Source organism: Crocodylus siamensis, chromosome 1 (genome assembly GCF_052110815.1).
Source record: "Crocodylus siamensis isolate JL-2025a chromosome 1, ASM5211081v1, whole genome shotgun sequence".
Classification (NCBI taxonomy): Eukaryota; Metazoa; Chordata; order Crocodylia; family Crocodylidae; genus Crocodylus; species Crocodylus siamensis.
In genome coordinates, this window is record NC_143395.1 from 336441612 (window position 1) to 336513700 (window position 72089).

Sequence of the window (72089 nt, forward strand, 5' to 3'; positions counted from 1 at the left end):
TCATGGGAGACTTCAACTACTCAGACAGCTCATGGGAAGAGCAGTCAGCCAAATCCAAACAGTTGCAAAGCCTCCTCAAATGTGTGGATGAGCTCTATCTGACTCAAGAAGTCTATGGACTGACAAGAGGCAAAGGGATGCTTGACTTGGTACTGGCAATGGTGGATGATCTAGTCAGCTACCCAATGATCAGAGGGAAGCTGGGAGAAAGTCACCATGAACTGATCACTTTCACTATCCACCGTAAAGCTAGCAAGTCAGTCAGCAATGTAGAAGTCCTCAACTTCAGGAAAGCTGACTTTGACAAGCTCAGAGGACTTGTTGTCAAGGCCCTAAGAGACCATGACCTGAGGGGAAGGGGAGTTTAGGATGAGTGGTTCCTTCTCAAGGGAGCAATCCTGAAAGCACAAGCAATGTTTATCCCATCTCAGAGGAAAGGCAGCAAAAGGACACAATAGCTCCCTTGGCTCTGCAGGGAACTTGTGGGTGTCCTGCATCCAAAAAGAAAGATCTAAAAGGATGAAAGGTTGGAACGACCTCTAAGGAGGAGTATTCTGCACTGGTCCAGACCTGTAGGGAGAGAACCAGGAAAGCCAAGGCTTCAACTGAACTCCAACTGGCTGCACATATCAAAGACAATAAAATGTCCTTTTTTAGATATGTGGGGAGCTGCAGGAAAAGCAAGGGTAACATTGGACCCCTGATAAACCAAGCAAATCCCAGGATGTTATCCTCCCACTGTACTTGGCCTTGGTGAAGCCACAGCTGGAGTACTGAATCCAATTCTGGGCTCCATAATTTAAAAAGGATGTGGAGAAACTTGAGAGAGTCCAGAGGAGAACCACACACATGATCAGAGGGCAGGAGGACAGGTCTTATGATGAGAGGCTGAGAACCATGGGAGTCTTCAGCCTGGAAAAGCGCAGGCTCAAGGGGGCCCTGGTGGCTGCCTATAAGTATACATCAGGATCTGGGGGAATGCCTGTTCACCAGAGTGCCCCAAGGGACAAGGTCAAATGGTCACAAACTCCTCCAAGACCATTTCAAGCTGGACATAAAGAAGAACTTCTTTACTATTCAGGCCCACAAGGCCTGGAACAGACTGCCTTCAGAAGTGGCAAGCACCTACTCTGGACTCCTTTAAGAGATATTTGGACATTTATCTTGTTGTGATCCTTTGACCCCAGCTGACTTCCTGCCCCTGGGGTACGGGGATGGACACCATGATCTTCCGAGGTCCCTTTCAGCTCTTATGTCTATGAAATGCTGAACACACAGGAAGTGTGTCCAGGAAGTGTGGCAACTCAGGAGATAACCTGTGTAAGCTGAACAAGAGCTTCCATATGACAGACTCAGAACAGGACAGTCACAAGACCTTTGAAAGGGCTGTAATAGTAAGACTGTTGTTATCTCTTTGCTGTAAATAGTTGTACATACATTTCTGTACATAACTAAAAGCTGTTTCCATATCCCAACCCTTAAGCTACTACAATGACATTTTCTTCAACTGAAAACAAAATCTTGCCCTATTACAAACTGAGTTATAGTGACTGAGGGCTTCAATATAGCGTTGGAGAAACAAAACAACAACAATAAAACATTTCACATATATTTGGAATGCCAGGAGTTGCCACCACTTTGTGAGGATGATGCTGTGCCTACAAAGGGAAAAAGTACTGATAGTCACAAATAGCAGTTTTGTCACAAAAACGTACCCCTGCAGTTACATTGTTGCCTCTACCCCTTGAGGGAGTAACAGAGCAATAGGCAACACTTTCTTCTCACTCTGGAAGGGTAGGAGATAAAGGGCAGTGTCTGTTTTTTGTTTTGGGGGGGTTGGGGGTGGGGTTGGGTTGTTTTGTTTTGTTTTTACTAGAGAAGATCGCAGAAAATAATGATGACAGAAGTCTAAGATAGTTAACATCCAGGACATACAACAACTGGAATTTAATAAACTTACCATGACTTGACAAGAGCAGTGTTGATGTCCTTCATTTTTGTGTAACACTGAAGGATACCTCAGACTAAGAGCTGAATCCTATTACACATTATGTACCTAAAGGCCCCACCTCACATGCAGGTAAAGGCACAATGAGATCTAATGTGTCATCCACCCAATTGTGCCCCCTGCCATGACACACATGCATGGGAAGAGATGTGATTATGGAATTGTCCATTAGACCCCATCACTCCTTATTGACTGTGCAGGGTGAATCCAACCCCTGGATCTACCTGCCCTGGCAAGAAGCAAGCTCTTGCAGGTAGGTGCCCCCTTATCTAAGGGGCACTATGCAATGTAGTGTCTCTTGTAGATGCACTCAATGATTTATTAGATTTTCTTTTATCTTTGTCAAACATATTGGTGTGGATCTTGTTCATTGTGCTGCAGTAAAACATGACTCTGAAGAAAGAATTGTTAATTTTATCTTTATTTTTCCTCTGCTTTCTTAAGATTATAAATAACTGTTATTTATTTATCTCACATGAAACCTTGTCACCAACACAGCTTATTAATACTTAGAAGAATTCTTTACAGACCTCTGGCACTTGAACTGAGGGATACCAACAATAGATCATCATCTTCTGTGTGGATCAGTGTAGGAAGCAGATAAGAAAATATTTCACATATTTTTGCTAACAGAAGAGGAATGACTAGAATCTTTATATACTTGGTGTATCCTCTTCTTCCTGAAACTTATGGCTGAGTACAAGCATTCAAGAAGCCTGAGGCAGAAACACTTTAACTTGTGAGCTTTATCTAAGCACTTTATTTCATAGATTTCATAGACATTAGGGCTGGAAGGGACCTCGGGAGATCATCGAGTCCAGCCCCCTGCCCAAAGGGCAGGAAGTCAGCTGGGGTCATAGGATCCCAGCAAGATAAGCATCCAATTTACTCTTGAAGGTGTTCAATGTAGGTGCTTGAACCACCTCCGCTGGTAGACTGTTCCAGACCTTGGGGGCTCAGACAGTAAAGAAATTCTTCCTTATGTCCAGCCTAAAACGGTCTTGCAGGAGTTTGTGACCATTCGACCTCGTCATCCCTTGGGGCGCTCTGGTGAACAGACTTTCCCCCAGATCCTGGTGTTCACCCCCACTAACTTGTGAGCTTTATCTTAAGCATCCCCATTTAGGTCAGGAGGAAGCAGAACACACCTTAGCCTTTGTGGGGGGGCAGAGTTGGAGTGCAGCAAGTAGGGGGCTCTCTCACACCACCCAATGTGTCCCATGCACTCTCTGGACTGCTGAAGACTCTCAAGTGAAGCTGAACAGCCAAGCCTCCCATGACTGGCTGGTAGGGACATCACAGCCACCTACCTGGACCTGATATGGCAGCAGATCTTCATGGCCATAACCTGGTCTTCACCAGGGATCCTGGTTTTCTCTGATTCAAAATAAATCGCAGTTTCTGGATTTAAAAATGTAACCCCAAATCTATATTTTTCCATGCTTAAAATGAAATGCTATATATATACATATATATATGTACCACTATATATATATAGTGGTATTTCATTTTGATCATGGAAAAAAGTGGATTTTGGGATACTTTTTTAATAAAAAAATTGGGGATTTTTTAATGATAGAAGGAACATTTTAACTATAGACTGGGCCTGTCACCACAAGCACACATGGTTGTGTTCTGCAGGGATGGGGGAGAGGGCAAGCCCTGCACTGATGTATGTGGCCCTAGCCCCACAAACAGCAGACTTCCTAGATCCACAAAGCCCTGGTCAACTGCCTGCTCAGCCATGTAGACCAGGAGTCCTCCCCATATAAGTAGGATTGGAGGCCTTCAAGTGGCCACACCCTGGCACTGGGCCATGGGTCTCCTACCTTAGGCTCCTGTGGCCCTGTGTTATGGGCACCACTGCCTATAACCCAAGCTGCACAGACGCAATCCCCCTTCCCCTCTTCCTCCCAAATCCACACCAGAAATCCCCAACAGGGTCTAGGGCAGGGATGGACAAGGTCTGGTTTGTGGGCTGGATTTGACCGGCAGAGGATTCCATTTCCCAGCAGCCCCTGCCTGCATGGATGGGGGTGGTTTCCATGGAGACCCCAGCCACAGCTGCACTCTGATAGCACAAGACTGGGGTGGCCATGGAGGCCATAGTAGGGGGCTGCTTTGGAACCACAGGGATCTTGCAGCAGGGGCAGCTTGGTTGGGGCAAGGGCAGAGCCACAATCTGCAGCCAGCACACTCCAGGCAGGGGTGTACAGGCAGTGGATCACAGCTCTGACCCAGATCCTTGCAGTAGTGACAACCTGGTCTGGAGTAGGGACACAGCTGCAATCTGCTGCCTGCATGCCCCTGTCCGGAGCATGCAGGCTGCAGCTGAAGTTCTGCCCCAGCTCCTTGCAGCAGTGACAGCCTGACCCAGAGCTGAGGCAGAGCCATAATCCACTGTCCGTGCTCCCCAGCAGATCCCAGTGGCTCCAGAGAAGCCCCCTCCCCTGCCCTGCCTTGCCAGCAGAGCTGGGGCCAGGCTTCATGGCAACCCAAGTCTTGAACTATCACAGTGCTGCTGTGGCTGGGGTCTTCATGGAGACTAGCCCCAGTCATGCAGGCAGAGGTTGCTGGGAAATGGAGACCAGCTGCCAGCCAGATCCACCATTTTGCCCACCCTTAGTGTAGGGGAATGTGACATGAGGAAGAGATGTGCCTCAGTTTAAAATGTTGCAGTCACCAAACTTTTCCTAGGTTTAATAAAGAAAGCCTGTTGAACATTGTCTGTGCCTAAGTTTGGGCCCTTCTCCCAATTAACAAGAACAGCAAATCTTTGGCGAGGGCAGGGTGGAGGTTAAGACCAGGGAAGCCATCACCTTTTGAGTTAGGACAGAACCTAGAAGTGGTTCAAGTGCCTGCTCCAAGGCCTGGGGAGAGAAAAAGGGCTTAAATCAGATTTAAAAAACAAACAAACCATAAGCTAAATGACAGATTGTTTCCTCAAGCACCACTTCCAAAAATAACTGAACTGTTTTCACTTAAATTAAAGAAAAATCAGCCTGAAGGAAATGGCCGGCATAACCCAAACAATTAAAGTTTTACAAAGTTATAAGCAACTAAAAATGAGATTTTATGGTATAAAATATCAGGAAATCTGGCCAGTATACACACACATTTCATAAAATGGGACTGGAAGACAGATAGAAATGTAAGTAGAACATGGTTCAGGTTATTAAGTAAGACTTATTAACCTTTGATTTTTCACGTCTAAGGTATTCAATGGCAACATGACAAAAAAAGATATTTGTACAGTTTTAAATGGACAGAAGTCCACATTACAATTATCTTCAAGATTTGGATTATGAAGATAATGCCACCCTCAGTCCAATTTATTTTAATGGAATAATTTACAGCCTAATGGGCTAGCCAGAAAGAATGAGAGTGCCAATCTCTGGCCCATAGTCTCACTGAATTAATGTAAAAGAAAGAATGGGAAATTAAAATACTTTTATTACAAAATGAAATGTTAAAAGGGAAAATTGCATAGATATACATTTAATAATAAATATGTTCAATGGCTATATGGCCATCTTTATTTTTGCACTTTCAAGACAGAGAAAGCAGGGTGTTTTTATTTCAAATAATATTGAGACTGGTGATAAGGGAAATCTCAAAGGCTGAGGATGTTCAGGTAGGTTTGAAAAAGTTCCTCAAAGTTTTTATCCGAGTTGTTTCCAAAATGCCACCGTTTCCAAGGTAAAATTACAGTAAATGTTTTTTTTTTCTTTTTCAAAGATTTCCATTATATAATTATATATTTTATTTTAATTTCAATGCAAAATCTGAAGTATTTATGAAAATTTTCAATAAAAACAAAAATATTGCATTTTCTTTCATTTTTTTTTCTGTAAACTTCCTGGCATGCTGTATTCTTTGACCAGCTCTGGTTGATACAGTACAGCCCAAGTTTTGAAGCATATTTAGCTGCATACCCTAAAACATGAGACCTGTCACTGCAGAACAAAAACATGTAATAAGACTCTTCTGTGTCTTCTTATGGCTACACAAGTTCTACACCCACTTCAATAATACACCTCTCACCAAGAAATTATGGTGTAAATAAATATGCTACCATATCTCCTACAACCAACAAATTCAGGATATGGTGTAGCAGTCATATACTAAGACTGTTTTGCTTTGTTTCACTTTTAATCTATGTTATTTATATTTCATCATTAAAGACATTTTATTCTCAATATTGAATCTGAACTTGTATTTAGGTGCACTCAGTTATGCAACGTTAAAACTAATACTAAGATTTTCAAGGAAGCATCTAAAGCTGGATTTCAAAGAGCCACATCTATTAAAGTGTTTAGGCATCAAAGTGGGCCTTAAACATAATTTATCATGTATGTCCAACATTGTTATCTTGAAAAAAAAAAACAAGTGCTGTGGGTATCTAAACACCAACAGTCTCTCACTGTTAGATTTTAACATTTCCTATGTGTCTAAAAGTTCACAGCGACCTAGTTCCTTGATTCAAAATTCAGGGATGTATCTGACCCCTCAGATGCCTGACACTTAGTCTTTCGCATGCTTAAATGTGACTAATTCTTGGAGGTGATACAAAGCACCTTCTCTCTCTATCTAGGCAATGGGGAACTAAGTGTCTTCAAAGAGCAATCCATAAAAGCCTATAATGAGAAGAGACACTGAGAGACAGCTAACAGAAAATACTGAGCATGGAAGTGTATCTGAACTTTTGTCCCTTTCTGGAGCTTATGCACCTGACTCAGGGCTTCACCTTATGTGCCATACATATTAAGCATACAGGATCTAGAACTTAGAATCTTCTTCTGACAACAGGGTTATAAGCAGGTGTCATATTTGCCATGGTTGGGCAGCAAGTTGTCTCATAATGGAGAAGTTGGGATTGGCATAATGGGACTGACATATCTGTGCAATGCTCTTCAAAGAGACTTAGGAGTGGTTTAGTGCACCACTGCTCTTCTACCAACAGGTAGGCTGGGAGAGCACATATACCAGCATGCCTCAAGATTTCTCAAGAATATTGTAAGACAAACGTGGATATCTTGCGGGTCACAGCAACTGTGGGTAAACTGTTAGTAGGTCCTGTTACAGAAACATTTTTGGATATTTATCCCATGATAACTGGCAAGGACATCTGTACACTCACATTTTGTCCCACAATAAAACATGTTCTGCTGTGACAAGGATGATGTCTGTTTGCAGCTTAAGTATATTGTTCATGAGTTCATCAGAAAAGACATAGTCATCTTCCAGAAACAGGTTATATCTTTATCAATACAATAAAACAAAGAAAAGGAACCTATTTGGGGATAACATTATTGTGCAACTTCGTAGAGTCCTCTCTCCTAACCAACTGCTCACAGTTCTAAACAACTAACATGGTTATAAAAGGTAGATTTGTACCTTGTAGACTAACTAAATCAGAGATCTTTAGCATAAGTTTTTGGGAGAACAGTCTCACTTCATCAGATCCTGCTTATATGTAGGTAGAGAGGACTAGCATTACCACCCTATCAATCCTGATCACTTAGGCATATGGGGTGCCTGGAGAAGTGCAGGATGTGCACTGTGATGCACTGCAATTATAGAGCATCAGAGAAGATGTTCTGCAAGTCTATAGGCACCCCATGTGCCCAAGTGATCAGGATTGGTAGGGTGGTAATGCTAGTTAGCACGCTAATTAGCACTCTCCAGCAGCTTCAGCATCTCACATATTCAGCATCCAACACTTCAAAATGGTGGTGGGGGTGCTTTAACTAAAGCTCATTGTATGAGCTTTACTTAAAGTGTCCCCACTACCATTTTGCAGTGCAGTATGCTGAATGCATCAGATGCTGCAGGCATTTTAATTAGAGTGGGTCCTGAGAGCTGCTCTTATTAAAACACCCCCCTACCCCTAGAACATGTGCAAAAGACACCCATAGGGACAGATGTTAGTCTACTTAGGATGAAATAAAGGGTCTTGTCACACATTCACTTACAACAGTTGCAAATCAGTGGAATGCAGTAACCTATTAAAGTTAGTATGCGCTAAGTGATAACCCTTGCCTGAAAGAGAACAACTTTGCAATGCCAGGAGGGCACTTAACATATGGTAAACTGCTTGAGCATGCATCGGTTTGTGTTTTAAGTGCACCTAATAAATGTTAGGTTGAACATATGATATCACCCAAAATATGATTCTATTCCCTACTGAATTCCCTGAAAAAAAAAGCTAACTCAAAGTGATGGATCTTCTCCTTAACTAGTGCAATAGCAATTATGTTATCTCCTCCTTTGGCTGTATTTTTGAATGAAAACAATTAGGCTAGGGACAGACATTACACATAAAAAAGTTTAAGTGATTAGATACTGGTTTAGACTTGTAACAGAACAGACATGCAGTGCACATAAACCAATTTCAAAATGGGCAAAACTGTTTTGACTTAAACCTGGTTAAATGTAGTATCAGACTTAACTGATTTGGCTCAAACTGGCTTATGCAAAGTCTGCCCACACCCCTTGCTGGTTTAAAATAAAACAGACACCCCCAGTATCCCAGCATGCTCTCTGTGCTGGATGGGGCTCTCTGCTCCAGCTGCAGGGCTGACTCTGCTCCTCTGCTCTCTAATCGGAGCAGGGATGGGCCTAGAAGAGACACCATCTGGCATGGCTCCATTAAGGCAAAATGGGCAGGGAGGGGGTTAATTCTTCCCTCTTTCCCCTCTTCCCTCACCACAGTCCTGGTCAACCTGTCTGTCAGGGTGTAGGTGAGGGGCTGCAGTGGTGGCTCCTGGAGCTGGCAGACCCTGGCTGCAGGGAACAGATGGAAGGAAGAATTAACCCTTCTCCCTGCCCCCTTCACCTTAATGGAGCCATGGTTGTCCTGCCGGATGGTGGGGGAGGCTCTGTTCCATGTTGGAGGGGCTCTTCCCCTTCCTCCTCCTCCCAGGGTGGGGAGGAGGTCTCTGTGAGATGCTGGACAGGGACTCTTTCTCCTCTCCCCTTCCCTCCCTGACCCTGTGGAGCTCGGAGGGAGGAGGCTTCATGTGAAGCTGCCTAGCCCCAGAGCAAGGGTGGAGGGCATGGGAATGCTCTTCCATGCTGGGGAGAACTCTTCCCCCTCCTCATCCTTCCTCCAGAGGAGCAGTGGGAGCACAGAGCTCAGCTGGGCAGGATGTGGGTTTGTGGGGTATGAGGGAGGGTGTAGGGTGTAGGGACCTCCACAGGGTCCCCCCATGGTGTGCAGCCCCCATTGCCTGGCAGCAGCTGCAGGTGGGAAGGTCAGGATACTCGTGCCTGGTGCATGAGCCAGTGCTGCATGGAGGAGGGAGGGAAGCCTGCCTTATCCCCATGACTCTGCTCCCTAAGCCTATGCCTGCAGCTCCAGCCCTGCCCTGGAGCCAGCTGCTTCCTTCACTCCTCATGTTCAGGTTCTGGCACTGTGCTGGGAGTGAAGGGAGCCCTGCCCTCTGCTATCCTGCAGAGCCAGCATGAGACTTCACCGTGGAGTGTGGAGCTGCAGGGATAGTGTGGAGCCATGGGGATAGAAGCAGCTAGGCAGGCTGCACGGGGCTGTGCTCCTCACCCCCTCCGCACTTGCAGCAGAAAAGGCCCATGCTGGAAGCAGGGGGAAGGTCTCCCTCCACTCTCTGCACACTGCCAGGACCTAGGCAGCAGGGAATGTGGGAAACAGCTGGCTCCAGTGCAGGGCTGGAGCTGCAAGCTCAGGCTGAGGCTCAGGGAGCAGAGCCACAAGGATAAGGCAGGCTCTGCTCCCTCTGCAACTTAGGCTAACCTGGAATGACTGAATCTTTTCAGGCTCAGGCTTTTTGAATATCTGTCCCTAGCCTTACTATTGTAGTGGTTTGTAGTCCACATTGTTGCTATGTGGTTAAGTCATTGAGGTTCAAAGGGAAAGTTATGGTTTCCTGTGTCTTTGCCCAGAATTATTTATGTTTTCATATCTCACTTGATATGAAATATCATATTTTGTGAGATATGAAGACTTTTTGGATTGATCCTGACCAAATGGAAAAGATGGCAAACGATTGGAACAAGTGGCATCATCATTTGCACCAGGGCTTTAAATTCCATGACAGAAATTGGCTCCAACAGCTTAAAGAGTAAAGAGTCCATGGGAAGCAAGCAGCTCCCAAACCACCCAACCATTATATATAGATTTGCAACCACTGCCACAGATCATGCAAATCTTGGATTGGACTATTCAGTCACATGAGACACTGCAAACTATCTGTGTCATAGGCTGCAATATCCACCACCTCTTGAAGATGAAATGATGCCACATATATTATGTGTGTGTGTGCACACGCACGTACTAATTGCCCATCAAGAATGATGGGGGGGGGGCTACAGGCGGAGACAGAGGCCTGCATCCAGCCCCATTCCCCTTCTCACCTTTGGGGCTGGACCCACTCCCTCTTTCCTCCCCCCTGCCATGTGGCTGGGCCTTTCCCCCCACTCTTCCTGCTGCTGTTGTGGGGCCAGACCCCCACCTGCTGTTGTTTCCAGGCTTGGACAGGCTCTGCTTGGCACATCCCCCAACTCTCCCTGCCACCATTGTGGGGCTGGGCTGGCCCTGGCATGACACCCCCCCCCACCCTGCCTGCCCCCTACTACCACTTTGGGGCCAGGCCCACTTCCCCCATCTGCCCACCCTGTGTCTGCCTGCCTCCCCTCCCCATGAGTGATGGGGGGCATGGACAGAGCATTACCACTCAGCATCCTGTCCTGACACCACATCCAGGGAGCAGAGGTAGGGGGTAAACCCAGCACTGCTAGCCTCATTCCCCATTCTGTCCTCTCCGTCACTGCTGCCTCCCAGAAGCAGGGCAGAGGGAAGGGTGAGGCCAGCACAGCTATTTTCCCTCTGTCCCTGCTGTCATAGTGGCATCAGGGCCTGCTCTTCTTACATGCCACAATGGGCCTGGGCCCATTCCCCCATCTTTTGTGCTGCCACTCTGAGTCCATCACTGTTTCCCAACCCCCTTATACCACCTCTGTCATCTCCAGCTCCTCCATGGAGCTCTGGCTTTGGTCCCCCCATCCCCTGTCCCTACTGAGGGAAAGCCAATCAGAGTTAAATAAAGCATTACAGATAGATGGACAGACAGACAGACTATGGCTTTTATAATATTAGAATATGTGTGTGTTTTATGTAATGAATATTTAATGTAAATGCATAAGCTGTTCTTGGAACAGAAACATTAACCCAGTCAGCAGCCCACAGTTTGATGACCAAACAACTAGGCTACAGGGTAAGGTTCCTTTTTGCTTATTCTCCTTCTGCCCTATGAATCTCACATGATTTCCTTTAGTAAGCTACTTTCAACAAGAGAAATGGAAGTATTGCTGTAGTCAGACATTTTGGCACCTGGTGCATAAAGTATGCAGAACTACTACATAATTACATTCATTTGATCTGGTGTCTCCCATGCAGGTAAGGTGGCTAATCAAGAGGGTTTTTTGAATCACAGTTTTGGACTTGTCTATAGCCAGCCTCAGTTCTGCTTTAGATCTAGCTGTATATCCACATTTTGTAATTTTCTCTCAGTTCAGTTGGTGGTTCTATGTATTTTGAAAATTCATACCAGATTTAGGAGCCTAAATGAAGATTTAAAGACAAGATTTGCAAACTCAATTACTACTTTAAGGGTTGAAGGGGATGGTGGGGGGGAATGTGTGACTGGAGATACCTAAAAGAGTCTTGCTTTTTAGAAAGAGGAGAGTACACCCCACCTAAAATGAGAATGATATAAGAATGTGTATTTTTCTAGGTACCTAGGAATGTAGGCACCTGGTAACAGTTGGCACTCTTGACACTTTAATAATAGGACCCAAACTTGAAGACTCTATTTCTGAAGCTTTTGGCTCAAAGCTTTATGCTTCACTGAGGCTAATAGGGGTTGTTTTTTTTTTTAGTGGCTGTAATATATCTCAAAGCCACTATACCAGTCTAAGTTTTGTTTGGTAATTAAGTCAAAGGGCTGTGAGTTTCATGGTGTTGAGATGATTTCTTAATAATGTGGGGAAAGGTTAGTTTTCTTGGCTCCTTGGTAGCTTGAATTCAGGCACAATGTAAGACTTGTAAATATGCTCTCCTCATATTAAAATAGATTTTACACTATTGTGACTACCAAACTTACTGGAGGTATTCCTGATTTATACCATCTGTCAGCGAGAAGAGAATCAGATCTATTGAATAACTAGGGGAAGTTGCGTCAATTCTATGTTTTGTTCTGTAACCCTGAAGACCCGTTCATGCATTAACATTCCTATTAACTATAGAAAGACTCTTCCTCCTGCATATCCCCCTTCAGCTCTGCTAGATCTAGACAAATTGCAATAATAAAAGCCACCAGTGAGTGAGAAAATATGGCAGAGGAAAGGAAAGAAAAAGGGGGAAAAAAGGATAGCTCATCTGTGCCTCTATTAGATTAATAAGATCCTCTAAACAGATTTTAAAAGCCTGTGACATGTTTTTCATTCTCATGGTAATAATATTCTATCATGCAACTAGCAGAAAACATCACTCACATGCTTGACAAAAAGAGGCAGCCAGCATAAAAACAAATCACTGAATACTTGCAGTTAACTCTCATGCTGCTTATATAATCTAATACAATGAATAAGCAATATGAGTTTTAAAAGAAGGAAACTAAAGTCCCATGATAAGATTGTGTACCAAATTCAATAAAATGGCTGTGGTTTAACATATAAATTAGATGTGAATAAATGAGGAATGACTTTTCTTAAAATATTGTGGGGGGAAGGGGAAAGGGGATAGGAGACAAAGAAAACAAGCTTCATTGAAGTCATCTGTATGATTGCTCTTTCTATATCCTTGTTCTGAACAGTTCCAGCTTAATGAACACATTTGTTTGTGCACTCATTCTAATTGCAGTGTGCCCAGGGAACAGGCATCCCGTTATTTAAAATGTTACTACAGTTGTAGTGATAAACTGCCCACATATAATAGTAAAGTCTCTGTGCTCTGTTTTATTGCAGCCACACTCACTTGTACTGCTATTGTTATGGGGATTTTGCAGGCTGTCCATTAGAAAACCTATTTGCAGTCATTTATAATGGCAATGTTAAACACGAAATGCACAAACTGCAACTGACTGACACCACAGATAAGTCCCCTTGCTTTTAAATGAGATTTTTGTTATTTTATTTGACACCGTGTGGTACTTGTTGACAAACTGAATTATAGCAGGAAAGCTGAGTCTTTTTGTGTCACTTTTTTGTGTTTTGTTTCACTTTTTAAATCTCTCCCTGTTTTTGGTTTAAGGAGAGGCTGAAGAAGAAGTAAGGAACTAGAGCTACAGGTAATGTACAATAACATACCTCCACTGAAATCAGTTGTACTATAATGATTTATATGAGCTCAAGATATGGTAGTTAACTTTAAACTGTGTGTAGAGAAGGGATTTCAACACTATCCTTATCCAAGTGCCCAGCTTTTATTTAGGTAGTATTAAGACCCCTATGTAATATTACAATCACTTGTCCACACCCCACTCTCCCTAAGCTAGGCCTAACTAGCTCTGCTGTAGCTGCCAGTGGGGATATTTGCTCCTTTCTTTGTATGTCACAGCAGAGTACTGTCCTTCTCCACAGGTACACCTGATTGTAGCCATTCCCAGCAAAACCCAGTTGCCTTTAAGCTGTGCCTCCCACCTAAAAGCATTCCCAGCTCTCCAGTCCATTGGGCCATTACTTCCACTGTACCTTGTATATAGTGCCGGCCCAGAATTTTTTGTGCCTCCCTGCAAGAAATATTTTTGGGGCCCCCGTCCCAAAGAAACTGGCATTGGGGTGGGGGGGGAGGGACGCGAGCATCCAAATGCAAGAGCAGAGGCAGATTAATATTTACTGGGGCTTGGGCAAACACAAAATTGGAGGCCCTCTCGGCATGGGAGCTGGGCTTACAGGGGTAGGGGGTGGGGCACCTTCCCCTCCTGATGCTGGTGTGGGAAGTGGCAGAGACTGTGATGGGCTGGGAGTGGAGGGGCCCTGCTCCCTGCCCTCCTCCTCATCCCACTATGGCCAAACAGACACACACCCAGGCATACACACACAAGCATGCAAACAGACAGGCACACACTACTCTCACTCACTCTCTGCAAATGGACACGTAGACACAAACATACTCTCCCTGGCAGGAACACAGATACATGCATGCATGCATGCACACACAGACGCATGCACGTGCACACAGACATACCCAGGCACACATGCAAACAGGCACACACTCTAATCACTAACTCTCTGCACATGGACACACAGATACAAACATACTCTCCCTGCCATGAACACAGACACATGCGTACACACTCACGCACGTACATACACTGAGACAGTACCCCATATCCTGCCATGGTGTGCAGGGACCCCCCTCACCCCCTTGGCTCCAAACCCCACACATACAGCCACACTATGAAACTATGAAGCCTCCCATACCTTCACAAATACCCCTCCCACACACACACACACAATTCAAAAATAGCCTATCATGATTTACATACCAAATCTCTTGATTTTTTTAACAGCTTGTCTCATGATTTTTGACAGGGTAGGATTGGCAATACTGCATTGATTTCATGCCCCCCCCCAATCTGGTTGACATCTGATACCTACAGGTAAACAGCCTGATGTTCCCTGGAGTCCTCCTAAATTTGTATTCCTATAAAACAGGTTTGTAAAGACTGCTTTTTCATACCTAAGGAATGTCTGACCGTCTTTCATATCCCTCACCATTTTCAATTTCATTTTCCTGAGAGAGGATGTGGGTGTCCAAAATCTTGAAAATAACAACTTATTTGCAACTGTTTAGTTGGTCTAATAAAAGATATCACATCTACCCAAAGACTCCAGCTACAGGTCAACATTTCCCTCTGCCACGCCTATCTGTTTCTCACCCGTTGTCTCGTGGCATTTTCACTGGCTGGCATTCTTGCATATTGGCTTCTGGGCTAAGCCATCCTGAAAGAAGAATGAAACTGGCCAGGAGCCAGGCTCCATTCCTTGTAGCTCAGTACACAGCAAATGCAGTCAGACTGGTAAAACCACCACTAGAAGCTATCTTTTATTAGGCCAACTAAAATAGTTGAAAAAATTCTGTTTTGCAAACTTTTGGGCACAAACACCTTTGTTCAGGCAATAAGGGCATCTGCAGATGGTTTGTGCTCTTCCTGGATGATCCAGGAAGGTAGAGGGACAGGGATTTTCAACTGTAACTGGAGTCTTTGGGTAGATGTGAAATCTTTTATTAGACCAACTGCATAGCTGCAAAAAGTTGTTATTTCCAAGCTTTTGGACACCCACATCTTCTCTGTTTGTGAAAGTGTGGGGAGTGGTTTGTGTATGTGTGGGGTTTGGAGCCTTTGCTAGAGCCCTACATCCCCTCCCTTGCCTGTTGGGCAGACTGAAGGGCCCACAGAGTAAAGGCAACAGGGCAGAGAGACCCAAGACAATACTAGTCCAAGCAACTTATTTTAAAAGCTCCGTATCTGCAACTAGGGAAGTATTGGTAGCCATGTTGTTTTGAGACAAAAAGAAATGCAAAAATCTAGAACTCTTGGTTCAGAAATTATACCTTTTATTAGGCCAAGTAGGAAATTGCAAAAAAAAAAAATCTTTTTCTGAAAGCTTTCAGGCTCAAAGGAGGGACCTTTGTGTAACTGAGTTGTTCTGAGTTGTTCTTTGTTGTGTAGATTAGGTAAGATTCCTTCCATGGAGATGTCCCATGACAAGCAGGCATTTGTAAAAAATATTTCTTGTTGTTCTGCAGTGAAGTTTAAAATCCAAAATCAGCTAAAATTTGGCATCTTCCATGTTTGAGGGATGTATTTGGTCTGAGACCAAAAGGAATGTGAAAATGTAGAACTATTAGTGTATTCTCATGGACCCAGATGGACAGATTTTCCATCTCCAGTTCCCTTTGTGCAAAAAGTAGGTTGATGTCCCCTATTGGGACTTCTTACTATCTTTAATTTTCCCAGAGCCTGGTGAAGGGACTTTGAGCCTGAAAGTGTGCAGAACAAACAAATAATATATATATTTTTGTGATTTCCTAGTTGGTCTAATAAAAGGTATCATTTTTGAAACAAGAGTTCTAGATTTTTGCATTTCATATCTGAAGCTAGGCTTTGTGTTTAAAAAAAGCAGACATACACTTTAGCCCTAAAACACATAGCCCTAAAGCTAGAATTTAAAGGCTTTGAGTATCTAGGTAAGTGGCTTGAACATTTTTCAAGTATGCCAAGCACCCCATTTACTTTGGAGCCTAGCTTCAAATATAGAGCTTTTAAAATCATTTGCCCAACTGCTTGAACTAGTATTTTGGGGGGTCTCTCTGCACTGTTCCTTTTGCCCAAGGGGCCCTGCACCCTGCCAGGCAGGGCAGGAAGGGGACCCAGGGCCCAAGCAAAGGCAGCAGGCATAGACTGGAACAAACAGCCACAATCTGTCTCTGCCCCTGCACAATGCTGGGGGGGCATATGCCTCCCTCTCCTGTCCTGGAGTGCATGCAGCAACAGGGATTGGCTCCTTTCCCCTACAAGCTGTCTTCTGGTGCCTCCTCCTTCCTCCCTGCCCCAGTTATACACTCTCCACCCCACCCCTTGCTGTGCCCCTCACTCCCAATCCACAGACCCCTGCCCCTCAGCCCTGCTGCTTAAGCAGCTCCCACTCTTTCTCACTCACCCACACACTCCCTGTCTCTACCAGGCTTACCCACACAGGAAGCACGTGACCCCTGACAACCAATCACCTTGCCTGCTCCCAGTCCGAATCCCACTCCCTCCCCTCCCCTGGACAAGCCTCCAGCCTGCACTTCCATTCTGCTCCCTGCTCTCTGCCTGCACCCAGCCTGTGTATGAATATAGTATATGCATGCTGAGCTGCCTACCTCTTCCTTCCGGGACTCCCATGTCCTGAAGGGCTCTGGGCAACTGCCCAATTGCCCAGGCATTAATCCACCTATGTGCAGGGGCCCCCTGTGCCTGCAGGTTTTGCAGTATAGGATGGGCCGACCATGCTTCCATACAGGGCTGGACACTGGCATGTGTTCAACATCTTCATTAGTGACCTGGATGAGGGTGTGGAGAGCACCCTGTTCAAGGTCGCTGATGACACCAAGCTGTGGGGTAATGTCAATACATCGGCAGGCAGGGACTGCATCCAGGCAGACCTGGATAGGTTAGAGAAATGGGTGGATCTGAACAGGATGCGGTTCAACAAGGACAAGTGCAGGGTGCTGCACCTGGGGAGAGGGAACCAGCATTATGGTTATAGGTTAGGGGCTGCCCCTCTCAGCAGCACAGAGGCAGAGAGGGATCTTGGAGTCATGGTTGACTCTAGGCTGAATATGAGTCGCCAATGCGACGAAGCAATAGGCAGAGCCAACCGCTCTGCATCACTAACAGGTCCAGAGAGGTCTTGCTCCCCCTCTATGTGGTGCTGGTCAGGCTGCAGCTGGAGTACTGTGTCCAGTTCTGGGTGCCGCACTTCAAGAAGGACGTGGAGAACCTGGAGACGGTCCAGAGGAGGGCCACTCATATGGTTGAGGGCCTCTGTGGTCAGCCCTATGAAGAGAGGCTGAGAAACCTGAATCTCTTCAGTCTCCACAAGAGGAGACTGAAGGGGGATCTTGTGGCTGCCTACAACCTTATCAGGGGCCACCAGCAGGGACTCAGGGAAAGTCTGTTCACCAGGGCCCCACTTGGAGTCATCAGGAACAATGGCCACAAGCTGAAGGAGGGTAGGTTTAGGTTAGATATTAGGAAGAACTACTTGACTGTAAGGGTGGCCAGAGCCTGGAATAGGGTTCCCAGAGAGGTGGTGCTCTCACCTTCCCTGGAAATCTTCAAGAGGAGACTGGATAGGCACCTGGCTGGGGTCTTATGACCTCTCCTACCCCCAGTGCTCCTTCCTGCCCATGGCAGGGGGTCAGACTAGATGATTTGTCTAGGTCCCTTCCGACTCATTGATTCTATGATTCTATGAATTAAGTGGCTGCCTGGGGCCCAGACAGAAAGGGGGCCTGAAAATGGTCAAAAAAGGATTTCCCTTGTCCAATTATTATTATCATTATCTCTGGCAAAGGGGGCCCCAATACTTAAAGTTCATTTGGGGTTGCCAGGAGTCTAGGTACAGTACTGCTTGTTTACATGTAATACCAGCTCATCACCTGTTGCAGTTGAATAGACACTGTTCCATATCCATCTTGAGTCTCTTATTGGATGCATCAGTCTGGTATACAAATACCTTACATATTTGTTAAAAGGACTAGGAAAGGTTCTGTGCCCTCCCTTATTCCTCAGTATTTTCCACCTTCTTAAAATTTCCACCTCTTTTATTCTAGACTCCCAGGTAATATGCAAATTCAATATTCTGCAAATAAATTAAGGAATGAATGAGTCACTAGCAAACCACCCCCAGATACTAGCAAATACTGAGTACATTACTAAAGCATGTAATCTTCACAAATGCTACCTAATAAGTACAATGCATTATCCCCTAAGTTGACTAAAAGGAAACAGAGAAAAAAAAAAACACTGGCTGCAATTTATTAGTGGAATCAGACTGAGGTTATTGTTTCGATGGAAAAGGTCATGCTCCCAACTGCATTTGAGGGTTTTGAACTGAACAGAATAATGGAATCTCTCCATATGCAACAGATTCAGCTTCTTATGATAGGTACTCTCAGAAACACTTAAAGGTAAATGTTTGCCTAATTTTATAATGCTGTAAGTTATTTGCCCTCTTGGAGTCATTTGCTATACAAGATAAATGAACAGCAATATAGGAAGCATATTTTTTTATGAAGATCAATGGTGTGTTTGTATTAAACTCATAGAATTTATGATATTGCATTTGATATATGAATATTTTATTGGCTTACAGAGGAGAAGAAAAACCATATAACAATTAGATACAGTGTTTACACTGCAAAACATCCAATAAAAAGCATATGCAGTGCTGATATGTAATGCTGTGTTAGAAGAGGTTTTGTATAAAAAAAAATCTTTTTTTTACAATGAAACCAGTATACCAGAAGTCTGAGCCAATAAGAATTATTTAGCTGCTTTTCTATTGAAACAAAGATTTAAAAACAAAACATAAAGTAATAGTAGTTAGCAAGCATAAACCAACACAGAGAGGATATAATTATACTTTAATATTTGAGCATATACACTGCCCAACCCATTTAATGTAAAGGATGGAAGACTGGGCATATTCTCCCCTGCAATGTATATATCCCAGTATATTAAAATGGGTATGTTGATGCAACCTGGTCTATTTCAAACATTAAACATTATCTCCTAAGCAGTAATTTTAGTACAGCCAGGGAAATAATTAATTTCAGGCAAAGATGATTTCCCATTATGAACAAAGGTAGCAAATTACATCAGAGGCAGGGAAATCACCCTAAGCCTCAGTTTAATTTTATGATGGACTTTTAACAAGAGGCTCCTATGAGTCCCCTCCCCTTCTACCACCCCAAAACTCATGCTTCCTTACTGCCATCCATTATAAGCTGAAAGGCACTGTGAAGCTGTCTGATGCCAAAGTATGATGCAGAGAGATGCAAGAAGACATTTCATTTGTAGCACAGCAAGAGGGAATTTCCCAGGGGCCTACAGGATATGCCATACAGAAATGCACTGATACCTACAACAGTTGCAGTAAACTGTTTGTTTTGCATTAAGAGTATTTTAATATTCATTTTTGCATCCAATTTATTATGGCTTATAGCTAGGTAAATTTAAAAAGTGAGTGTTACTACATTCTATGAACTTGAAATATTACAAGTGCTTGAGAACATTCTTGATAAGGACATTAAAAAGAACCAAATTGATAAAAACAGCAGAATTCCTATTAACAGGAGATCATTAATATTTGTTTAAAATATTAAAGTTGAAATAAACATTGTCCAAAATGTACCTGCTGTGTGTATGTGCTATAAAGATTGGAGTGGTAATTACCTTGTTTAGTGAGCAGTATAATGTTAAATCCTTGTAAATAGACAGACAGTAAATTAGGCTCTTTTCCTCCTCCCCAGGCAAGTTCAACCTCTGCACCAATAGCTTAGGAAATGAATCTATAAATTATATGCCATGAATAGGTGACATTTGTTCTCATTGGATTCTCTTCACATCCTGTTGTGTTTCCTCTACAAAGGCCACATATTCTTAAAAGATGGGTTAATTGAAGGAAAAAGCCTTTTTTTGTTGGAGTGTTCTTTAATATAGGCCCTGATTCCACTAGTATCTCTTTGTTCCAGGACTAATCCCACTCAAAGGAGTCATACCAAGATAAAAGCAAGACCTTGGTATCCTAGAAATTATCATTATTATTATTTTTATGTTTTCATGTCCTTAAAAAGAGAGTTTCTGTTTTTTGTTGCTGCTCTGTTTGTGTCTAATTCTAGTCACCCACATTCAAGGAAAATGAATTCAAACTAGAAAAGATGTAAATACTGGCAATTCAGACAATCAGAGATATGGAGACCCTATCATAGACGAGCAGAATAAGGACCTATTCTTGTTTAGTACATGAGAAGGAAAAGTTATTTAAGCAAAAAACAATGCTGACTCAAGAAAAAAATGGCTATAAAATGGCTATTTAAGCTTGAAATTAGAAGAAAGTTTTAAACCATCCGGATAATGAAGAATTGAAATAGTGGGGAGAAAACAAAACTAACTGGCTTTAAGATGGAACTCAATAAGTTTACAGAAAGTGTTGTAGGGGCTTCCCTTGCCAAGCATGGTTTTGCCAACCATGGTTTTGAGTATCCGTACTAAATATTCTATATACCATTTTGGCTACCACAGTATACATTTTTGAGTAACCACTGTTTTCCGTGGCCACCCATCAGTACACCGCCTGCCATTTTTCCCATAAGTCTTTTGTCTTGCCAACCACGGTTTTGCCAGCCACAGGAATTTTCAGGAACCTAACCTCAGAGATTTGAAACCTGTATAGTAAAGTTGTCCACAACAGCAAGGGAATATACTCAGTGACCCAGGGTGTCACTTCCAGTCCTTTGTTCCTGTGTGTTCTTATCAAAGGAGAAACTGATTTACCAATTATACCAATAACTATACAAAAATAGTTGTATTGGGTATGTGCTTTTGGTATCTAAAAAAACACCAATACTTTCATTTCTTGCACTACTAAATTTAGTTACATGATCTGCCGTGTATTTGCTGAAATGAGGGAGGGACTGAAGTTTCATGAAAATGCATTGACTATAATACAGGCACTGCAGAACTAGCAACTTCATTTATGCTGCTGTACAGTGATATTTGCTTATTTTCTATGTTATTGATATGTACAGTCTAGATTCCTGGCATTTTTATGGAAGTGACAAAAATTCTCTGATCTTCAGCTGTGAAAGGCTTAGAAGAGAAATGGTAATGTACAGGCATCCTGGTTTTCTCTGTTTACAAAATGACAAATTCTCAGATCTAAAAAGTCCGAATCCACATTTTTCTGCAGTTAAAAGGAAATGCCACTATATCTATAGGTGTCAGTTGAACACAAGGTTTTAATAATATATTTACAATTTTAAAGCGATTTGGAAGCCTACCAGTGCCTCAATCACTATAATAAAACACATTCTAAATACCTATACATTATGGCATTTGATTTAGGGTTTTTTATCATGGAAAATCAGAGCTCCCTCTGCCCCTCTTCACTCGCCAGCTGTGTCTGTCCCCCCTGACCCCCCACTACTTTGCCCATGCCATTATCCCTCATTCCCAACCCAAAGTCCCCCTCAGCCTTGCTGGTGCCCCTCACTCATGATTTGCAGCCTCCTACCCTTCCCAGTGCCCCTCACTCAGGACCCCCAGGCCCTTGCAATGGCCCTCACACCCCAACCACAGCTTCTTGGCTCTTCAAGTGCCCCTCACTCACCACCCACAGCCCGTCACATCTCTCCAGCCCTACCAAAGGGAACCCACAGCTGCCAGGACTATGGGCCCAGGGACCTGGGTCCACTGCCCCCTGCCTTCCCAGCAGTGCCCGAGGCCTGGCTACCACCTGTGGGAGGTGGTGGTTACTGCAGACTGGGTGGAGCACAGAACCCGGGTCTCTTCCCCCCTGGGTGGTATGGCTGGAGCAGAGCCTGTGAGCAGAGGGACAGATGCAGGCCAGGAGCTGCAGGCTCAGGACTCCCTGCCCTGCTGTCCTCCCCCTGGGCCTCTGTGGCCCAGTGGGTGGGACCCATGAAGCAGGAAGGGCAGGGTGAAACACGGAGGTTTGCTGTAACCACACCACCCAGAGCCCTCTGTTGCCATACTGAAGTGCCCCTTGCCTGCCCAGCACCAGGAGGGATGGTGGTGCAGAGTTGTACACTCCACTGCTGTTGGATGGGTAGGGGGCATCTTGCCATGGCAGTGCAGGGCTGCCAGTGGCAGGACTGAGCCTCCCTGCCCCACCCCACCCTGCTCTGCCCTGCTGCAATGGGTCCCACCTGCTGGGCTGAAGAAGCCCTTAGAGAGAAGGCAGCAAGGCAGGAAGCCCTGAGCCCACAGGTGCCAACCTGCATTGCCCCCCACTCTGCATACAAATCTGAGGGGCATGTGCCCCCCATGACCTCCCCAGGATCACCCACCAAGACCCCATGAGCACTACCATACACCATGGTAAAGTTAGTCTTATACTTCTTTAGTACCCAACCCAATACAGTCATGGAACTGGGCAGTCATGGAAATGACTCATTCTTCTGGGATGAGCAGGAGATCCAGGAGCAACTCTACAATTGGCAATGCAGCAGTGACCTGTTTAAGATGATTAATGAAAAGATGTGGGCACAGAGCCATGACAGGGACTGGGTGCAGTGCCAGGCAAAGATGAATTGGATGCAAATGCATACAGATGCACTCATGATGCCAACAAGACCTCCACTGGCAGGATCTGTTTCACTTCCTCAGTTTCAAAAAGGATATTGGTACTCCTCACACCTTCACACCACTGAGATAAGGAGGAACATGCACCAGTAGGAGGCACACCATGGTAGGTGGTGCAGGAGGGTTACCAGACAGGAGGACTGGGTGCCCAGGAGCATGTTCCTGAAGATCCTGGAGTGCAAGGTCCCCAAGGACCCAAGGTTATGGGCATTGCTCCCCCCTACAACAGAAAAACCAATGGCAGAGGTGTGTGTAGAGCTAGACTTCAGATTTCCAAATTTCTTTCCATGCCCTGAATCCTGCTGGTCCCCAAGGACCCAAGGTTATGGGCATTGCTCCCCCCTACAACAGAAAAACCAATGGCAGAGGTGTGTGTAGAGCTAGACTTCAGATTTCCAAATTTCTTTCCATGCCCTGAATCCACAGACCCCTCCATGGAGGACCCAAGAGACAGCTACCACAGCACAGTCAAGATCCAGAACTTGGACTCTGATGCCTTGCTGTCTTCCTTGCAGTTGGTCCCAGCAAAGCCATCCATCCCTCAGTTCTTGACCCTGCTGACTGTAGATGAAACCATGTGCCTAAGCACACCATCTCCTGTGTGAAGGCTGTGGATATTTGGCTCTCATTCTTTCAAAATCTCCTTGGTGGCCTTCTCACAGATGCTGAGAACACCCACCAGCCTTCTTTGTCCCATTTCAAGAAGCCATACAGCATCTGCACCCATCCATTCTCCAAATCCTGGCACTGATTCTGAACTTGAGTGGCAAAAGCCTGCTGTCTGGGTAGGGACAGCTCTACCTCACACCATGTTGCTGTGACAGAGATCAAGGCACCAAGGGAAATGCAAAGCCCCCATAGGAGGGTGCAATGACAGATGGTGAGATGCATTCATGGCCAGTGGGTCAGGGAGGCAGTAGGATAATAATGTCCCACTGACCAAAAGACCTCTGTGCAAACCTGTCATCAGAAGATGGTTACCAGCCCCAACTCCTCCCCCTGGTGAGACAAGTGTCATCTACAAGCAATCCCCGCAGTCCGAACTCATGACCATAACCAAAACTAGGTCCTGAGGCACAGATAGAGAGAGGTGGGAGAACTGTAACTCTGTCCAGTCAAAGCATTGGGCCCACAGTGCCAATTATTCAATATATGCTTCAGCACTAAGCAAATAATTCCTCCCATCTCTTCCTTTCCTCAAGCACAGACCTGAGGCTCCAAGTTCACAGCCTTGGGCATTTCATACCCATTCAGCCAGCATGTGAGAGTGTAAGTCTGTTTTACTCAAACTGCCCTCCTAATCTCACAAGACTATGATTATATGCCACTCCCCTCACCTGCCCTAAAAGCTGGCATAAAACCAGGCTTACTGAACCACCCTGCACTCCAAGGTAGGAGGTATGGTGTTCTGCTGCCCCTTCCCATGCCCTGACTTCAGGTGGTGTCACAGGCCTCCCTTCTTTCTCCACTGAACCTCTTGCATGTCCCCTTGCCTTGAGGTCCCTGCCCAGACCACATCTTAAAGGCTGCCCCACCACCTGTTCTGGAGCCAGATGGCTCTGCATGCCCACTGTGACTCAGAAAATCATCAAAAGGGTTTCACTCTGTAGTAAAAGTGTAATAAATAGTTACAGGTGTCCGGGTTCCACATGCCACAGCCTGCTATGCTCCACAGGGCCAAGGGACCAGGTGGCTGCTAGGGTGTTCAGGTCAGGGATGTTTGAAAGCACACATTTCTCAGAACCACTGGAAATGTATTATGGCAGTAATTAGAAATGATTTCCACTCTGCCAAACTCCCTCCCTCCCTCCCCAAGACATTGAGAAGGTAGGAATCCTGGGTGGGGGTGGGGGAGAATAATTGCTGAGAGACTGGTCCAAGAGCCAAAGTGACTGCCAGGCCAAGCATCAGGAAAACCTTGGAGGTGACACTTGAACATTCCAGTCCCTGTTTCCAGGCAAAAGTCCATTGGAGTAAGGCAATTCTGAGTCTCATGGTACCATCAGCAGTGATACTGGTTTTCTCTGAAAAGAAAACCCTAATTTTTAGTTTAGAAAAATAACCTCAAATCCACATTTTCCCATGAAACTCCATTATATATTAGTGGTGTTTTATTTAATTCATGGAAAAAATGTGGATTATGAGTTACTTTTTTAACCAAAAAATAGGTATTTTTTTAAATCAGAGAAAACCAGGATCCCTGACCATCAGTCCCTTTACTGAATGCTCAAACCCCAACTACCCCCATCCATCATATTCCCAAACAATTTCCCCTCAACCCCACAAACCAACCCTTCCCTCCCCCCAGGAAACTTTTAAACAGAGGAACACAGCATGAAAGCTAAGAGCAGAGTGTGGCAGAACTATATTCCAGTGGTATAGGGTAGTGAGGGGAACTTTGCTCAGGCAGGTCATCATGGGTTGAGGTTGAGTGCTGCATCGAAAATTTCTCTGATTAAGGAGGTGTCCTCAGGCATCAGGTCATCATAGCAAGATATAGCACTTGGGCTTGATTCTTATGTTTAGCACTAGCCCTGACTTCTCAGTCATGTCATCAAAGGAAGCAACCCCCTTCCAGGACTCATACATGTCCCAGGAAACCATCTCCTGCAATATAAGTAGGGTGGACAGGGCAGGGTTCCCTTGGGAATAGTGGTAAATCTCATGCCTCTGGCATCAACTAACTTTCACTAGGAAAATACTGGGGAGAGAGTACCACTTCTGTAAGGTCAGGTGGTGGGGGCTGTTGAAAGCTTTCTCATGCAATGAAAGGGTATGGGGGGAACTCAGACCTCTGTCAGCTTTCCACATGTTGGAAATTCTTTTCCAGTCCCAGGAACACCAGAATTAAGGCAGGACCCCAAGGCTCCACTCCTTTTATCCCTAGGCCAGAGGTGGCCAGTTACTTCCGGCAGAGGGCTGCTTACCAAGTTTTGGCAAGCTGTCGAGGGCCACATCAGTAGCCCTTTCCCTTGACAAGTGCTCCTCCCCCTGGTCACCATCTTGTGACGAGAAGTCCTGCCCCATAACCCTAACCTTTGCCACCAGAAGCTCCTTCCCTTGTCTCCAGAAGTACTCCTTTCAGCACAGGATTTTGCCATCTCAGAACCAGAAAAAGATCAAATTATATTTTAAAAATTAAACATCTACAACATTCATTAATTTGATTTCAAAAAATATTTTTGTCTTGATTTACATGCATGTAGCATACATAGAGGTGATTGCACAATAGAGTAAAATGAAGTCTTACTCTTGTATATTGTTGGGGGGTGGGCATAGGTTTTTGGGGGAATGTGTGGCGGGTATGTAGGGGTGGGGTGTGAGTTTTGGGTGGGGGATCATGTGGGTGTGTGTGGATATGTGGGGTCTGGGCGCTGTTGGGGGGAAGTTGGGGTGTGTGAGAAAGTGTGAGTCTGGGGGCCTGCGTGTATGGCAGTGTGGGGGGGGTGCATGTATATGGGGGGTATGCATGTGGGACTCTCCCTATGAACACACACAGACATACACACACTCTATCTAACTCCCTCCCTCACTGCACGCGTGCACACACACACACACACACACACACACACAAAGTGTCTCCCCCCTTATTGTTCTCTCTGTCTCTCTCTCCCCTTCCCTCACTTCAGGCACACGCATGCATACACACACAAACCTTCTTGCTCCTGACCCTGGGGTACCAACATGGGCCCCATGATCCTGCAGTCCGGTGATGCAGCCGGGGGCCATGTGGTGCTGGAGCAGCCAGCTGGCTTGCAGGGAAGTAGTGAAAGTTGTGGCAGGCAGAGTCTTCCAGTTGCAGTGGTAGGGTTGGGAAGGGGATGGGGATGGGGTGGGATTGGGCTGGCTTTGCTGCTGAGTCCTGCTGGCTTTCTCTGGGTCCTATTGCCCCTGGCTCCTGTCATCATTGACAGGCAGCAAGGAGCAGATAAATATAAATTTTAAAAAAAGTTTATGGACCCCTTGGGCTGGATAGAATGGCTTACAGGGCTGGATCCAGCCTGTGGGCCATATTTTGCCCACCCTTGCCCTAGGCACTCCTTCAAATGTTGCTTCAGAACCAGATGTCCACTCACAGCACAACTAGGAACCCATTCTCAGGTGTGCTGGGTGGTGAGCTGCCACATGGTTCCCAGTGTGACAGGTAATGAGCAAGACAAGGGACTTAGCATTGCCAGCATCCCATCTCAGTGCAAGTGTCCAGCTGTGTCCTGGCATGGGACACATCTTCTGAACTTATTCTTCATTTTATCAACAAAGTTTGTGACATTACACAGAGACAATGTTTCCCCTAATTGCATAAATAGCACCTGTAAGTGGGAGATGAAAGTGTGGAAGACACATAGTGGCTCAAATCCTGACCGCCACACAGCTGCTGGACCTGTGAAAAATGTCCAGGGGTAGTAATAAAGTAGCAAGGAGAAGGTCCTGTGGGCACTGGTAGTTGCCTCTGGGCACAAACTGAAGATTCTTGCCACCTAGAGCTAAGGCACAGGCATGAGCAGAGCCTATAGAAATGGAGAGGGGATACCCTGAGGCTAGGAGATGACTACATCCAGGCTGCCAAGATGCAAAGGGGCCCAAGATGGCCACCTGCAGGTTTGAAGAGGCTACCCACTCCTCAGCAGAGCTGGCAGAGTCCTAGCACCAGGAGAGGGAGATCATGACCAGGGTCCTAGATCTTTTTTCAACAATGTATGATACCCTTGATTGTCATCAATATTATCTCCCTATGAGACCCCATAATCCTGGGTCACATGAATAAGGGTAGACTGGCACCAAACATGCCATGTCCCACTTTAGTGAGTCTTTCTTGGACCAAGAGGAACAGGGATCCTATGGGAGACACCTATGGAGGCAGGGTGAGTGGGAATGAGGCCCCCTAACTGAGAGTGGGATAGGTATGGGAGTGGGAGACAGAACCAGGACAGAACTGGGGTGAGGGACCAAGTGACCTGGCAGCTAGTAGAACAGAAAGGCCTTCTGACATGCCTGACATACCACCTCCTGACAGATGAAGGGACTGGAACTGTGGCACCTGTAGCCCAAAGGCAGGACTATCTCAAACACCACCATCCTCCATGGCCCAAGATATCTTCCCTGCACCACAGCCCTGGAGTTCATCCTGTGAATTCAGGCTCCTCCACAAAGTAGTACTAGGACAGCCCCAGCAAGGCACTAGAACAGTCAGGTCAAGATGGGGAATGCAGGCACACCAGTTTCCCATGCGAAGTTATCTCTGGGATGGCAGCTAGCACTGGGGTCTGGGAAGCCAAGCTCCTCTACTCACCATGCATGGGACCCACAAGGGGATCTAGTCCACTCCATATGACCCTGGTCCTGGTTCTGTTGCAGGAGAGTGATCCAGTCATAATGGAGATAGGCACCTGCCAGCCCTGGTTTGAGAAGCACCCCAAGCATGTTGTGTATGGTCCTGCTTTGACCAGGGAGTTGGACTGGATGACCTCCTGAAGTCCCTTCCAGCCTTAATGTTCTGATTCTATGTCAAAGGGTCCTGCAGTCAGGGTGTCTGCAGAAGGATACAAGAACCCAGGGGTTGTGGTTGAGGAAATACAGGACCCTCATGAAAGTATGAGGAACTCACAGCCCCAGGTGTTGTGACACCTCTCTCCTTGCAGTGCTCTCAAGCTGATAGTGGATCCAGCATCACCCCATGTCCATCCCCTACATGAAGAAGTTCCTTGTCTGAGAATTATTTGCCAAGTTTAAATCCCATTCTTCTCCAAGTTTGTTTTGGGTGTTGCCCCTGTGGCATTTCCTCCCCACCCCATTCCTGATCCTAATTATCCTTCCAGGTGACCTCACCTCTTCCCCCCTCACCCCAAGGCATTCTGGTTTTCATCCATGGGAAGATGGATTTCTGACATTGTTTTCAATGGGTTGTATTAAACGCAGTAAAAGTTTGGCAACTAAGAACTTGTAAACCAAGACAAGACTGCTCCCTGTTCTAGAGTCCCCTAAATTCAGCTTTACATTCCTCTTGGGAAAGGTGTCCAGCCAGCCAGGGTTATGGGCACCCCAACCACCTTGCAGAGCTTGAGGAACCTGAGGCAGGAGGTCCTGGAGCTCAGGTACTCTGAGATTCTACTCCCCTTAGGCTGCCAGCCCTACTCATCTGGGGACTGTCTCTGGTCCCCATGGGTGATTATCCCAGGATTTCTGGACCAGGTCAGCTGGCTGGAGTGTGCATTCTCTAGTGGAAGTGCACTGTAGCTGGCCCCCATGTGCTTGATGTGCCATGCCTGTTTACACAGCCATCACTCAAGCCTCACAAATCACTTCCTTTCTCCTGCTGGTCTCATAGACGTTGTGGAGGATGCATGCAACAGCAATGTGGTTTGGCAAACACTTCTCTCCATGTATGGGCACACAGTCAGGACCGATCAACATGCCTTGAAGTACTTGAAGACAAACTCCATAGTCATATAGCACCTACTCAGGTAGTAGTTAAACTGTTCTTTCCTGTGGTCCAGATTCCAGTGCAGGACTTTATAAAGTAAGGAAGGAGAGGGTAGACCAGGTCCATGGGGATGAAGGGCAGGACAAAGAGACTACCAATTTCAATGCTGGTGGCCCCAGGGGCATAACATTCATTCTCTTTCATCTGGAGGGAGGAGAAGTTGCAAAAGATCCTGGAATCTTGCATATTGCCTTCCCTTCCAGCAAAGATGTGGGTGAAATAACCTAAGTGGCCACTGATGCTATGCAGCATGATGGAGAAGAAGTCCTTCTGGCCAATGAACACCTGGGCACCTGGAGTACACAGAACATAGAAATATGGGTGCTGTCCACAGATCCCACACAGTTGGGAAACCCATTCAGCAACAACCTCTTGCAAAATGTTCTGGATAACCAGGAATACCTCCCAGATGGCCTCTCTAGACTCACCCATGCCAAAGTAGTTGGCAATAGAATGGAGACTGTTGGTAGTAGTGAGCTTCCAGATGGCAATGCACACTTGCTTCTCTGAAGTTAGGGGTCAGGTGATGCTGATGTCTTGGCACTCAATGTGGGGTGCCACCAGTATGATAATGTTCCTAAAGCACATCTGGAAGTTCTGGAGCCACTCCTGGTCATCCCAAGAACCAAGAGCAATCCAATTCACTGGTCTGTACAAGGTGGTGTGGGCCTACAATTACTGCTTCACCATCTGGAGGTGGTACCAGAGCATCCCAGAGGCAATGGCACCCCAGGCAGCCTTGTCTTCATCAGCATCATAAAAGTCATTGGCTGAGTCCAAAATGGTTGGTGCGGTAAGTGGCCCTGTGCAGGACAACCAGCTGCTGGCTTGTGGGTAGGGTGACCACCCATCCCTAATTGGGCTGGACAGCCCTGGAATGAAAACATCAAGTCTTGGTCCTAGGCTACATGACTCTGGGACAGCATTTGTCCCAGATTTATGGTATTGTTCAGGGATCTGGGTTTGGGAAGTAGCGGTTTTCCCCTTGCAGGCTTCTTGGGGCTGTTGGGAGAAGGATGCAGGGGGTGTCACATGTATGTGCATGCCCACACACATGCATATGGCCAGGAATACAGCTAGGAAGTATGGAGAGCAGCTCCCTGAAAATAAATCTATGGAGGGGAGGGGGCATAGGGGGATGGTGGGGGCAGATTGAGGGCTCTTACGGTAAGGGAGGGAGTGAGGCAAGGGTGGTGCATGGAACCCAGGGCTGGGGCAGGGAGTCAGACAGAGCTACAGGCAATTTGTGCAGAGGGTGAGGGGGTGATAACCTACCACTGTGCATATTCCCAAGGGAGGTATGGGGGGGCACATGCTCCCCCCCGATTTGTGCACAGGGTGGGGGCGGATGGAGGCTGCCCACTTGATTATTAAAAGTGAACTAGCAAAGTTTGCTGATGACACCAAACTATGGGGAAGTGTGGTCATGCTTGAAGACAGGCTGTCAATACAGGCCTGGTCAGGTTTGCAAGGTAGATGGGCCTCAACCAGACGTTGTTTAATACGAAGAAATGGAAAGTGCTCCATCTGGAGAAATAATCCACAACACACAGGTTTGGCAGTGCTACACTTGCTAGCACCACATCTAAATGAGTCCTGGGTGTTGTGAAAGACAACAAAATGAACTTAAGCCACCAATGCAATGCCATAGCTGGCAGAGCTAATCAAACACTGGCATGCATCTACCGAGACATCTCGAGCATGGCAAAGGATGTCATCCTCCCTCTCTACTCAGCCTTGGTGAGACTGTAGCTAGAGTTTTGCATCCAGTTCTGGGCGCCACACTTCAGGAAGGATGTGGTAAAGCTCAAGAGAGTCCAAAGGAGGGCCACAGGCATGATTAGAGGCCTAGAGATCAGGTCATATGAGAAGAGGCTGAAAGACTTGGAACTGTTCAGCCTGGAGAAGAGAAGATTCAGAGGGGACTGGTGACAGCTTATAAGTATATCAAGGGTATACATCAGGGTCTGGGGGTGCATCTGTTCACCAAGCCCCCGCAGGGGAGGACAAGAAATAATGAGCACAAGCTGATTAAGGATTGCTTCAGGCTAGACATAAGGACAAACATCTTTACAAGTCGAGTGCCGAGGGTCTGGAATAGGCTCTCCACAGAGGTTGTATAGTCATCCACCCTGGTGATCTTCAAAAAGCGTCTTGATGCCCATCTGACACCAGCAGTCTTTCCTTCCCAAGTGCAGAGTGGCTGGACCTGATGATCTGTAAGGTCCCTTCCAGATCCTAACAACTATGAAACTATGAAACTTTGCCTTGCTGCCCTACCCAGGGAGCCCTGTGCTGGCCATGCAGCCATGGCAAGGCAGGGGGCAGCAGTGGCACGGAATTGTGCCCCCCACTGCTGCTGGGAGGCAGAGGACATGTAGCCAGTGTGGGGCTCCTGGGGGAAAGGATGCTGCTTTTCAGGGGCACCCCTGAGCCTGCAGTGAGCAGACCACATCCACCCCTGCTCCACTTGACTCTGGTCTGGCTGTGCAACTGGAGGAGACAAAAGGAGGGGAGGAGAGATGGGGGATGTGTCCCACCTTTCCATTTTGAAAAAGTGGTCACCCTACTTGTGGGCATGAAGATGCATGCAAGCGGGACCATCTGGTGGACCATCTCCTGGTACAGCATGCAATGTCCTACAACCTCCAGTGAGAGTCAAGTGGGGAAAGAAATAAGATCCACCACAGCTCCTGGGTCTATCAGCTTGGGCATAAGTGGTGCAGCACCATGGCAGAGTGCAGGAACTTAAACATGCAATGAACAAGACAGAACACATAGTCTTTGTCTTCTGAAAGCCTCTTGATGGGGCGGGAAGGAGGTGGTAATGTGAGGGGGAGTTCATTTGTGCTCAGCAATCTCTAGCACCCTAAGGAATCTGAAGGGCATGCTGAAAGTGTGCAAAAGGGCATCCTGTCTGCAGGCCTTTGCTGGCAAGTTTGTCCACAAAGTCACCTTTTCAACCCTTGGTATGAGAAAATTTCCCAAATACCTTGTATTCGAAACCTTGACTAGTTTTATCCCAACTACACAGTTCATCCAATAAAAGATATCACCCTAAGACATCCTTGCCTCACACACAATTTCTGGACCATCATGGCTCTAACATCAAGATTTCAAAAGTAAGGATGGGAGCAGCTGCTTTATGACAATGCTGAAGTTTATTTGGAATTTGAAGCAGTGAACTCCAAAGCAACTTGAAAGCATTTTGAAGGCTAGAATCTCTGAGTGAAGCTCTCATTTAGATTTACCAATGCATAAAATAGAGTGTGATATTTTAAGTCAGTTTGAAAAAAAATATCTATTGAATAGTTGTCAGTTTGATCCTTTGATCTTTACATCTGGGACAAAAGTACAAAACCTATATAGATTCTGTTCATCCCCCTTCCCCCCCTTAAGCCTTTTCAGTTATATATTTGACATTTACAAAAAAAAAGTAGATGAAAAATGTTAAAATGGAAATGTGTAAATCTATCTGCAGTAGGTCAAATCTAGTCACTTGAGTTCCCGTTATTGCATTCAGGGGAAAAACATCCAGTTGAATAGTCAATGTGTGAAGTTTCAGACTGTGCGGTCTTCACAATTCATGCAGGAAATTCAATTGAATTTAACTGGAAATCTCTCACACCAACAGCATACTAGTGACTTGACTTTATTAATACTTGCAGTTTATAGAGAGCAAAACTGCAGAAGTGTCAGCAGTGATGGGTAAGCCTCAAAGGGTTAGGTGGGTCAGTTCCCATAAGCACCTAAAAGTTCAAATGCTTATCCAAACCTTTTATGAATAATCCAGACTTCTTGATTATGTAAAACTGCACTTGAAATGTAATGAAAGCAGGCTGTGTGAGACTTCTGGTATATTTTGTTTCTAGCCTGGCAGACTTCCACTATTGTATCTACAAGAAGACAGGAAATGCAGCTGTACATGAAAGTCAAGGATTTATATCTTTTATTTCTAGTATTTATTATTTCTGTTACAATACCCCAGAAGAACTCATCAGGAGGGATCCTGTTTTTCTCTGATAAAACAAAAATCCCCAATTTTCAGATTTGCAAAAGCAACCCAAAATCCACATTTTTTCTGTGATTAAAATTATTCTTCCCATTGTCAAACGTATTTAAATTACTAACAAAAAGATGCTCAACACCTTGTAAGATCAAATTCTTAGTGACAGTGAAAAATCTACTAATTGAACCACTGAGTCCTGACTTGATCCTAGCACTAGAATGTCTTATTTTACGCAAGATCATTTAAGATCTTTTTCTTTTCTTATCAATTATCCTTCCTGTGGTAATGCAGTACCATAACTAAACAAGAGTACAATAATATGATTACTTTATGAAAGATAAACTTTCCATGAATTAGTATTGTACTTTAGAGTTTCAGACTGCAGTACAATCCTAATTCAATAACCTCACTATAAGTGATGAATTTTTTTCTTTAAACATATTTATTTGGGGGTTTATGTATGAGTATGCCTTTGATAATACTGAAGGCAACTACATTCATAACTGATTTAGAAACAGTGAAAAAATAATTTTGCTATCATCTTTTCTAATACTTTGCAAGTTGCAGAACATGCATGACTCTTCTAGACCTAAAAAGCCCTGCTGAACATAAATTGATATTTAAGACTGGTAACTTAAATGGGAAACTAGAAATTTGCATGTTGGTATGGAAACTGAAATAACAGCTCAAGTCTGCATTGATCACTTGCACAGAAACTAGAAGTGAAGTGAGCTTTCAATATCATAAGATAAAAGTGTGAAAATGGGAATTACATTTTTGTCCTGCCTCCAGTCCATTCCCAAAGTCTCATAACTGGGGTTACTTTGTCTGAATCAGCAGAAGTAAGTAACCCTGTGGACCCTTTAAAGATTGCCCATCACTCCTATTTTTACCCTTGACCTCTTGAGTGCTCAGACTCCTCAGGGGGTTGAGGATGGGATGCTCCGTGTTAGAATGGAAGCACAAAAGGATGCAGGGTAAGCCTCTTGACTTCAATGCCCACATTATAAATCTTCCCTAAAAGGGTAGATCATATTAATATATATTAATGTACTGATGCTTGACAGAATCTTATTTACTATGGGGTTTGCTTCCTTGATAAAGTAATATTTGGATCAGGACCCTACCATCTAGTGGCCTCTACTATCTGGTGTATTGTACAGCCATCCCTTGCTAGAAGAGTGGCAGGAGAACATGTGTCATTTCTCATGACATCTCTGTATTCCATCCTTATTAGTAAAATCTGCTTTAGCTACTTTTTATTTGATTACTGATTGCAGCTGGTCAAAAATTCAAGTATGACATGAATAGATAATAAACAAACACTTTTTCTAATGAAAACAGTACCAACCTCATGAGAACTTTTTGGGAGGGGAAAAAAATCCCACTATGTATACATGTCTGCCTTGTAGAAGGGTCAGTCAGAGAGTAATGCCTGATAACTTTTATCTCCTAAGCAAACCATGGATATGAAGGGTGTTCTTCTTGCCTAAGGGGGCTACACTAAACTCAGAGGTCAGAGAAAGAAGAAGAAGAAACTTGGTTTCCTCCACATTTGTACCCTTGAAGAAACCTAGGGTACAAACAAGCATTTCTGGGACCTGGCTAAGTTTTAGGTGGTTCAGTGTAAATCTTCTAAACCTGAGTTGGGATCCCATGCATGCATGTCTTTGATACTTGCCAGAAAGAGGCATGGACAGCTGAAAGACATAGGGGAGAATGGGCTGGCTGGATCTAGGGGAGGCTGGTGGGTTCGTGGGGGTGCTGGCAGGTCTGGATGGGAAAAATAGCCCTGTCAGGAAGGGGGCAAGTGGTTTCATAGATTTCATAGACATTAGGGCTGGAAGGGACCTTGGAAGATCATTGAGTACAGCCCCCCACTCCCAAAGGCAGGAAGTCAGCTGGGGTCATAGGATCCCAGCAAGATAAGCATCTACTTTGCTCTTGAAGGTGTTCAATGTAGGTGCTTGAACCACCTCTGATGGCAGGATGTTCCAGACCCTGGGAGCTCAGACAGTAAAGAAATTCTTCCTTATGTCCAGCCTGAAATGGTCTTGTAGTAGTTTATGATTCTTCGGCTTTGTCATCCTTTGGGGTGCGCTGGTGAATAAATGTTCCCCCAGATCCTGGTGGTCACCCCTGATAAACTTATAGGTGGCCATCAGATCACCCCTGAGCCTACGCTTTTCCAGGCTAAAGAGTCCCATGGCTCTCAGCCTGTCATCGTAAGATCTGTTTTCCTGACCTCTGATCATGTGCGTGGCTCTTCTCTGTACTCTCTCAAGCTTCTCCACATCCTTTATGAATTGTGGGACCAAAAACTGGACGCAGTACTCCAGCTGCGGCCTCACCAAGGTTGAGTACAAGGGGAGAATGAAGTCCTGGGATTTGCTTGAGAGGCATCTGTGGATGCAAGCCAGCGTTTTGGTCGCTTTACTAGTCGCAGCATTGCATTGCAGGCTCGTGTTCATCTTGTGGTCAGTGATGACCTTCAAGTCTCTTTCTTCCATAGTGCTAGCCAGCATAGCACTGCCGAGCCTATAAGGATGCTGCAGGTTTTTCTTCCCAAGGTAGAGAACCTTGCAGTTTTCGGTGTTAAACACCATCAGGTTCTCATCCACCCATTTGCTGAGCCTGCCCAGGTCAGCCTGAATCACCCACCAGTCTTCTGGTGTGGATGCTTTGCCCCAAAGTTTGGTGTCATTGGCGAACTTGGCCAGTCCACTTCCAATGTCCACATCATTAATGAAGATGTTGAACAATATGGGTCCAAGGACAGAGCCTTGAGGGACCCCACAGGTCACAGGACACCATGATGATTAACTTCCATCAATTACTACCCTCTGGGTCCGACCATGGAGCTAATTTTCCAACCAGTGGATCGTGGTGGACCCAAGGCCACAATTGGCCAGTTTCGCCTAGAGGTGATCATGGGATACCAGACTGAAGGCCTTTTTGAAGTCGAGATATATGACATCAATCTCTTCTCCCTTGTCCAGGTGATAGGTCACCTGGTCGTAGAAGGAAATGAGATTGGTCAAGCAAGACCTATCCGCAGCAAACCCATGCTGGCTATCTTTTAGGATGTTGGTGTCAGCCAGTCCATTAAGGATGGCCTCTTTAATAAACTTTTCTAAGATCTTCCCCAGGATAGAAGTCAGGCTGATGGGCTTATAGTTAGCTAGATCCACTTTCCTCCCTTTCTTGAAGAGAACACTACATTGGCCTTCTTCCAGTCTTCGGGCACTACACCAGAGAGCCAGGAGTTTTCAAAGATCCATGCCAGAGGCTGGGCTATGATGCTCACCAGCTCCTTGAGTACCCTGGGGTGTAGATTGTCAGGGCCAGCTGACTTGAAGGTATCCAGCTTCTCAAGGTGTTCCTTCAGGAGGTCAGCATTAATGGAGGGCAGGGGATCTCCCTCACCAGGACCTTCCTGTCCCATAGCGGGCATGGGCGTCCCATGGGACTGATGAAAGACCAGCTTTATGGCAGATGGTGAAGGTGATCAGCTCGTGGTTGCTGTCACCCAGCTTCCCATTGATCCCTAGGTGGGCTGATTAGGTCATCCCCAGTAGCCAGTACCAGGTCAACCAGTGCTTTTCCTCTCGTTGACCCATAGACTTCTTGAGTCAGGTAGAGGTCATCCACGCATGAGAGGAATCTTTGCGACTGCTCAGTTTTTGCTGAGTGATCCTCCCACAAGATGTCTGGGTAATTGAAGTCACCCATGACAACCATGGTCCTGGAGCATGCAGCCTCAGCCAGTTCCTGGGTGTACTCCTGGTCAAGATCAGGACTTTGGGTGGGAGGTCTGTAGTAGACTCCTACTGTTGTGTCCCCTGTGCCATGTTCCCCACAGCTTTTAACCCAGAGGGTCTCCAGTCATCCACCCTGATCACCAATATCAGCTTGTAGGGACGCGTAGCTTTCCTTAACATAGAGAGTTACACCCCCGCCCCTTTTAGCTACACGATTCCTCCTGTACTGGGTATGGCCATCTATACCCATGGTCCAGTCATGGGTGGAGTCCCACCAGGTCTCTGTTATTCCTATGACATCATAATTATTTGATGATGAGGTTGAAACTACATAACCTCTAGGCTGTGGAGAATGAGTGCCTGGGCTTTTCCAGTCCCAGAGCTATACTATGGGGTGTATGAAGCAGGCAGTATTGGATTCAGATATGGGGGACAGTAATTCGATTCACTGATTGGCATCACTGTCCCAATTCAATTTGGCTGAATCTGAAGATTCAATTCTGATTCAGAGAATCAGTGATTTGGCCATAGACACAGCTTACATGTTTTTTCTACATGAGGTACCAGGCATGGCTTGTGAATGCTGAAATGCTGAGGTGGGTGGAGAGTCCCACAGGAGCAGGGGAGTCACCCATGTGCTTGACAGCAGACCCAGAAGTGGACCGGAAGTACTTCCAGTCCACTTCAGAGTCTGCCACCAAACATGCATGGGGGCCCTCCCTGTGCCTCCCCAGCTTGGCAATCAGCCTCAGGGGGACCCCATGTGCCCCCCCAGACCCAGGAGGCACCAATCACTGAGCTGGGGGAACAGAGGGGTTCCCTATGCACTCCATGGAGGACCCATAAGTAGACTGGAAATACTTCTAGTTCACTTCCAGGTCCGCCACCAAGTGCATGGGGAACCACCCCCATACACTCCGATGGGATGCTCCATCCACCCCACCATCAGTGTTCATGAGCTGAGCCTGGTACCTTGAGGTACATAGAAAAAACATATAAAGCTGAGTCTATGGCCGAATCATCAAATCTCTCCTAAGCAAATCGAAGGCTTCTGATTTGATTTGGAGAGATTAATGGATCTCCTGATTTGATTTGGATTTGAAGATTTGGCCACTGAATTGAGCAGAATTGCCTCCAAATTGAATCAGTGACCAAAGCTTCACACAACTGTACCATGATGTGAACACGTGCAGGCATTCATTAGGCTTGGTTAACCCTTGCTGGATTGACATATAAAAAGAAACACACTCTAAGCACTGCACATACTCTTGGATAGAGATGTTTTCTTTCTTACAAGTTAGAGTTTAACTATTGCCGTTTTAAGGTTGGTGGTAGATCACCCTTAAAAATGTTGACAAGCTCTAAGGTATCCAAGTGTTTTTTGATTCAAGAAAAAAAAATGGATCAAGACTGCAGCTGTTGAAAACTGACTTATTTTTTGGGGGTAGAAAATTTCTAGCATGAGTTGCATCAGATCTTGCATCAGCTGGTGCCCAAAACTCCCACCAGTTTCAGAAGAAATTCAAACAAGAATTAAAATATGCTTATTCCTGGATTTGGAATAAACATACAAGCTTTGGGGTTCAACATGAGCAACAAACTGAGATTCACAAATAATTGTTTACAAGGGTGATACCTATACAGCAGAAAAGATGATTTCAAGAAAAATGAATCGAAGGCAGACACTCCATCCGCCCTCTACAATCAACCAGAAATGATGCCCAACATACTTTATTCTGACTCACTGATCTCTTCTCCACCCCAACCCCTGCCAGTGAAAATATCAGAATAGCATATAATTTGTAACTCAGATTACTCAGTTTCCCATACTAAATGCCTCCTGCAAATACCAAAATGTGTGTTTATTTTTGGTCTAAGGATTTTTATTTATTTTATTTAACAAGAACACAAAAGATAAGATATAGCTAAAGAATCAACTCTTCATGAATGAACATACCCATAATTTGAAAGATATCAAGATTTCCACACAGCAAGTATTCAACTCAGAGACACCTAGGTCTTTTGCCTTTAATGGAAAATAAATATCCTATTGCTAAAGAACTGTTTATGAATCATTCTTGTTGAATGGGGTGCAGTGAAGCAAAGAAGTCTTGACACCTGTATATCAAAGCTACTGGTTTGGCTATCTGTATTATTTATGTTACCCACAAACTGCATTCCTACATGGGTACATGAGTTAAGATGAATATTATTTGCAGTAAATTCAAAAAGGCTGTTACCATTAAAATGAAATTCATGGATTACATTTCCAGTCCTTCTATCTGTTAGCATATTATTCATTTCATTGCACAGGAGATTACCTTTTTTTAAAAGGTTTTCAGGTTTATTTTAAGAAACAAGAGGCATTCAATATTCTTCATGTTTAGGAAATACTTGGAGGTAAATATAATGTTGCCAGGTGCATAGATGATCCTTTCAGAATGGATGTAGTAGGAGGGCAGCTGAGGTCCTTATTATCTGTGTAGCTAAGGTAGGATGCCAACTTTGTTTATATATTTATTTATTTTTCCTATATGGTGTGATGCCATGTTTGGGGCTGAATCTGTAAAGATGAATGATATTGCTATGTCTATGATCTTTTATAACGTATTTTAGTTTTTTAAATTAAAACGCAGAAAACAGCTGAGCCCAAGAAGAATAGAAGGCAACTGACCTATAAAAGCTAAGATTTGTTTTGTTTTGTTTTGTTTTGTTTCTAATAATCTCTTTTGGAGCACTACTATCCTTATTGCTTTGAACCTTTATTGCAGATAAAATTTAGAGTAGAATTAAAGTTGTTGAAATAACTTGGATCGTACAGACTTTCATCTAGTATTTCTTGTGACATCAGGTCAGAATTACCTGGGTTTAAAGACTGTTTCTACATTCTAGCCCCTTATTCTGCTAATATTTGTGTACCTGAGGAAAAATTATGCATGTGGTAATCAAATTGGGCCTAAAATAGGGAGTACATTAAATGTAAATATGTGGTTGGGATAGAGTTTCTAAGGGTAATTGTTAATTGATGTTCATTGAGGCAAGATTTTGGTCAACAGAGATGGAATAGCTATTTAATTAGGCTGTGTTTCTATACTTACATGTGTGGAAATAAGGAAGCACAAGAAAATAAAATATAATACACCTCTTACAATATAGTACAATAGTACAATATAATAAGTACAATATAATAAGAGTCATTTTTTACGAAGTGCCTTTTTAAGGGAAAGAAAGATGGCTGGCATTTTACATTTACTGTGCATAGGTATAAGGGAAAGGAATTGAATCTGTAATAGTCATTCAGCTAGAAAGCAGATAAGTAATAATTATAGAGTTTTGGTCTGAACTTCAGTGTTAACACCATAAACAAATCGAAGTTGACAGGTTGCATGGAGGATTAGTCTGCTTTTTCCATTCTGAATATTTCCCTGTAAGAAATATTCCAAAGTTATGCACATAGGTGGCCTCTGTCAATGGGTTCCTATTCTGTATCATTGGTTTTATCAAAGACTTAGTCATGTGCTCATTGTACACACATGAACTTTCCCAATGAGGTCCCAGAGGTTTTGTCATATTAAGTATTTGTATAATCACTAATGCAGTGAGAGATGATCATTTCTGAGGATCTTTCTGTGTCATAATAATTAAATATTGAATAATAATTTTAAAATAGAATTTTCTCTAATTTTGACTTGAGCATTCCAATTTAAAAAAAAGATTTCTTATAGTTGTAGTCAACATATTTAGGGAGCTACATTACAGAAATTTAGAGAGAAACTGTTTTCAATGTGTAATAAGAAATAGCAACTTTTAATTAAGAAAAAAATGAATTTTAATTAATATGAACAATAGCATAGCAGTTCACCCTCATCTTTATTCTCATTTAAAGTTGTCCAAAACCAAATTGTATTCTTCCTTTAGTTATATTATTTATTTAAATCAATTTAAAAGGCATTTGTGATATATTTTTTCTAGTTATTTAAAGATCATCAATCAAAGGATGCAGAGGGTTTTGTTTGCTCTTCATCATTTCTAAATTTCTTTACAACCAAAATATCTGGGGTAATAAGTGGTGATTTATATTCACTGTCTAATTACTATTATATCACATCATTTTTCTGCATTTATGTGCAGCCAACTGAGGCTACAAGATTATAAATATGTATATATATATGCCTAACTTTATTCCAATAAATTGTCTCATTGAAGCTTTAAGCACTAGCCTCAGCTATATGTGTGAATCTGGTAATAACTTCCTTGAATGCCATAAGGTACAGAAATTGGACCCTCTTAACCATACTAACCTGAAGGGCTCTTGAGCTTGGCAAGTAACTGTAACTGTAATAGACTATGTTTATGATCTATGTACAAGTCTCACTGTTCTTATAGATTGTGGCTAAGTGATTCTGCAATTATGTATATATCTCATTGCATCTTTGGGTACAGACAATTTGAGGGATCCAGCTTAAGTTTAGGTTGCTTAGTTTAAGCCGCCTAAACTGGAAACAGTGCATACAGGTGTTGTTTTCCACTTGCTGGGAATGGTGCAGACAGCCAGAGGTAAGTAACTGCTGGGGTGGGGGAGTGGGATGTTGGTGGGCCCAAGGGGAAGCTGAGGGAGGTGTGTGAAGGGAGTCAGCAGGTCTGCAAGGGAGGGATGTCCAATCCAGAGGTTACAGTCAGAGGGCTAAAATTAACTCAATAAGAGCTGGGGGGCTAAGAGCAGTGCAGTCCTGGGGCTGCGGTCAGTGTCTGGACTTTCCCACCCCTGTGAATGTATGCAGGTATTCACTTGATTGGGTTAACCCTTGCTAGACTAACTTAACCCTTTATCAAATCTAAACTTAGTCATGCACACCCACCACACAGGGCCGCCCAGCTCTTCCAGTGCCCCCATCACTGACCCTCAGCCCCCATACCCTCAACCCTCCCAGAGTGGGGCCCCAGCTGCCCAATACCCTGCAAGCCCCACTTGCTTCAATGGCTCCAGGAGGGAAAGTAAGCCTGAATTGAGCCCTAGCTGACAGAGTCTTAGGCCCCACCCCTTCCCCTACTCTCTCCCTTTTGGGACAGGGCTTAGGGTTTTCTGCCCTTTTTGCAGGAAGTTCTTGCAGGCTGGTACTCTGCCAACTTACCAAGAGCTCTTTGCAAAAGTGGAAAATGTGTGGGTATCTCCATTGAAATGAAAAAATTCTGCTTTTTTTTCTCTGTTAAAAGAGAAAATCTGTGGGTTTTTCCTGTTTTTCCATGGGGAACAAAAAACCCAGATCCCTGCTCAATAAGGTCCCTTCCAGCCCTACTTTCTTATGATCCTATGATAGTACTAGGAAAGAGATGAAACAAAATGACTATGTCTTCCAGCCAGGCAAATGAAAAAGGCTAGGAAGAAGCAAGAGCAAACAAAGACTGAATAGATTTACCAAAAATTGCATTAAAAAGCCATACAGGATAAGCAAATGACCATTTATTGTCAATAAGAAAGGTAGCAGTTGTAATGAAGGTAACTTTCAGATATGCTGGTTATGTCACCCACCTCATTTTTCTTATAGTTTTCTCAACATAATAAACTGCCAAAAGAAACTCTGAAATCACCTTTCCTAAGTAGTTCCAACTTCAGGGTGAAGCCCCTTAGGTATAGTTTATGGATAATAAATTCTTCTGATGAGATGGCAAGGGATCACCTACAGCTCCTCTTCAATCTTAGTGATTATATCCTATATATATATTTATATGGTAAATTTAGTTTCTTTTTCTAAACATGAGCAGATACGTTCAAAACTCAGCCTTTGTCCTCTAAGCTGTCATTACTAATTCAAAAGTTAAAATGGGCTTTAACATACATAGTTTGAATGAATGCATCATCCCAGGTTGTGTGCTAAAAAATAAATGACACTTTTTTGGTCATGGCTTTGAAGTTGCAAAGGTAGTTCCTAAGTATTGCATTTGGAAATACTCCCAGTAAAAAAGGTTTACTATTTCAAACACAAAATGCTAATGTGATCCAAAAGTCAACAGTTATCCCTTTTATTTTTCCTTTAAACTTAAAACAACATGCTATGTGCTGGCAACTATCAACTGAATGTGAAAAAGGATTCTCACACTCTTATTGAAAGCTGGCCTTCTCCTAGATCCACAGAAATACAGATCAGATCAGTGAAAATTAGGTAAGTGTTGTTCTTAAAAAAATGCTTTAAACTTACTTTGACTGATAGTACACACATTTCCATAGAAATAACCATTTGAGTCAATTTCAAAAGCTGCAGCAAGCATTTTAATCCAAAGTAATCCATGTAGCTGAGTACAAAAAAACCCTAAGTTAATGCAAAGAGAAGATACAAATGTAATTAAAATTTCAGTAGGTGAATAATGGAAGAACATTGACATAGCTGCAGGATCTGCATGAGGAAGGCATTATAGAGAAAACCCTACAAATGCCAAATGATTAAAGATTGAATTGTAATGCATGTCCATGGGTGGCAACCTTAATTTTGGACATAGCCTGAATTTTCAGTATTTGACTTTGCAACCATACTGTTCTTTTAATGATATATTCTTACGGTTTTACAAAACCAAAACAAAAGTTCCATTGTGTAATATCTTGTTGATTCCATAAATGGGTTGGGGATCTTTGGATGTTTTTATTTTTATGTCACCTGTCCTGGGAAAGGCTAGGATGCTTACAGAAGAGAGCAAAGCAAATTATAAAAAGAGAACCAACAACCCCCACCCCCAGAACAGGAGAAACATAGCAGTTTATAAATACCAAGAGAGTATTAAAATAAATTATATAGCAAAGACCTCATAAACAAAATGCCAGCTTTATATTGCTGGCTAAAAGCCTGCCCAAATAGAAAAGTCTAACCACGTTGTTGGAAGATGTTCTGGCTCCAGCTCTAGCAGGCCTCAAGAGGTGAGGTAGTCCAGAGCTGAGGGGCAACTACTGAAAATGATCACCCATGTGTTTGCACCAAGTAAGCTCTATCTGCAATAGATGGTATTTGCAGGAGGTTGCTCCAGTTTGATCTTAGAAATCATGATGAGCCATAAGGGCCCAGTCCTCTTGGGGCCTAATTAGTCAAAAACAACACCTTGAATTGCACTCAGAAAGCTATTGGGAGCCAGTGCAAAGCTAGAGGAATGGAATTATGTGCTCCTGGCAATCCACCTCTCTCAGGAGTTATGCCATCACATTCTGTGCCAGCTACAATTTCCAGATTGTCTTCGAAGGGCAGACCCATAATTCAGCACATTTCAGTAATCTAGTTTAAAGGTTACCAAAGCATAAGTGATGCTAGTGCTGGTCAGATGAGAAACTGAAAGAAAGGGTTGCAGTTGTCATATCAGATGGAGTGAATGTCTTCCTCACTACTGCTGCCCCCTGGACATTGAAGTGCAGTACGGGATTGAGAGTACCACAAATCTGTGAACCTGATTGACAAGGGGAGGCTAAAACCTATCAATGATAGGATTATTATATAGTCCTCTACCATTTGAGCAAATAGAGTATATTTAATTGGTATTAGATTCTATAAGAACTGGCATTTAAAAGGAGATGAGAAACAGTTTACTAGTGTGTTTTGTAGCTATTTGTTTAATTCAGGATTCCTTTTTTAGTTCCCCTCCCTCTATCTACCTCTCTGCATTTTTATCTGTGGCCGCTGGGCCTCGAATTGTCATTCTCATGCGACCTTCACTCTGGTGGTAGACATAAGGTGCCTTACAGACTCATGTCGCAGACCTAGCAGATGTCTCCCCCTCAAGTCACATCCCCCGTTCTCACCTGCCACAACTTGTTGTTCCTCAGTAGGCGGGATTGGTCATTGAGTGTACTCAGTGGCCTGTGCTTCACCCGGTGCTCATTCATGGGGCTCCACCATCCCTACACCCCAGGCTCATGCCTCCTTTGGTGCGTTGTCCTTTCATTGGCCTCATCCCCTCTGGTGGGATAATGCCTCATGGCTTGGTGTCTAGATGCCCGTGCCTATGGCCAAGTTCGCCCATGTAGGCCTGCCCCCTCAACCTTCCTTGCCTTTACCCCTTCTTTTGGGGAAACACAAAAAACCTTCCTCGGCTCCTCCTCAGCCCTGTTCCTCGGGGATACCCGGCACTTTCCACTCTCCCCCTTCGCACAGGGCAACTAAATAAAATGCATTAACAAAACACAGAGTACTGAGCCACTTCCTGACGTGGCTTCCCCCTTCCCCCTTACTATCCTTTTCCTGGCTCTAGCTGGGGGGGCGCTTTACTCCTTACCTTTCACCTCCAGGGTTCACTCCCACTCTCCCGTCACCCTGGCTGGGACCGGTGGTGATACCTGCCCCGACTGTAAATCTCTCAGGGCTCTCCCGGCATCTTCTCCCTCTGGCATGGCTTCCTCCTCTCCCTGGTTGTCCCAATACTCCCACCTGGGTTCTGTTCTGGCTCCGGGTGCAGCTCTGGTCCGGTCCCTGGGTCCGGTGTGCATGTTGCTCCCTCACTGTCTCATGCGTGCTGCTGTCGGGGTGCCCTGCCCCACATTGCCAGTGTCTGCCCCCAGCTTGTCAGGCTCTGCAGGTCCTGTGGGAAGTATCTTTTTCTCTCCCTGCAGCAGCTGCGGCTCCCCTCTCATGCTGCTCTCCCTCCTACTTTCCATAGCATCAGCTGCCATTTTTATTTCCACTGGCCGGCGTTTGAGGCTGACGTCACTGGCCGGCCTTAAATGAATAAAGAGGTGGCTGACGAGCCTCACGGGCTCTTCCTTCTTCCCCTGCTGTGCTGCGTCTCCTGCTGCCAGTGAGTACCCCTTGTTACTTCTTTCCCTGGGACATTACCCTTTCTTCATCCTCTTAGTTCCAATTTCTGCTCCCCTGAAATAAGGCACCCATATCTATCCTCAACCTCCTCTGGATATGTGCCTTGTCTCCTGCCATGATACTGTTGCCAGGGCGTTTCTTGGCATGGCAGGTTTTTGCAGAATATGGATCCCTGAATTTGGACTATGGGCAAAACCACTATATGACTGTGTGAAAGGGGCAGACCATGACCCCTTTTATTGGGCTCCAGAAGCCGACAAGGCATTTAAGATACTAAAAAGGAAACTAATGGAAGCCCCTGCCCTGGGGTTACCGGACCTTTCTAAACTTTTCCAGTAGTATGTGGATGAACGAAAAGGGATGGCTCTGGGAGTGTTTTCTCTGACTCCAGCCTGTACTGCTGCTACTAGCATTCTAACTTGTCTCTTGTCCTTTTCTCCTTCTCTGAGAGTATACGTCCTGTTTGCAGTTTCCAGGATTTGTGCTACAGACATACCCATTAAGTCTTCCTTCTTTTGTAACTTCCTCTTTATATCAGGGGCTGCACGGATGGTAAAAATACCCTTTATAATTGCCTCCGTCGCCTGATCATCAGGGTCTGCATTGGTATTTTGCCGAATGGCATCTCGGATGCACTGTAGGAATGCAATGGGACTTTCCTTCAGCTCCTGTACTATTTCATACGGCTTTGCCCAATTATTATGTCAGACAGCCGAGTGCCTGAGCCCATGAATAAGCAGTTCTTTGTAAGAGGTAAGACGGGTATGATCCACAGGATTGTTAGGGTCCCATCTAGGGTCTGCTAGGAGAACCACATCTGCCGGACCAGGAACATGGACGGGATCCATTTCATGCCTCCGCTGTGCTTCCTCCCTTGCTTTGGAAATAACTTGATTCCGCTCTACTTCAGATAATAAGGTTCGCATAAGGATATTACAATCATCCCAATCAGGCTTGTGACTAGCTAAACTTCCCTCAAAGACAGAGATAAACTTACTCGGGCTAGTTGAAAATTCTCCAGCCTGTGCTTTAAAAGCCGCCAGGTCCACTGGGTTAAAAGGTACATGGGTGTACAGTTGCATGGTCTGGGCTGCACGCCCATCTGCCCCACGTTGGGCGCCAAAACTGTTGCTGGCACAAGGTGCCCGAGGGAGGCAACAATTGGGTTCATTGCCCGGTGTGCGTCGCGCCAAATAAACACACTGGGGGGAGAAGCAGACAGAGTTTATTTGAGCTCAAGTAAAAGGCACAGGGAGACTGTATTGTCTCAAATCCTGCACCCCTAACCCTGCAACAGCGGGATCTTTATACCCCGGTCAGTTTCACTGTCAGTAATTTTCCACCAGCTGGCCCCCCTCTTTCTCCCCTTTCCCTCCTCCTTTCTCTCTCCGAGCGGTGCCCTTGCATTCCACAGATAACAGTTTTAGCTCGCCTGCTTTCCAGAAGGACAGGAGATTGCAGGCACCAAAGAAAGGGTTACAAAGGTTGGGCAAGGGGGGCGGGGTTGGCTCTTCTGAGCCTGGAGCAGAAGGACTTCCTCAACACTCGTGGTCTTCCATCCCTCTGAGTTACCCAGGGTTATGCCCAGTGACACCAACAATACCCCTGTTTCTCTTGATCTCCAATTCTCTTTCAAACTATATACTTTCCAACTATACACCTTACCTTCTGTATTTGAGTCAGGATAATTTCTTCACATTACCTGGGCACAGGTTTCAGGCACTGAGAAAAAAAAAGAGATTTTCCTGATGATAGTTTTGCTGCCTGTCACTACACTGGTCGTTGGCAGTTTGGAGAAACCATGCCTTTATCACTGCCCTGTGCCGAGGAAGCATTAACAGTCTGGTTGATACCAAAAGTTGTAAAGGGATAGAAAATCCTCAGTCTGGATATTCTCTAAAGATTTTGTTTTCTAAATACTAAGCTTCTACCAAGCATGGACAAACAATGATTTTATATAACCTTATGTTTGTCAAATCTAGGTGAAGTTTCACAGGGATAAAACAAGATACAAAATGCTAAACCTGACAACAGAGGTATCCTACTACAACTCAAATCATTATTCCAGAGGAGGCGGCAGTAAAACATCTCAACTTTAACAGCTAAAACAGTTTTAAGAATGTTTTAATATGTGGAAACAGAACATTGTGTCCCTAACAGGACCATTTCATTAAATTTTTAAGTGACCTTTCTCTTTATAGTGTTTTCTGATTGTGAAAAATTCTGCGTAACAAGAACCAGCTCATACTCCCAGCGATAAGTTTTTTTCCATATATAAAGGAACTGCACACACACAGGCACATCCTCAGACCTTTTTTTCCTAACTCAGTTTCTGAGTAGGGCAAAAATATCTCAACCTCCCTGAAATGATCATTATTGTTCTCAGAAAGAGAAACCTCCCTGGTCCCTCACAACCACAAAACTTCACGCACCAAATAATAAATATTCCTCTATATAGTGTGAATTCCCAAATGTTTTGCTACTGATCTCAAGGTCTCCAGGTCACAGCATTTTACAGAGTACTATTTCACACGTTGGGAATGAGTCAGCACAGGGTATCATGACTGCCACTGGGAGATATAATTGGTCTTAAAGTACATATATCTTTTTATTTTTTTAAGCCTTCTAAAAATCACAAGTCATAATATTTACTAAGTACTATGACATTAAGCTATGCTGTTGAAAGCAAATGATGTTGAGATCAAATTTGGCAAATGATGGATGGATACACTGATGGACAGATGGCAAAAAGTGTAACAAGTGCTTTATCTGCCACCTGCTATTTTTTGAATGGCAGCTAATACAAAGAACAATGAATCCCAGTTGTACATCAAAAGGGTGGACAATTAGATAATGTGACACATGGTCCTGGGCCAATCACCATCACAATTCTGCATGTATTATTTTAATAAAAGGTGTCACTATCTCCTCTGCCTTCCTTGAAGACTAATAAAGCTACAGACATTTGCTGCATAATGTAGCTTCATTTTCATAGGCCGATGCCGGTGACATTATTAACAGTATGAATAAAAACAGCTTCAAACCCCAAGGTGGAAATACTTCTCAAAATAAGCATAGCTTGGAAGTAGAAAAAGTAGTACTCAAGGCTAACAGTGCTTATTTAGTGTATTGTGTGGTTTAAAGAAAATTAATTCTGTAGAATGAAGCAATAATGGTTTTTTTCCACATTTACTGCAGTTTATTCCAGTGTCCTTTTACCATTGTTTCTTCCATTCATCTCCCCTTGAAGCCGTCAGGATTACTGATGTAATTTGGTCCCCCCCATTTCATTTTTAAAATATATCTATATTCCCTAGACTATTCCTATTATGCATTTCAAGGCACCATTATCCTATTATACGTTTTTATATTAGTTTTATTATGTCATTAAAGAGGAGTGATATTAACACTAGAAGCACCTCATTCCCAGAGTCAGGCATTCATTCATCATAATATTCTAATACAAAACATGTACTATAGAGGTGCATGCTCATAAATAGCTCCATCTCCTCTAATTTTAACAAAATCCACAGAGATTGCATATCAATCTTCTTAATTTTTTGGCTCAAACTGCAAGGCTGTTAAGACTGAATTTATCTGATTATATTTAGAGTGAACAGGATAGCTGGAATGAACAGGCAGGATAGCTTTTGATCCCAGTGGTTATTTTTTATTCATACAAGACTTGTCAAAGATCATCCTCATCTGCTGACCTTATTCACAGTGCCAACCAGTTTCAATCTGCGAACATCAGTTAAATACAAGCAATAGTGAGTAAGGTGTTTTTGTCTTACGATGTTTGTGTGGAATTCATGCTGCTGACTTCCTTGGCAATGTAAAATAAATAAAATATAAAAGCACTAACATGAGTGTGATCTTGGCAGCCCTCAGTACTTTTGTCCCCTCTTTTCTGTCTTGTGACACTAAAGTACTATATTTATTTAGCATTCTTGTCTTTTCCATGAGATATTGTCTATTTCCTGAGTACTATTATGTTTTTATAACCTTCCCACTGATAGGGAACCAAAGGTAATATTGTAGTGTATTAATCAAGAAAATGGATAGAGCTTTCCAGAGCCTACCAATCACTTGATAAGGAAAACAAAGAGAGAGTGAAGGAGACAGAGAGACAGACAGAAGATTAAATTAGAGGCTGTTCAAATGTTTTATACTAGTGATGAATAAATGTCAGCTTTTACTAAAATCTATTGTGAAGTGTTTTGGTTTTGATTAGCACAGGACGAGAAAAAGGAGAATTAAGACCATAAATATGATGCAGCAATACAAAGATATTGAAATTAGGAAGAAATATTAATGTGACAAGTGATATTCTTTAAATGGTGAAACAACTCATTCCCTTATAGCCAAAGCAGTCATGGAATACTGTGACTAAAGTGACTGTCCTTGGCAAACAGATAAAGTTATCTGCCTGTTAAGGAGATATAGTTTAAGCTGGTAGTGTCGGAAACTAACAGACCACCAATGAAGCGTGACCACAAGAAACAATCCTTGCGTATTTGTATTTACCCTAGAGTAAACAGAAATTGCAGCTTGATCAACTGATTGTAATCCTCACCTGGGAAATCTGAAGTCACCACCTGTTGTTTTCTTTGGATAGCAATGTGTTACACTCCAGGTGGTTTCAACAGAATTTAGAACATCAGTTTATTCTAGGGGGTACATTTGGAGCTTCACTTAGTTCAATTCATTTCCTTTAAGCAACCAAATCACCAGTTAGCTCTGAGAGCTATGCATATTGCTTTAATATAATATCTACATTTGAATTTAGGTATTTGTATATCTTAAAGCAAACAGAAAACACTCACCCAGGTTGTTGGAGACTGCATTGGTACTTATACCTGTGAACTACTGGCTTTACTACCCTAGAATAAGAAGATTAACAGTTACCACTACTGCCCATTCCCTGTCAAACAGCTCTGAAACAAAAAATCAGTTTCATTAATGAAAAGATTCTGTCAGGTTAATCACAGGGTGCTGACAAATGTGCAGGCCCCTGCTCTAAATCACAATGCTTTACACAAAGCACCACGAGTCAGAGTACCTTGCTGACCCAACAGACATTTGCCTGTTCGGTTGTGGGGGGGGAGGGGGGATTAGGTCTACTGCAGGAGCCTGAGGAGCCTGCTTGCAGCTGAGCAGCTGTCCCTCTCCTCCAGCTCAGGGACTGTCAACAGGAAGGGAAGGTGGAGAAGGAAAGAGGAGTGAACTGCCAGCTGGGGTTTGCCTGGCTTGGGGGCGGGGCTGCAATTCACCTGCCCCCGCTTTCAGCTCAGGCCATGAAAACCCCAGCTGGCAGCTCGCTCCCCTCCCCCCGTTCTTCCTCTCTTTCTGCTGACAGCCCCAGGGGCAGGGCTAGGTTGTATCAGCCCATCCCTGGTAGCATGACAAACTTGTAACCCTAGGGAACACATTTTCCCTAAGGTGCTGTAAAGCAGAGTGCCTTCATCTGATTCCTCATTTGACAAGAGTTAATTTGTCATGCAATCAGCAACTTTAAAAGTACCCTGCAGCTGTGCATGTGTGTCACAGCATGGTTGTATAAACACTTTCAGGAAGCCAACTGAATGAAAAATGTAACTTCTGTCCATGCCCTGTACAGCAATTAGATTCAACTGCCTGATGACATTTGCTTTGTAAAGACTCTATGATCAGTAGGGCTGTGTGAAGCTTCATGTGTTGATTCAATTTGGAGGAGCTTCGGCCCGATTTGGTGGCCAAATCTGAATTGAATCAAGAGACCAATTAAAATGTCCAAATCAATTCAAAGCTCTCTGAATCAGTTCAGAAAACATTTGGAGAGCTTTAGTGATTTGGGCAGTCTCCACTTACTACACCAGGGAGCTGGACCCAGATTCCATGCTAGTAAGTAGGGGGCGGAGGGCTAAAGGAGGGGAGAGGAGACCACAGGGGGACCTCTTCCAGGCCCCATCCTCTGCCTCCTCTTCCAGTCCCCCTGAGCACCTCGACCCCCACCCACTCTCCCAGCCCCCACGACTGCCCCACCCACCCCAGCTCTTTAAAACAAAGCCCCTTACTCACTGGTGATCCTCACTGCCCCCCACTGTCCCACACAATGTGGGGGGGGGGGCTCTGCCATGAGCCCACCAACCCCTGCCTGCTCTCCCAGCCCCCCCCATGGCTGCCCCACCCAGCCCCAGCTCCCAGCTCTTAAAAAAAAATCCCCCACTCATAGGCAGCCTCAGGGCTTCTGAGGGCTCATGGCAGAGCTCCCCCCCCACCACACACACACACAGCATGGCAGCTTGGCAGAAGCCGGTGAGTTGGGCCTTTTTTTGGTTTTTTTAAGGGTCAGGAGCTGGAACAGGCAGAGCAGCCATTGAGAGTGGGCAGTGATGGAGCCAATTCAGGGATTTGGCCAATTTAGCAGTGGCCAAATCTCTGAATCAGATTTGGCCAAATCAATTTGTGACAGTAATTCAAATCACCAATTCAAATCACTGTCCCCTGAATTGTCTAAAGCCAAAGTGAATACTAGCCACTTTGCACAGGCCTAATGATCACTTGGTAGGTTGGAAAATAACCCTAACCTTGGTCTGGATGGACCTTGTCTAAGATGAAGTTCTATTCCCTTCTAACATTTCCTGTTCTACCTGTCCAGTTTTAAAGTTAAAATTTATCTGTCACTTTCCTCTTTTGTTATTTTCTTCTCCCTTTAATACCCCTATACAGCATTAGATGTAAGTGAATTAGGGGTCACTAAACATTATGCACCTCTGTTCAGTTAATCCATAAAGTGCATCTCTACCCTGCCTTTTACCCTTATTTTTATCATTTTTTGTGTAGTTTTTTTTATTAGGGTTAGTATAAAATTACTGCCCATTTGACAGATGGATTAGAAGTAGATACATATCATAGATAACATTTGGTCTTAGGTAAAATAGCTTGCTGCATTAAAAGCTCAAACACTATCATGTCAATTGGTATAGAAATAAATATGTAATGTCTTGGCATAAATACTTTCATTTTCTGTTCACTTGGGATAATTTTAAAGTACCCCTTGTAATAACAAAGCATAATAGGAAAATATTTGAACTGATAATTTTGAGGGATGAATAACATGCATGCTCTTAGTAGTTAAAGACTTCTTTCATTTTTAACAAGAGTGAAGTGCAGAATAGAAAGCTACTAGCTGAATTCTGTTGTATAACCACTACATACATCACAATTCTGTTGCCATTTCTGTTTAAAGCAAAAAGATATGTAGCCAGGAACGGCTTAGGGTAAAGACAAATGAGCCAAGAGAATCTGCTTTCAACTAGTTTCTATTAGTTGTATCCTTCTCTTTGTAAATAAGCAAATGATGTTTTAAGCATTTACACAGCCAAAACATTAAATCTGCAGCACCACAGTAAAGGTAACAGATGTGCTGGGTGGTCAAACAGAGTAATCAGGAATGAATAGACTACATCTGAACTTCAATAAAACAAATCAAAACAAACCAAAAAATTAAGCAGATAACATATATGTAGTTATTTATATGCTTTATCCTGGACTAGAGGCAATCAAGTATATCAAACCACTTTAATCTAGTAGTGAATAAAGATTGATTGTGGCAAAGAAAGGTCTTTGTCAGTTTGTACTTTGTGGAATTTTCTGTATGTATGATTAATGTGCAAAAGGTCTATGAGACCAGAGTCCAGAATTACTCCTAGCTGTTACTGCCATCTACTGACTATGCCAACAACATTTAAAAAAAAATAAAGGTCACTACACTCTGTTGGTTTTACAGCTATAGTCATACCTCAAGAGGATGTTCTCTTCACCTTTCTCTGGAGAGTTAAGACAAACCAGTGATAATCAAGGGCAGGTTAAAGCAGAGAGCACTGTTAGAAAATTAGCTGCTACCTTCCCAAAGTCAGGTAAAGACAGGAACATTCTTTTTTAAAATGGGGAAGACAGTATATCTAAAGCATGAGCAGAAAAGGTATAATCTTAAATGTGTATAACCCACATAAATCAAGATCATAACAAGATCTTTATTATTTGCGTATTCTGGGAACATCTACATGTGCAATTAGTACGCCTGAATAAACTTCAATGCAATTCACACCAGAGTCAACTGCTCCCAGGCACAGCATCTTCCTGTGAGTCTGGAACCAGAGCAATTAGAGCCAGGCCAGAGCAGCCTTGGGCTGGCAGGGAGCTTGAGGGAGGACAGCGGAGGGTGGCCACTGAAGCACCCCAGAATGCAGAACATCCCATTTGATGAGGGGCAGGACTACCAGTTCCCTTGGCTAATCAGCAGTGAGGGGTGGAGTCGCTGCCTCCTTGGACAATCAGCTGTGAGGGTTGAGGCCACAAGGCCCCTTAGCCAATCTGCAGCAAGAGGCAGGGTCACCACAATAAAGCTACCTCCTTCCCTCCCTCCCTGGCTGGCTCAGAACCCTGCTCCTCCTGCTGTGTACCACCCTACCTGTAGGCTCAGGCCATATAAGTGCGGGGATAAGTGATTGACATGTATTTCCACCAATGAACTGAAAAACAGGACTTTTTGCAGTCTGTTCCTCATTATGAAACAAACAGGGGACAAAGGGTTTTTAAAAAAGGACAGTCTAGTATAAAACAGGACCAATGGCCACCCAAAGTCGGGCCTGGGCTCTAGGTGGCAGTGTTGGGTGGCAGAAGGCCTGGCTGGAGCATGAAGGTGCTAAAGTGATGGGCTGAGTGGCAGGCAACCTCTGCTCTTTTGCACCTTCTTGCAGCCAGGAAAGGCTTAGGGTAAAGTCTTTCCCAGCCAGCCTTGGTCATTGTTTACACAAGTTCTTTACTGGAGTTAATTTATATACTATGCCCTAATACCAGTGCTCATATAGACAGTGTCAGTTTACTGTGGAGCTAATTAGTCAGCACCACAGTAAAGCTCACATGTAGATGCACCCTCTGGTCATGTCTGGCCATGAGCCGGGATGTTTGTTTCCCTGGGAACAAGAAACAGCACCACACCTTGTGCCACTGCTATTTGTCCCTGGACAACCCCTGTGCCATGCACCCTCTGGTATACAGCATGTTACCCAGGGTAGGGTAGGGTGGGGCAACTGTGCTGGCCGCAGAAGACTTACCTGTGGTTCCCAAGTTTGGATAAGCTGTAGCCACAGCAGTCCTGCTGCTTGGAGCCTAGCCAGCAGCTGGAGTGTGGCTGCAGCCAGCCAGGTTCTGGTTTTGGGTGCCTCTGCGTATGCCACCCCACCTTTTTTTATGCACGGGTTTTCTTGACCCCAGGATCTCTCTGTGGCACCATACCATACGGCCATGCTCATCTGAATCCAGCTTCTATGTGTTGAGCAAATTAGTATTACTGTAGTTATTTCTCCCTACATCAGGAATAACTAACTTAAATTTCTGTTTTATACATTATAATTTAAAAAAAATTGATTATTTGATACATTGCAATCAAAGGCCTATTTTCTTAATGGACCTGAACTAGTATTGAATTACTACCTTAAGCAGTATTATATGGTCATGAGCAGAAAAGATTTGAAAAATTTTGAGATATCTGGAGGACGTAGCTTCTGTTTTGAATCCAAACACCATGATGTCATAAAAACACCTTTAAATGAAATCCATTCTAAAATTCATGTCAAAGGTGATCTTGCCTATTGTTCATTAGCCCTCCTAGGAGAAAGGCAACACCTTCTAGTACAACTGTCAGCAAATATTCTTTAAGGTTCTCCCTGAAAAATCACATTGGTTTCTCCACATACTAAATTTGGAGAAGACTCTCCATATTTCTTTTTGTGGGGCAGAGAGGGCTGGAGGTGTTAAGGAATCGTCTGTACTTGACTGGAACTCTTATATTATGAGAAAGTATTAATAAGTGCCAGTTCTTTAACATCTAAATGCTATAGCTTCTCTATAGATGATGACTTCCTGAATTTTAGTTTCAAATGTTATACACAAGAGACCTATCAAGCCCTTTCTGAGGAAACATGAGGGGCTTTTCAGCTCTTAGGGCACATCTACATGTGTGCACAGTATCCTATTTTACTGTGCATGAAAGCAACACATTAACAAATGCACTTATGCTAATGCACAGTAAAATTGGCTATCATGCATTAGGGGTTACCTAAAAAGCATGCACTTGTACTACTGCACATAAGGGCAGACTAATGCGCATTAATTTAGTACCCCAAATTGGAGGTACTAAATTTAATGTGCGTAGGAAAACCTCATTAATATACATGTTAGAAACACCTTTAGTGGGCAACATTTTCACTCATATGAGGAAAGCAATGAGTGCTTTCTAAAGGATGAAATGAAAAGAAAACTGCAGAAGGCTAGGCTGAGGCCAATTACTTGGACATTATAGTATTTGGAAAGACCTCAGCACAGCACAAAGAACATTTGATACCTTTGTTTCAAAATGAAGAGAGAATAGTTTGATTTTAAGTGCCACTTTAAAAAGATAAAACTTTCTAACAGTGACATCCCACAGGAGGCCTGGAAAGTGTAATCATCATGCACACTTTCTGAATGATCAATCTGTATGCTTTTCTGGTACTTATCTCCTGCCATGAGTATTGCAAAGAGTATTTGCTGCCAGTTTAGCACTCCTGTGTGCATAATTATGCAACAACTTCTATTATCATGGGAAGACAGACAAGATATCAAGAATATGATTTAACTAAGCTGTAACTTTCTAAAGCAATGAATTTGGGAATTATTCAGCAATAGCCTGTCCAGTACAGATAATCCTACCTGTGGCATCTGGACCACCTAGTAGAGAGCTGATGTCATCCCTTGCATCCATGCCACAACTCTTGCTTGGACTCTGCTCTTCTCCTATGCATGAGTGGGGAAAAAGGGCAATTTCTCATGGTATTGTTTCTTATAGAAGCTCAAATCCCATTGCCTCCTTTAGGAGATGTCTTCAAATCCCATCTGCCTTAGGAGATGTCATAGATTTCATAGATTTCATAGACATTAGGGCTGGAAGGGACCTTGGAAGATCATCAAGTCCAGCCCCCCCACCCAAAAGGTAGGAAGTCAGCTAGGGTCATAGGATCCCAGCAAGATAAGCATCCAATTCTATCAATTTTCTATTCCTTTTCCAATTCTGGAATATGAGTGAAGAATTGCCCTTTTTCTCCCCATCTTGGATGAAACCAAGCAAAGTGACTACTAAAGCTGGCCCCATCAATTTTAGAACATAACTTACCTACTGGGCCACTGGCCTGCTGACAGGTTGGCAAAAAGCCTGATCTGTCAGTGAAGGAAAAAAAATCCCTCCTAAACCTTTAAATAGGATTATCATGATGCCATGGCAAAGCCTCAAAACCCAGTCCTACTCTAATTACAAGAAAAAGAGCATTTCCTTAAGGACACAATAAGGTGCCCCTGAACAAGGAAAAGGACTTACCTAATCCCTCCCTTTGGGAATGTAAGGGCAAGTTTACACATGCTCTGGGGTGGGAGCCACTCTAATTAAAGCACCAACAGCATCATGTGTATTCAGCATCCCCATGCTTCAAAATGGCAGTGGAGGCACTTTAACAAAAGATCATTTGATGAGCTTTAGTTAAAGTACCCTTGCCTCCATTTTGAAGTGCAGGGATACTGAATACATGTGATGTTGAGGCTTCTGGAGTATGCTAATTAGCATGCTGCCACAGACTTAATTAATCAAGTCTGCATTAACATATGCTAATTACCACATGTTGGAGCAGGCTTCAGGCATGCATATAGGTGCCCTAAGAGCCTAGAGGTTTCGCTCAAGACATTTTTTCAAGATAGAAAGCTAAAGGCCTGCCTTCAAATTTCTATGCCCATTTATGCTAATCATTTATACTACATGAATAGTCACAGTTGAACTAAATGTGGTAATACTTTGCAAACTATTTGAGCTATAAAAAGTCTCTATTTCATTCTTTAAGGTTATATTAAATATTAATGCAAATTGGCTCAACTTTTAGAATGCTTATACTGAAGCAAAACATGCAAAAGTATGTTTAACTTCATTATTCACAGCACACCCTATATCCGTAAGGTATTCCAAATAGTAAAACAACCATTTATTCTACTTTCTGATGAGCTAGGATCCCACTCTTTTTCTAGGTCTGCATTTTACTTATAAAATTCTGTTTTAAATTGAAACCACTCAAAGCAAACATCAATTCATACTTAAGGCTGAAACTTTCTCACTCATAAACTGTTAGTTTATTCCAAAGGTAGAGTACTGTGGACTAAATTCTTTGCCATATGCAATAACATAGACTTGTGAATATTAAGTACAAATAACATTCACTGTAAATATGATGGAAAAGTTTGGTTGAAAACAAGAATTCCATTTTTCAAAATCTTTCTAAGGGTTCAAAGTTTATTTCCATTCAAATGCAGAAAGAAAAGGAAACCCTCTGTAATGAAAACTTGCATACGATTTTTTTGCAAAAAAAAATAAATAAAAGGAGATTCACCCCACTCTGGTAAATAATTCAGTGGTTATAGCATTTACTTAGGAGACAGGAGATTCCATTGCCAGGTACAGACATTCAAAAATCCATAGGAGGTTCATATGGCCCAGGTACCTGTGAGTAGTGGCCAAGCTGTGGTAGTCACAGGTTTGCCTCTGTGAAGGCTCAGTCATGATGTTTTTCCCCCTACCACCCCATCCCAGCAGAGATGAGCCACTTGCAGCTCTGGGAGAGCTTGGGGGGCAGGCCTGCTGGGGCTCAATCAGAGCAGCCAAGCACAGGCCGAGTACTAGTGCACTTCCCTGTGAGGGGAGGGAGGCTGCAAAGGATGCAGGACGACAGCAATCTAACTTGAATCAATGGGGGACCTGGTACAGAAGTTCAATTCACCAATCTAACCTAAATAAATTAAGTTTGAGCGAACATCAATCCAGGTCTATCTTTAAAAAGGTTCTGCCATTGGTACACCAGTCACTGTGCACCAGCTTTCTGTATGGTTGCAAGTTTAGATCAATTTCCAGTCACTTAGACTGGTTTATGTGTAATATCTGTGCCTGGCCCATGTTCAAGTCCTGACTGATGTGGGCAAAAATTAAACTTGAATCTCTTATAGCTTGTCCCAGTGCCCTAACTACCAGTCTATTTGCTTCTAGACTGGGTCCCTATTTCTCTTCCTTTTATTTTCTGAGGCTCACTTGTTGCCTATTGATTTTGTGAATTGCTATTTAGGCAGATCTTTTTGTGTGTGGTTTTATTATAAAACGGAATTTGCATGCACATCTTTTGAATTCTTGCTTCTGAAACAGAAGTTTTTACATTTATGTCTCTAGTGGCTAATAGTGGAAGACCTAGTGAAAGGGGAGAATCAAATACTTTAGTTGTCAAAGTGGTGTCTCAGTAAAATGGCTACTACCTTGGAAAGAAGTGCAAGGGGAAAATGCATCTTCACTACTATCTGGTTTACCTAATGCCTGTTAAATACAATATGCAGCAACACCATTGTGAAAGGAGCCAGAACCAGTATTCTGTTACCTAGGCCGCTATCCAGCAAAGCTTTTAAGCTCATGCTTAACTTTAGCCATGCAAGTAGTTCATTTGAAGACTACATTCTTGTAAATAAATGTGAGTTTAACTGCTTTGCTACATAGCAGCTGTAAGTGCAAAACTCACCTCCACATTCCTGAGGGATAGAAACATCTTCCAGATTACCTTTTGCCAACACACATACTCCTACTCCTATGTCTTCTCATTGCCTAAATCTGCACTAGGAATCATTATTATTCAATACTGGACAATTACTAATAGTCACTGTTGTATCTGATCCAGAAATTAATCCAGAAAAAGCAGATTCATCCCATCCCTACATGCTACACCCCATTTAGATGAACTCTTTGTTCAAAATTTAAATTTCCCAACTGTAGCCAGAATGTCTGACATTACAGGCCTAGTGCTCTCCTCTTACTGAGTTACACATCCTTAAATTATTTATAATAGAAATGCTGACACCATCTTAAGCACAGTGAACATGTTTCTGTAAAAAAGATTATCCTGTTAAGATGTTAAACTGAATATATTTGCCTACATTCTAAACTATTTTACTTTTTAGTCCACTTACAGGCTGTAAGCATTATATTTACATTTTGCTTTCACATATATCAAGGCCAAACTGTTAAATCAGATGCAACTCTCCAATAGACCAAATGGAAAGCTATAACTGGTGCATTTCCCCACTAAATAAGTGGGGGAAGCTGATTTTCTGCCTGGAATGGAAACACCATGCTTTGGTTCCTGCTCTACAGTGTAGCAGCTGTGACGTTATTGTTCAAGCAGCTGAGGAAGTCAATTGACTTAATGGCTTATTGTTCTCTACTCCACAACTATTAATGATTGCCTCTCCTTTTTAGTGATCTTGATATTTCACTAATCAAGCTAATTTTAGAGTTATTTTGCCCCTTGCTGGCTGGCCCTTTTCTTTTATTTCATAGCTAAAGCAGGAAAAGGATGGTAAGAGAGCAGATTAGGCTCTGTCCCTGCTGTTTGCAGCGATGGCTGTACTCTGGAAAGAGCTGCCTTTCAAAAACAAGGTATGTATTATATTCTGGGGTGTGTTGCATGCAAGAAAATTTGGCATTTTGGGTGCATGTAGATGTGTGGAGATGCTGCTCCAACACGCTGTAATTACAATGCACTGGAGCAGACTTGATTAATCATCGAACAAGCTTTAGTTAAAATGCCCCCCAACACCATTTTGAAGCATGGGACACTAAATATACAAGATGCTGCAGGCAATTTAATTAGAGCAGTTCTCAGAGCCACTGCTCTAATTAGGGCCACTCTAATTAAAGCACCCCCCCCCCTTACCACTGGAGCACATGTAAAGATGCTTTTTGTGCACATCACTAAAACAGTTTTGACACTAGAGTTTCTTAAGAAAAAAAAAATTATTGTGGTGCCACCAGTGGTGACTTTATCACCATATTTGTGAAACTCCCCTAGGGCCAACTGTGGCAGATTCCCTAAAATTCCCTAATGCAGAGGGATTTAGGATTAACCCCTGGTCATTCACAGCAAATGTACTTCAAGAGGTCTTTCTGGATTCAAGGTTTTCCTTTGATTAAACCATGTCCAAAATCTTAAAGATATATTCAGATAGCAAACATAATCCACACAGTGATAAAAATCAACATAATTGAATGCACTGACTTTTCAGTGATTGCACATATACCATATCAGTAAAACAAACACCAAAAAACTGCATGACACCCCACACACACTTTGACTTATAGCAGGGTTTGACAAATACATCTGGCAGTCTCGGAGGCTCTTCAAGTACTCCATTATAGCTCTTCAGGTAGCCTCATATTTGACTACAGATTGCTTGTTCTTTCTTTATGTTTAAATTATACAGAGACTGTAGGCAGGAGACAGAGCTAATGAGGTACAATCTTCCAAAATGTAAATAATTGCAAAACAGTCATAAAGATGTGAATGTTACCACGTGCTCCATAAACATCATGTTCCATTCACCTTTGGGTGCAGACAGAAGTAATAACTGAAACATTTCAAATGTCTTCGAAATACTTAAAAGGGGCAGCTGTACAAACATATATACCCTTTGATACATTCCAGACAGGACTGGGTATTTGACTGGTCAAATAAATTTTGATCTATTGAATGATCAAATATTGGTCAAAATTATAAAATAAGTTAAAGTAATACACAGAAAAAGCACAAAAATTCCATTAAGAAATGTGTCAAAAACAATAAAAAATCATATTTCTGTCAAGAAAACTACAAAAAAACATGTATGGGGTTTTTTTTTTTTGTTTTGGGGGTTTTTTTGGATAAAATTGTTATAATCTTTGAAGAGTCAAAAAATATGCAGTCAATTGGTTGGTCAATTGACAATATTTGACTGGTCAATTGACTGGCTTCCCCACTCTAATTCCAGAAATGGCTAAAATGAAATGAAGTACTGTTTTGGAGCAGTTCACTTACTGCATGTGCACAAGGAAAGGGAACAAACAAGTCCTCCAGAATTCTACACAAGGAGGAAGAAGTTGGGGCAGGATACAACAGAGGCTCCAAGCTGAGATGCTATCTTCTGAAAAATTTCCAAGGCCATACAACCTGGAAAAATTTAAAAAGTTACTTCTGTCCACAACTTCAAACTCTTTACTTCATATACCCTAATGGTGTCTTACAACTCACAAACATGGTAAACAGAAAGCAAGTAGATGTTGAGGTACATTTACCCTATTTGCCTCCTGAAGTTCCTTAATGCTGCTTTGCTGAGTAGTCTCTCAATATATTTGGTTATACTATTTTAAAGAGACCATAGTGCAGCAATGATTTGACAGAGTATTAGTGAGTTAACATGCAAAACTGTACAAAAATCCTTTTAAAAGAAAGTGGCTGTAAAAATGTTGATGCCTAATACTAGTTGCTTATGTACTTCAAGAAGGTACACTACATTGGGCGCATCTACACATGCAAATAATACAGCTCAATAAACTCCAGTACAGTTCACACCAGAGTTTATTTCTCCCAGGCACCACATTCACATGTATACCTGGGACTATAGCATGTTGAGCTGGGGCAGAATAACCCCAGATGGCAGATGGGCTGGGGATCAGCCTGCGACATCAGGACTGCTCTGATTCTGTGGACGGACTGGCTGGGGCACATGGGTGCTTCAGTGCAGGGCTAGCAAGGCAACCCCCACACTGAAGTATGCTTGTGCCCCAGCCAGCCCAATTAGTGTCTACACGTGTGTTGTGGTGGAGTAAATAAATCCACTGCAGGATAGTACTTGTGTCTAACAGGATTATGTTATGGTGGAGCTAATTAGTTTTCTCCATCCAAATAGCACTGCATGTACAGATGGTGAGTTTTTACTGCAGAGCTGGTTAGTCAATTCCTTGGTAAATGTCTCATGTAAACTCACCCACTGAAGTGTATCTGAGCTTCATAGTCATTAATAGATCTTTTCCTTGAGGTCCAGTAAAATTAGGAGTATTTTTTCCCCATTTATGGAAGGAGATATGAACTGTATATGAAAGAAATTTGCCCAATGTCATTCAAAAAATCCATGGCTGAACTGGGAACCAACAAAGATGAAGGTAACTGTAATAAGATTGCACATTGTATGGTATAAAAATATGTATAACTTGACTGTCCTGAATCTTTTAAAAATGTATGGGGGTTTTCTTTTTGTTTATTTTGGGGGTTTTGTGGATTAGTCCTTTTTCTCCCCACTGGTGTAAGCTTGTGGAGATGGTGGAACAGGGGCCAAACACCCAAACAAAATTTCTAGCAGGACACTTGGTTGTGAATTGTGCTTCCATTGTCTTATTTCATCACATGAAGAGTTCTTTACTGAAAAATATTGGACACGAGTACAAGGACAGTAATGGTAATTTGAAAAGGATGTTTAAGATGGAAGAAACAATACCATGTTTTCTTGTGTACAACATGCACCTTTTTGCAACAAAAAAACAGTGATAGAAAATCAGAGGCCAGGTCTACATGAGCAGCAGCACAAATTTGTGCTGCTACTTTTTGTTCCAGTGCAGGTCCCTGCCTGTGTGCTTTGCAGTGGAATACATTGTTCCACTGGTCCGCGTGCTGCAAGAAAGGGCTGTCTCAGCAGGAGCTAGCAATCCCCGGCACTGAAGCATCCTTTGTCCTGGACAGTTGGGGAGAGGCACATAGACTGGTGCCCGGTGGGGTGTGGCTCCAGACAGTGCCACACATAGCAATGAGTGGTGCAGCCTCTGCACTGCTGCCTGTATTGCCAGTGCTCCCTGCCACTCATGCACAACCCCTGCACTCACACGTCAGGGAGAGAAACTTCACATGCTGGAGCCAGTTGTCTTCCCTGCCAGAGTCAAGCAGCACTAGAGGGAAACTTAAGCAGTGCAAGGTCTGCATGTGAGTGGGAGGGAGAACTGGCAATACAGTCAGCCATGCGGAGGCTGCACCCCTTGCAGCAAGGTGCAGCACTGGCTGGAGCCGTGCTTCCCTGGGTGCCTGTGCTCTGAGCACCCCGCCTGCTGTGGCACCATAGGGGAAGTATGGGCAGGTTCCCACATCCCCCAACTTCCCTCACACCCCAGCCCCACAACCCCCCACATATATAGAATCCCCTAACATACCCAATGCCCCCACACACAGCCACACCCCCTCACAACTCACCCACACACTTCCCATATCCTACCACACATGCATACCCACTCTCCCAACTCCCCACCATACACATCCATCATACACAGACATCCACATCACATCCACTAACACATATACCACACACCCCCACACACCACATGCACACCCCCTCCCTCCACAATATACAAAACTAAGAATTTATTTTTAGTTATTATGCAATCACCTCTATATACACTATGCAAACACAAATCAGAACAAAAACATTTTTTATAATAAAATTGAAATGTATTCTAGTTGGTGCTTGAGTTTTAGCATATGATTTGTTTTTTTCTTATTCCAAGATGGCAAGCCCCCCTCCCAAAAGGAGTACTTCTGGGGGAAAGGGGAAGGCCTTTCAGTGGGAAAGGTCAAGGGTTAGGGGGTGGGACTTCCAGTCCCAAGATGGTGACAAGGGGGCGGGGCAACTGTCAAAGGGTGGGACTACCCATGTGGCCCTCCACAGCTCACCAAAATTCATTGTAGCCCTCCACTCAAAATAATTTCCTGCCCCAGCATAGGTCAACAGATCTGGCTTCTGGAATAAGAGATATAATTTATATAGATAGATTTTGGACCAAAGTTTTCTCCAACATTAACTATTATTGACAAAGGCATAAAAGACCAAAAAACCCACAAAAAACCCACAAAAATTGGGGGGTTGGGGAGAAGGGAACCAATAGCAGAAACTTCTGAAAAGTGTTTCTCAAACCATGGCTCACAACCCAAAAGTAGGTCACAAGAATATATAAAAGGGTTACAACAAACTTTAAAAATGCATTCTCCTTTAAAGGAGAAAAATTTGGGAAACTGGCTTTTCTCTTGGAGACTAGCAGAGTTCAAGTCTGTGAGGGGCTGCTTGGGGCTCCCCATGCCCCACACACCCACCCCCTGCCTCACACACTGAGAGGGCTGGGGGCAGAGGGAGGAGGGTCAGGAGTGAGGGGCAGTGGGTCAAGACTGGCCATAGATTTTTATAAATTAGTCATAGTACAAAAAATGTTGAGAACCACTGTTCTAGAACACGATAGGGTTTCTAGTGCCTTGCTAACTAAAAGTCCTGTTGGTACTTGTGCATTACTTCTCAGGAAGTTCCCTCTCTGAATCATTGTATTTAAGGAACTATAACTGCACTGCTATTCAGAATAGCAAAAAAATAAAAAAATAATTTAGTCAAGAGCTTCCAACTCATAGAACTGTATAATCAGATGACATTTCCAGAGTCCCCAGAAATAAAGAACAATAGCAGGTCTCTTACAATGCTACTTTAAACAAGAAGTAAATGAGAAGGTGCTGCAAAATTTTAGTGGTGAAAAGCCCATGTTAGATAAAATGGAATTGGGTCTTGCAGTATGTCTTATACACTATTCCAATGCATTTTATAGAAAGGTGTTAGGTCCTGATAGTGCAGTAGATGGGCAGACAAATATAGAAACTATTATGCACTCAACAATAGTTCATATATAGCACTATAGCACTAAAAATTAAATTTAGAACTGTATGAACAAAATCTAATGGGACAGTTTTCTAATAGAAAACACAGATTGAATAAATGACTATGCTTTGCACGCTATTTTACCCCGTTTTTATAGGGAATTAATGACACATTTTTGTTTTGATAGTGGCAAAATAAATCATTTCAGTCATTTTAATTTAGTTTAAATGAAATACTATGAGACGGTTAAAAAAAAAAATTTAATATTTTTTCATGCAAAGAAATCTGAGATTTTGACTATTCCTCCTATGTCAGAATGAACCCAAAATTTGAAATCCCAGGGTTTCCCATAGGACCAATATTCCAAATTTCAATAACGCTTAATGAGGACCTGCAAGGCATCACTGTGGCTATGGGGCCACAATTAATGCTCTTAGGTGAGTTTTTTTCTTGAATGAAATAGCTATATTTTTTTGCACTCTGCCCCTCCCTTCAAATATGCTTTGATGACATTGTAAATTATATTCTATTTTTTCTTCTCAAAAAGTACTATCCATAATATTCATACCATTCTGTCATTATGCATTTCATACTTTTTTGTCTGAAACCAAATCTTTAAGTGATTCTTCTATGCCACTAGGTATGGTCTAGAAGACTACTAGTGTATGACTACTAGTTGCAGGGCAAATAAAACCACAGTACAGCATGTCTTACAAGGTGCATCTACATGAGACATTTACTACAGAGCTGACTAAATACCTCCATAGTAAGGATCTCAGTCTCTACAAGCATCCCTATTAGGGCCCAGAAATCTAATATACTAGGGACAGAAGTTACATATAAACTGGTTTAAGTGATAAGCAACTGGTTTAAACCTGTAACAGAACAGAAGTTCAGTGCATATAACCCACTTTCAAAATGGTCAAAAGTGGTTTAAGATAAACCTGGTTGGGTGTAGTATTTTCTTATTTAGGTCAAGGGTTTATGGAACTTCTATTCACAGATTTACAGAAGTTTAGGGCTGGAAGGGGCCTTGTGATATCACCAGGCACGCCCCCCCTCCCCCCCCCACACTCTGGGCAGAAAAGACTGCTGGGGTCAAATAACCCCAGCAAGGTGTGCATCCAGTCTCCTTTTGAAGATCTCCAGGGTTGGTGCCTGCACCACCCCTGCTGGGAGTCTATTCCAGAGTCTGGTCACACTAATCATGAAGATCTATCTATCCCAGATCCCTTCCTTGTTCAAGTTAACTCTCTGAGGCTTAGCAGCCCTGGGCTACCCTATCTGCTCCAGTGATGCAGGAACATCCTCACCCCTCTGCTCCTTAGCCTGCTTCCTGCCTGTGTCTATCAGCCCATATCCCCAAGACTGGCAGCAGCTAAGGAAAGTGGTTCTGGAGGGGAGGAATTTCCCTCAGCCCCCTACGGCTGCCGCGGGCTGGGGGACCCTAGGCTGCGGTGGGAGTTCTTCTCTCTTCCTCCTGTGACAGTGGATGATGCAATCAACAGCTGGGAAAGGGGCAAGGGGAAATTCCCCTCAATTTCCCAGGGCTGCCTGAGCTGGTGAACCCAGGCTGGGGAAAACCTCCTGAGGAGGAGGCTCCCCCAAGATGGGCCAGCACCAGGGAGGGGGCTTCTTAACCCCCTTGTGGGAGGACGGCAGGGGATTGGGGACACTTGGCAGGGTTAGTAATGGCCAACAGACTGGGAGATGTGCCCTAGTGCCCCCTGCCTACTGGCCTGGGTCACTGCAGGCCTCCCGCTGCCTCTCCCAATTGAAAACAGAACATCCGTTCAGTTGGCTACTAGTTCAACCTGTGCATCTTTGAGGAAGCTGCCTAGATTGAATCTATTCTGCCTCAGGCTTTTTGACTTAGTCATAAACTTCACAGCAGAGTAGGGCTTATAAATACAAGTACTACCCTGTTGTGGTAGTTTTTCATATGCAGCAGTGCATGTGTAGATGTTGACCCAGCTGGCTGGGACACAAGGGTGCTTCAGTGAGGGGGCTGCTTACTGTTTAGCCCCCTCACTGAAGCCCTTAATTCCCCAACCAGCTGCTCTGTGGTACACTGAGCCTCCTCAGAGCAGCTCTTGCCTGACAGGCTGACCTTCAGGGCTCCCTGCCAGCCAGGGCTGGTCCAGCTGGGCTCCACATGCTGCACATGAATAACCACTGGAGCTGATTGGTCTGGAGTTAATTGCTCCTGGGTGCACATTCAAACAGTGTGCCCAGGAGCAAAAACTCTGGAGTTTATTTGTATGCAGTAATTGCACATGTAGACACACCCACTGGGTGTATTTTGATAAATGTTTTAGAAGTAACTACATTGCCATCTGTCTTTATTTTGCTAACCCACTGTTTGAACACTATAAATATAAGTAATTACAGCAATGGGAAGATAACAACACAGAAAGTTGTGCCAAATCCTATTCAAAGAACAGCAATAAATGCTCATCCAGAATTAATTGCAGACTTCTAATCATGTTAGGTCAAATTAACTCCTATTGTAAACCCTTTGAGCTTTATGAAGTTTAAGCTGGGATGAATTTTGCTCAATAAATTGTTTAGCATAGAGGTAAAAAGAAAAGTTAATTTACTAATTATTAACATTTACAAATATTCATTAAGCATTAATTTACATACTAATGTTTTCTTCTCACTTTAATTAACCTAGAGAGAGCTGTGAAAAATTGTTAAATAAGAGATATTTATTCTGTTTTGTCTATAATCTGTTTTATGGCTCTCTATTTGTCCTTCTTCTAAAAATAAATTAATAAAAAATATTTCATAACCTTTTTTACTTTTCTATTCATTGTTCTTGTTTCTTCTCTCATGGATTCTGTGCAATATGCTTACATCTCTAGTATCTGTAACTGAGCTGAACAGACTCACAAGAATTCTTTATGTGGTCTTTTAAATTGAACTTTCTTAATTTGTGAGAGGTTTAAAAGACCCTGCTAGCACTCTAATACTCTAATCAGTATGAATGGCACTATTCTATACCAAATATATTGTAACCCTGTCCATTACTCTTCTTGACATGGTTTATATCCTACCTACAATAATAAATTACACAAAATAAAATCATGGAACACTCAACTTCTTCTTAATGAATGTTGTGCATTCTATTACTGATGACAATAACACACAATAAAGCAAAACTGTAGACAGTGTTAAAATTCTTATTTGTACTTCATTTAAATTAGGATCCTTTGCTTTCAGATGCTACAGAAACAGCTGAATCCTGAGTTAAGCTATGGATCCTTTAAATTGCCATGGCAATACAAATTCACTTTGTACTCATTTAAACAGAGGTAAGTTAGCTGTGCTAGTCTGAAATCAGACAGAAGGCAGTGTAGATTTGCACCTTATGGACTAACTAAATCAAATACACACACCACATACGCATATATGTGTGTATGTGTATATATATATACGCTGTCATTAATTCAAAATCACTTCATCAGATGCTGTGAAAGAACACAAAGAGCAGTGTATAAAATGAGAAGGGTGATTTGAATACAAAAGGCAGGAAAGGAGTCAGGGAAGGGAAAGGGGGTAGAGGGGCCTGTGCTGGGAAGCAATAAACCTATAGGAACAAAGAGATCACAAAAAGTAATCCAGGTAATGAAATACACATCCATAGTCCCTGTTAAAACCATACTGTGGGTTTGTATCCCATTACCTGGATAAGCTTTTTGTTACCTTTTTGTTGCTATAGTTTTATTGTTTCTTTGTCTTTCCTCTATCTTTCTATATACATATGCATGCACACACACACATATATATGTGTATGTATGTATGTAAGGCAGGCGAGGCAGACTGGTCAGATTCACCTCAGTCCCTGGAAAATCATGGATCAGGTCCTCAAGGAATCTGTTTCTAAGCACTTGGAGGAGAAGAAGGTGATTAGGGACAGTCAAGATGGATTCACCAAGGGAAAATCATGCCTGACCAACCTAATTGCTTACTATGATGATATGACTGGCTCCATGGATGCAGGGAAAACCAGTGGATGTGGCATTCCTTGACTTTAGCAAGGCTTTTGATATGGTCTCCCACAACATTCTGACAAGCAAGCTAAGGAAATATGGGTTGGATGAATAGACTGTAAGATGGACAGAAAACTATCTGGATTGTCAGACAACAATAGTAATACATAACTCCATGTCTAGTTGGCAGCTGGTATCCAGTGGTGCACCCCAGGAATCAGTCCCATGGCTGGATTTTTCTAATATTTTCATCAGTGACCTGGAAGATAGGATGGAGAGCACCCTCAGCAAGTTTGAAGATGTCATCAAGCTAGGGGGAGTAATAGATGCACTGGAGGGTAGGGTTAGGATTCAGAGAGTCCTAGAGAAATTGGAGGGCTGGACCAAAAGAAATCTCATGAGATTCAATAAGGAGAAGTGCAAAGTCTTGCACTTAGGACAGAACAATCCCATGCATTGGTACAGACTGTGGACCACATGGCTAAGCAGCAGCTCTGGAGAAAAGGACCTAGGGGTTATGGTCTTCATGGTAAGGGTGGCCAAAATTTGGAATGGGCTTCCAAGGGAGATGGTGCTCTTCCCTACCTTTGGAATCTCTAAGAGAAGGCTGGATAGGCATCTGGCTAGGGTCATCTGACTCCAGCACTCTTTCCTGCCTATGCAGGGGGTCAGACTTAATGATCTTTTCCAACCCTAGCATCTATGAAGCTGAACATGAGGCCAACAGCGTGCCCTTGTCAAGAAGGCTAACAGCATACTGGGCCACATTAATAGGCACATTGTCAGCATATTGAGAGAAATGATTCTTTCCCTCTAGTCAGCACTGGTGATGCCACATCTGGAGAACTGTGTCCAGTTTTGGCCTCCCCACTACAGAAAGGATGTGGACAAATTGGAGAGAGTCCAGTGCAGACCAACAAAAATGGTTAGGGGACTGTGGCACATGGCTTCTGAGGAGAGGCTGAGGGAACTGGGCTTGTTTAGTTTGAAGAAGAGAAGAGGGGGAGATTGAGTAGCAGCCTTCAACTACCTAAAGGGTAGTTCCAAAGAGGATGCAGCTAAACTGTTCTCCATGGTGGCGTATGACAGAACAAGGAGCAATTGTCTCAAGTTATAGCAAAGAAAATTTAAGTTAGATATTAGGAAAAACTCTCTCACTAGGAGGGTAGCACAATGCTAGAACAGGTTACCCAGAGAGGTTGTAAAATCTCCACCTTTGGAGGTTTGTAAGACCTGGCTAGCCAAAGCCTTGACTGAGATGATTTATTTGGGGATGGTCCTGCTCTGAGCATAGGGTTGAAGTAATGATCTTCTACTTACAATCCTAATTTTCTATGATTTTATGATCCTATGATTTGCATTAATAAGATGTATCATATGTATAGGTCTTTTCTGTACAGAGAATGGATTCAGTAACATGCTACCCCAATTCTTATGAAGAAAAACTATATGTAAAGTTTGCAGATTTTGAATCATTTTGTGGTATGAAATAAATGATATATAAGTGCTATCAGAATTTGCTGCTCAACACCTGTCTTGCCAAAGTGACAGTAGCTTTTTTTTAATTCCAATATGCATGGTGTGATTAGAGATACCTGAAAATTACAGTTTATTTTGAAAACACTGAAAGACATTTGCTACAGGAAATGTTTGCTTATACCACTAAATAAATCAAGGAAACAGTTTATTCAACACTTTATTCATAGAGAAGGAGAATCAGCCACAAGTTTTTCCTCTTCCTGTCAGGAAGAAAAAATGTCCCATTTATTTCCTAGGCATTTCTAGAAGTATCAGACACCTGTACTGTTTAAATCCTGCATTAATCATCTTGCCACCTGTGCATCTCATTTACAGCATAGTCCTCCTTTCTGATTAAATCACCATTGCTGTTTTCTACAGTGATGGTGATCAAACTATTGTTCAGATAAAGACCTGTCCCTTGCATATTTAAACATAGTATTTAGACTTTTAAATTATTTGAACTTCAGATTGTTCCTTTCACATTTCTGATACTCAAATGTTTATTTCAGCAATTTTTCTTATGAATTAATAGAGGGAACTTAAAAATGTTGCCAAAGGGCTGTTCAGTTAAATGTGCTATCAGACAGGTTTTTCTGACTATTGGACTGGATTCTGCATGCATTTCACATTCAGGTGCCAAGAGAAAGGGAGCATGTATAAGAATGTGGCAGAATTGCAGTCTCTGTGTCTCAGTGAGCACTGAGATAACTCCCCTGTCTTATAGTCCTACTGGTCTGGTGATGGTTAGGATGCAGAACCATTCTTTCTTCTCCTGCTCTTTGCTAACCAGCTGCAAAAGAATTATTCAGCATCAGACATGTTAAACTTTCCCCAGGTACACTGAGTATCGCTAGTAGAATTTTTTATACGAAAAATAAAAGGTCAATTAGAAATCAATATGGAATTAGAAATGATGAAGGAAATTTTTGCATTTCACCTTTGCTTTTTTAATGCATTTGTCATAGTATATAGCCATTAAAATATTTTCTCAGGAGAGGCAGCATTGTCCAGCAATACGAG